The sequence below is a fragment of the Akebia trifoliata genome, chromosome 6, assembly GCF_017979445.1.
Source record: "Akebia trifoliata isolate Shusen 1 chromosome 6, ASM1797944v1, whole genome shotgun sequence".
In the NCBI taxonomy this organism is placed as follows: domain Eukaryota; kingdom Viridiplantae; phylum Streptophyta; class Magnoliopsida; order Ranunculales; family Lardizabalaceae; genus Akebia; species Akebia trifoliata.
The window spans coordinates 10,755,432-10,827,520 of record NC_141380.1 but is presented as its reverse complement, the minus strand read 5'-3'; the positions used below and the strand labels follow the sequence as shown (position 1 = coordinate 10,827,520).

General features: G+C 33.8%; 3 protein-coding genes, 1 long non-coding RNA gene and 1 pseudogene across 6 annotated transcripts; all 5 read right to left on the bottom strand.

Annotated features, from left to right (window-relative positions):
* Positions 1–4,648: 4,648 nt before the first annotated feature.
* On the bottom strand, positions 4,649–7,182 carry LOC147400195 (uncharacterized). Its single transcript, XR_015179533.1, has 2 exons — positions 6,441–7,182; positions 4,649–4,933 (listed from the first exon to the last, which is right to left on the bottom strand). It is a non-coding gene; the product is annotated as an uncharacterized LOC147400195 (long non-coding RNA).
* Positions 7,183–12,808: 5,626 nt separating this feature from the next.
* Positions 12,809–27,898, bottom strand: LOC147400194 (ABC transporter G family member 22-like). Of its 2 annotated transcripts, XM_086445794.1 has the most exons (11): positions 27,779–27,898; positions 26,436–26,775; positions 23,745–23,812; positions 21,477–21,712; positions 20,325–20,480; positions 19,973–20,156; positions 19,307–19,615; positions 18,934–19,221; positions 14,283–14,567; positions 14,058–14,165; positions 12,809–13,413 (listed from the first exon to the last, which is right to left on the bottom strand). In XM_086445794.1, the coding sequence occupies exons 2-11, from the start codon at positions 26,773–26,775 to the stop codon at positions 13,192–13,194; spliced, it is 2,196 nt and encodes a 731-aa protein (XP_086301920.1). In that variant the 5' UTR covers positions 27,779–27,898; the 3' UTR covers positions 12,809–13,191. The 2 variants fall into 2 exon arrangements, with proteins under 2 accessions (XP_086301920.1, XP_086301919.1); XM_086445793.1 differs by lacking the exon at positions 27,779–27,898 and having other exon boundaries at positions 26,436–26,781.
* Positions 27,899–41,823: 13,925 nt separating this feature from the next.
* LOC147400193 (calcium-dependent protein kinase 11-like) lies at positions 41,824–51,083 on the bottom strand. Its single transcript, XM_086445792.1, has 6 exons — positions 50,942–51,083; positions 50,659–50,811; positions 48,989–49,104; positions 47,016–47,183; positions 42,233–42,457; positions 41,824–42,144 (listed from the first exon to the last, which is right to left on the bottom strand). The coding sequence occupies exons 2-6, from the start codon at positions 50,705–50,707 to the stop codon at positions 42,028–42,030; spliced, it is 675 nt and encodes a 224-aa protein (XP_086301918.1). The 5' UTR covers positions 50,708–50,811; positions 50,942–51,083; the 3' UTR covers positions 41,824–42,027.
* LOC147400191 (calcium-dependent protein kinase 20 pseudogene) lies at positions 50,949–55,445 on the bottom strand (annotated as a pseudogene). The gene is made up of 2 exons (XR_015179225.1): positions 53,914–55,445; positions 50,949–51,085 (listed from the first exon to the last, which is right to left on the bottom strand). The product of XR_015179225.1 is annotated as a calcium-dependent protein kinase 20 pseudogene (transcript).
* Positions 51,242–53,254, bottom strand: LOC147400192 (Mitovirus RNA-dependent RNA polymerase). The gene is given in 3 exon segments (XM_086444538.1): positions 51,242–52,872; positions 52,875–53,063; positions 53,186–53,254. Coding segments are annotated over 3 exon segments (702 nt in total). The 3' UTR covers positions 51,242–52,428.
* Positions 55,446–72,089: the final 16,644 nt, after the last annotated feature.

Genomic DNA, 72,089 nt, shown 5'->3' with positions numbered 1-72,089 from the left:
TTGATGCTGAGATTTTTAGAAGAAATAGATATAAAATAAAAGGGCGTCAAACTTTGGAAGAAAATCGAACTTTTCAATGGCAAAATTTATAATTATGAGATATAATAAAACTACATCTTTAAGACAAAACATGATATAACAAATTTTGTATCGAATTATTCAACTTCAATGGCAATAACTTATTATAGTGTTTTTTCATTTTTTTATTTACTACAAACAAATATATAGGAGAACAATTTGGTTTTGATGAAAATAAATAAATTTATTGACTAAAAAATAAAATATAGGAGAACAATGAAAATAAATAAATTTATTGACTAAAAAATATGAGAACAATGAACATATCTCTGATTTACCATTACAAGTTAGAATTTTTTTTTCTTTGGATATGAATCTAATAATTTATTTTGTATTATTCAAGCTTCAAAAATCTTCCAAAATTGTCAATCCCCTATAGAAGAAATCCAAATATGCACTAAAACCTCAAAAAATCTTCAAACCCAAATTACAAATCCAAACTCAACTCTTATTCTAAGATAAAAATTCGAATATGTAAATTACAAATTTAAAATCAAGTCTTTAATGCCATAAAATAAATAAAAAACACATGAAAATACAAAGAAAATCAAAGTAAATATTTAAAAGACAAGCAAAGGAAAGATTTAAAAGCAAATCAAAGCTTTGTTTGTGAAAATTCTCAAATAAAAATCTGAAAATCTATATTTACCTTGAGATTAGGGTTTGAATAAGGATTGAATAGAAACTCACAATGAGATCTATAAAAATCGATGGCTATCCTTCAATCTAAGAAAAAAAGAAGATCGATGGCTTTTGACCTAACAAAGAAGGACATGGTTGAGTTCACTGATTTAACCGAGTGATAGAGAAGAAGAAGGTGAATGAGTAAAAAATTTGATTCCATTAGGGCATATGAGAATATGAGGGATATTCTCATAGAAAAAGTAATAAAGTTCAAGGGTATTTTGGGAAATTGATGCCTATTTTACTGTGAGTTTTTAACTCCCGGCAATATCGTTTTGAAAAATAAGAAAATGAGACTTTTTCACAAAGAGTAGATAGTTGCTTTTGTGCGGAGTAACTCAATGAAGGAGTTGCTGATCCAAACATAACTTTTCAACTTCTAGCTCCCCGAAGGAGCTAGAAGTCGTATTCAAATGCCATCATATTTTTCACCATTAGATCAACAACTCCTTCACTGAGTTATTCCATTGGAAAACTAAGTAGATATATAAGTAACCCTATAGTTACTCATTGAGAAGCATTAGTTAGGATATTGAAATACTTGAAGTACACTCTCGACTATGGATTGCATTATACTAGATATTCAGCTATACTTGAGGGATAGAGTGATGCTAATTGAATATCAGACGCTGAAGAATCAAAATTCACTAGTGGTTATGTATTTATACTTGGTGGTACAGCCATTTCATGGAAATCCTCAAAATAAACATGTATAACATATTTCAAAATGGAATCTGAATTTATTATTTTAGATAAAACAAGTGAAGAATTAGAATAACTTTGTCATTTCTTAGAGAATATTTCATTATGGGAAAAATCTGTGCCTGCAATTTGTGTACATTGTGATAATTAAGCAGCTATTGCCCGGGCATAAAATATTATTTATAATGAGAAGTCACGACATATACATCGTAGACACAATACCGTTAAATAATTGCTCTGAAATGAAGTTATTTATATTGACTTTATCAAATCTAAAGAAAATCTTATGGATTTGTTTACTAAAGGTTTGTCTATAGAGCAGATATATCATATATCGAGGGAAATTGGATTAAAGCTTATATCTATGAGTCACTTCAATAAAAATCCAACCTAGTGATTGGAGGTCCCATGTACTAAATTCAATAAGAAAATTGGTTGTGAGTGACTCAACCGATAACACTTATAAGATTTTTCTTATATCCATTTTTGTGATGTATTTAGTGCTTCCTGCAATGAATGTTTAGGATAAACTAAGTTTTTAATGATGCATATATCTTGTATTTACAAGTGAGGTATAACAGGGTACTCTTAATATGATATTACCTATGTGAGTATAGAACTGGGTCGATTCTATAAGAATTTTAGAAGTCTAGATTCTTTAGAGTACTTATAAATCTGAGATTATTCAGGACCAACATGAATATAACTGTAAGAACTTACTGTAATTGGAAAGGAAATGTGTGAAATCTATTGTTTTGATTTACATGAAAAACTAAATAGTTCAAAACTTATGTTCATTACTTAATTTAGTAAATCCGATAGACTTTCATTAGGAAAAGTTCAAAGTCACAAGCTACTTCTCCTGATGCAATACCTTTTATATTATATTCTCAGTAATTTTTAAAATGGTTTATCGTATTTCTTTTCTAGTTTCAACTTTCTTCATTCAAGTAGGGGATTGTTGAATTAATATGAGATTTATCCTAATATTTAAATGGAAGTAGAAGAAAAGTAAAAGCAAAAGTTAAAGTTAAAGTAAAAAAGTAAAAGTAAAAGTTAAGTACTTCGTTTTTCAAAGTTGTGTAAAATTTTAGTCCCACATCGAAGAAAAATAACTAAAGAGTATAATTATTATATATAACTATTATATAGAAGCTCTCACATAATATAGTAAGTGTGAGAAATATATGGGCCAAGCTTACGAGCATGTGAGGGCCCATGAGTTCTAAAAGGGATTTGGACCCATTGGTCTGAAAAATCTTAGTACGTGTATGTGGATGTGATGCGTGCGTAAGAAGAGGTGCAAATCTTCAGATTTAAATCTCAGGTGGAAGCACATTTTTGCTAAAACTTTATTGGGTCGAGTTGAACTCAATGAGTTACAACTCGTGATTGTTCTAAGTGGCTAGTAGAGTCAACTCATGACTATTCTAAGAGACACAAATGATATCTCAACACTACAAACATGTATGTCTGTTCTAATAATCACAACCCAAACTCTACAAATACATGTCTGTTCAAAAAGTCACAACTTTTTTCAATAGTCTTGGTGAATGTCTAGAGAGACACTTCTAATTCTATAAATTCTCATGTGTACTCTCATTTGAATTCATTTAATTTTTGAGTTATTACTTGCATAGTGTTCTTCTGTTTTCAAGAGATTTTTCTGTATGTCCTTAAGAGTATAATTTACAATACAAGTTCATTTGTACGTGTACACTTGGAGTTCTACCTTGTACATATGTAGAGTGTCGTATCCTGGGAGACAGGTATCTAGAGACTGTTGACACATCACAGGGGCAAAATCTGTCTTAAGGCTATTGTGTCTAATACAAGTCTCGTTCATTTCAACATTAAGATAGTATATTTTATGGTATTTATAATATACTTTGTTACTTTATTTCACATCATTTTTATATTTATTGTTTGTAATCTAACATCACAGGTTTTAACAATCTTAAGATAGATTTATTAATATTTTTGTGTCGATTAGATTTTAAGAAAGAAAATGAATTCTACAATACATACTCCACAAGAGAAGCCTGAGAAGTTTGATGGCACAAACTTTAAAATGTGGCAACAAAAGATGTTGTTTTATTTAACAACATTTGTACGTGTACACTTGGAGTACTACCTTGTATACATGTAGATCATTGTATCCTAGGAGACAAACGTCCAAAGATTGTTGGCACATCACATGGGCGAAATCTGTCTTTAGGCTATTGTGTCCAATATAAACCTTGCTCATTTAAACATTAAGCTAGTACATTTTACAATATTTAAAATATACTTTGTTATTTTGTTTAAGATCATTTTCTGTTTATTGTCTGTAATCTAACATCACAGGTTTTAATAGCCACATCAGTCGTATCGCGTACACAAAACCGTTGCATTCATCATTATTCTTCTTTTTATCCTGTCTTCTTTGATTTTACAAGTGATCTTATTAACCAAATGTGTATGTGTGAGCATTCTCTCAAGTATGCGTGTTTAAGCTAGTTGGGTTACTCTTAAACCACTTGAAGTAAGATTACTTTTGAGTTATGATAATGAAAATTAGCTTGGATGTTGCAAGGGTGCTAGGTAACGTTCCCTCCGTGAGAATCTATGTTAAAATCCCTTTATTACAAAGGAAAAATTACTTAATAAATCTTACCATAAGGGAAACATTTCCAAATGAAACTTGATTTTGAATTTTTTGTGTGTGTGTGTGTGGGGGGGGGGGGGGGGACGTGTTGTATCTTGACAATCAAATTGTTCCAATCAATGAGATAAACATTCTAATTATTGACTCAACAATTTGAATCATGGTTTTAAGACTCATTTTGACGTCTCTACTCATCCATGAAAGATAGTGAGTTGTCTCAGACAAGTTTTTTGATATGTTTGAGTCATCTTGTTCAACAATGAGAAAAATGAACCGTGGTTTTAAATCTCGTTTAATACGTCTAACTTGTTTATCCATCTCGTTGGTGGAAGATATCGAGGCGCATCAAATGAGATTTAAAACCATGATTTGAATTGATGATTCATGTGGCGCCCCGCCGAACACTAACACAAATCCCCATGTCAGATTTCAAGGTACGAGGTGGCACCTCGAAATTTCGGCATGGTCTCCTCTGTTTATGTTAGCATTCCAAGGCGATTCAACCTGCACCTGATAAACGACATACAATCCTGCATATAACAAACAAAATATAATACTAGCGGAAGCCTATATACGTCTAATAATGTCCGATAGATCAGAGTGCGGAAGAAGAAAAATTATATACAGGATTATACAAAATTCCTCACTCTAACAGAATTCCTAACACTCAAGACAAATCCATAAGACTACTTGGAGAAACTGACACTACTAGGGGGTATAGTCCTAGTACTTACCAGGTGACGGACTCTAGTTGTCTATCTGACCAACCAGATGATCCTCATTCGTTTTCTACACTTGTTTCGCCAAGCTTCAGATCTGAAACTAAAAAAAATGGAGAAGGAAAGGGTGAGTAACAATGGTTACCCAGTAAGGAAACAACAATTTCTACCAATAACCTCTCCTAACATGAACGAATAAACATACTGAATAATTTTAAAATAAACAAAGTTTTACAGAAGAAAACTACGATTAACTGGTACATATAGCCAGGGATGAGCAACTAAACATTTTAAAACTCACATTACATCGATCAGCAGTACTCACTATAACATTCTCTTTTTATACAAATCTAACTGATCAAATGGAAACAATAAACATGCATTTCATTTTATATATCAAAATAAGCAACAGATACATAATACACGATGGTGGAGTATTGGAATTAGAGAGTTGGGATTCACGACTGGATCGCTCCCAGTCGGGACATGATGTTACAATTCCTTTCTGGCTTTTAGTTCCTGATTTTGTGGTCGGTCGCTGCCCTTACCACGTTTGGTTGACCATTTATCCGGCTCAGGCTGGCCGTTTGACGTGACCGTAAGCAATGGGTCTCTTTTCGATGTGTCAGAACGTTCGACTACTATAGATTGTTAGTGATCACTGACTAATCATCTTCGTCTATGCCTATCAGGCGTACATGTGATTCCCAAAGATACAAACTATTCGTATACGACCACCTTTACATTACAAGTTCACTGGTAAAGATAGAGAGGAATAAACCCGGATTCCAGTTGTGACTCCACTCTCATACGCGTCCCATACCACGTATGAGTTTGGTGGTCCCTACCGTACATCCCAGGATAGTACACCACTCCGGATGATATGACGCACTATCCCTTCAGGCATTCACAAACTCTTTAACAGCTCACAAAATAGCTACATATGTATATTATTTTTATTTGAAAACAAAAGAGGAATTAACAATACAAGGTTGAGAATGGATATCCAGTTTCCTACCATGCAAGTGTGGCCACCCGGCCTAAAATAAATAACATAACAGAGCGCCTCGCGCTAACAGAAAGTAAATAAACATGCAACCAGTAACATTATCCCTGGATATCCGTTCACCTACCTGCATACAACACAACAATGTAAAATGCAGACATCACCCCTCGGGTGTGACTCTGACATTTTACCGTTTCATACCTTTTTTCCCTTTTTTCGACTTTTACAGTTTTCAATCTCTTCATAAAATATCCATTTTCTGATATTCATCAACTCAATATGAGTTCATTGAATATTAAATCACATTTTTCAACAATAGAATTTATTTCTATCAATAATATTGAAAAAAAATACAAATTTCATATCAAAACGGGGTCCGAGCAGTGCACAAGACCCAATTTATGGTAATAACCCGTTAAAACACCCTACCCACGTATAATTTATTAAAAATACAATTAAACATATCAAACATGCAATTTCTGGCGTGAACTTTTGAAATAACAAAATAATTCTATATTTTAAAAATACATCCAAATTTTTCCAATAAAATCCTAAATGCAATTTTCACAATCTAGATTACTAATAGAAATTGAGAGTTCCTTACAATGTCTAGGCGAAAGGATCAAAGCGTGTGCGCGGAAATCGAGGCGATCGGCACGAAAATCGAGGTGGACCGAACTTCGAAGCGGCTGATTTTTGAAACCGACCCGGTGGTTTCGAAGAGCTCGACGTGCTCGTCTCTTCTCCCTTCTACGGCGAAAGGTGGTTTGACCCCGAAATCGATGAAAACCGAGGTCGAAGTTACGAAAATCTCCGTATAAAAATACGGCTGATTTTTGACTATACGGGGTGAAAAAGATGAGAAAATGGAAGGAACTTGGTTGGGTTATGTAGAGAATGAGGCTGTGGACGTTTCTCTCTTCTGCGTCGGAAAGCGATTTGACCCCGAAACGGACGAAATCCGATGTCAAAGTTTCGAAATTTTCGTATCCAAATACGACTGATTTTTGACGATATCGGATGAAATAGAAAGTGAAACGAAGAAAGGTTGGGTGGGTTTTGTAGAGAACGTAGCTACGGACATTTCTCCCTTCTGCGTCGATCGTCGACGGCGAGCCGTTTGCGAGAGATCTGAAGTGGAAAAATCGAAGAAAAAAAAACAAATTTTCGTTTTATATGTCTCGGCCATATGACGCGTTGGGGAAGATGAGTTATAAAAAAAAATTTAAATTTTTTTTTTTTTATAAAAGTTAGGACGAAATCGGTATTTCGCCTATTGTTTTGATCGACGATAACTTGGTCATTCGGTCTCCAAAACTGACAAACGAATATACTATTTCACCTAATTTTTCGTTCCGGATCTAATGGTATAGTCAATTTCTACAAATTATGTCTCCATCAAAAATTTACATTTTTGGCCTGACGTGACCCCTAAACTTGATGTCGTTTTCATTTTTGGCAATAATTCGACTTCCTGATCTCCAAAAATGACAAATAAATAGTCTATGTTGAATAATTTTTCGTTATGAACCCAATGATATGATCGAATTTTACAAATTATTGCTCTAATAAAAATTTACTGTTTTTACTTGGTCCGACTCGGTAATCGAGGATTTTGCAACTTTTATATTCGGACTCGCATTTGAGCGTGCTTACAGGCTAAACTATGTTTTTCGATCATTTTGAATCTAATGGTGAGGTCAGATTCTATTAAAAATGATCAAAATAAGATCCCACAGTTTTACTCTAAGTCTCACTTTCAAGATTTTCTTAAAATTCCACTATTTATTTTTTCCTCGAGATACGAATTAAAATTTTGGGGTTTTACAATTCATGTTGAAATGTTGAGATCGATGATTGTAACAAGGTTGATCTCGACAATTTGAATGTTGATCAGAATGATCCATGTTCAAACATCGTGATCGTTGGTCTTGATGATTGTAAAAGATAGATCTCGATGAGTGGATGAAAGATTGATCGCAATGATTTGAATTGTAGATCTCGACAATTTGAATTATTGATTTTAGGATTGAAAGGGGTGAGGGGCATTTAAGAAAGAAAAACTATACCGATTGGACTATCAAGTTATCATGTAAAAGTTGGAGGGATTTGAAGTTCAAAAGCGCACTAATTGAAGGCATGAATAATGATCCCACCTCTTCGTCTCATCAAATCAAAAGAAGAACGAAAATGCTCCTTATTTCCCATTTGCCTCCAAAGAATTTTCTCTTTGACTCGCGACTCAGATGGAGGAAAGGAATTTAGGGTTTAGATTTGGTTGGCCCTTCAATCCAAAGAAGGTAATTTCAAAGCAAATTAACAATCAATCGACTTTAATTTGGTGATTTTTCTTTATAATTTTGTCTAAATTTATATCCTGTAATTATTACATTTGTACAGTGGAATTTGCCAATTTTGTTTTATTTTGGTCTTGATTTTGTATCTTAGGTTGGCCAATTAGCCGACTTGAATAAAGTTTTATCAGCTCTGGTTTGTTTCATAATTCAACAAACGTGATGGTAAGCTATGAGGAATCATATAGGCTCCGAAAAATTGATACTAAATAACATTTTTATGCTCAAATTTGTAGAAATTTGATGTTTAGTGAAATAATATAGAATTAAGATGAGATGGTATGAGAAAATATGAGATTTTTGTTTGTATTATTATTATTTTTTTGATTGGTAAATGCAACATTTTGTTTGTATGAGATACTTCTAATCATAGGTCATATCATAAGAAAAAATGGTCGATTTGGAATGATCATACACTCCTAATCGACTATTCGAGGTAGTTGTGCCTCCTTAGCAAAGACTTAATCAATTTTTTATTCGATTCTTGCTTTCAAAATTCTCTTACACCTTTTTTATAGGAAAAGAATGTTGGAAATGTATGGCTTATATTTCTTGTAGCTAAATATAGAAAATCCTTGTGGACAATCCCTTTGTTAAGTAGTGGTTTTGATTTTTGTCTTTTATTTGATTTAGTCCCACATTGAATAAAAGAAAAGTTGGAATGCAACTCCTATTATGTTATTGTTTCTATTAGCCTTGAAGTACATGCGCATGTGGGGCCCAAGAGGGGAACCCAAGGTTTTTAGTGGGATTTGGATCCAACCTCCAAAAACCCTTAGCACATGTGTGTTGGCGGGCTTAGGTCTTAAATTGACTAAATTTTTGTTCAAATTTTATTTGAAAAAAATCCAAACTGATTTTAAATTATTTTTTGTCCGCTATATATCCAACCACTGGAAACCCAATTTATGGGTGTCCTATAGTCCTCTTTGTTCGTGCCTTTATGAATCATTACAATAGAGAGACACGAACAAGGGTTTGGTGACTTTTTGGATAGCCACATTTCCTCTATCTAAATCAATTATTTAACCGGTTTTACTTGCTTTCATACAATAATTTCTCTCGACTCTTCACATATTGACTTTCATTCTGATTTATTACTATATTGCATTGAGAGAGTACATAATTTAGTCAAGTTTGTTGTAATGTTTCAATTGGGTGTCTCCTTGGAATGAGGGTTGTTGTATCCTAGCGAGCAGACACATACAAAACAAGTGGTATCGTTGCAGGAGCTAATTTTACTTTAAGACAATGCATTCGTGCATGCCTCAACCATAATTATAGATAAGTATTTTTATTGCATTCAAATCTGAAATATGAATTTATCTCAATCTTCTTCATTCACTTTTCTTAGAAATCAATACCAAGTTTCCAACAAAAAAAAAAAAAAATCTAACTACCTTCCAGCCATAACTACTTGCCACATTAGGTAACCTACCCAACTTCTCGACATGTAAGTAGAATTACCGTCACGTAAATATAACTACTTGCCCATTAACACAAGCTACCTTACTATTTTGTTATTGGGGTTTGTTAAATGAATCTTGTTATTCCATTCCACTCTGTCCAAAACCAAGTATTTTATTATTGAGAGTAAGTTCATATTTACTTTCACTATCTTCATCCATGTTTTTTGAGGTCTTCCTCTCGCTGTTTTAAGATCTTCAACTTGAATATTTCTTCTAATTGGGTTGTAATTGGCTTTCGTTGAACATGTCCAAACCATCTCAACTGTATTTCTCTTAATTTATCACCAATTGGAGGTATTCCTACAATTAACCTAAATGTATAAATTGATTAAATTCCACCTTCTAATACTTAGTAACTTAACAGATGCCCTCTAATTGGATCACAAAGGTCCATTCTTGTGCTCAATTGAGAAAGAACCACTTGTTATGTTACTCTAATTAAGTTTTAATGTTATAATTGTGTTAATGAATTGTATATTATTTGCACTTATGTGGTTCTTTAATATCTTAACTTCCCTAGAAAAATTTTGGAGGGAAACTTGCAAGTTTATATTCTTATTTGCATTGTATTTTATTATACTGTGTGTTTTATGGGCTTATGTAGTGGGGCTTGGACACCAAGGATGGACTTATTAGGGTATCTAAGTTTTGTTCCAAGAGAAGACTTTGGACCAAACCATGTATGCACAAGTACAATGTGCAATGCCAAGCTAAGTTGGGTGCCATGCTCGTGTGCCCCACCATTGGAGTGCACGACATTAAGAGGGACATAGTTGTGTTATTCTAGTAAATGTGAGCTGCAAATCTTACAACACCAATGGTTTCGGCCATTGACCGGGGTTCAATTCCCACCATCACCGAGTTACTGATCTCATTAAAACATGCTTCCCTGTCAAAAAATAAAAATAAAAATAAAAATCATTCGACCCAGAGGGGTAGTGTGTTTAAAACTTGTTCCAATGTCTACCTTCTCTAAATCACTTAGCTTATTCTTTTACTCTTATTCAATTTGCACGATTGAAATTCAGTTTCATATTTTTATTTTGCATTAAATTTATGAAAATATGATATTCTTAACTAGGGTTGCATAGCTATTTGGGCAATTTATATGTTATTTCAAGTACTAGTTGTTCTGGTTTGATTTTGTTATGTTTTGGAATTCTGATGAGAGACAATCTACTAGTACTAAAACTTATAGCAATAGTTGGATCATTTAGATATACATGTGACTATTTTTAATTTGGTTAATTATTTAATTTTATTGTTATCTGAAAATTCTGGGCTTCGTATTGTGTCTAGTCTTAGAGGGGAGGTGAATAGGATAACTACAATTTCTTTCGATTTATCAAATTTTAATTTAAATTGATTAATTTGATTATATGTTCTAAATCATTCACTTAGCCTCGATTTTGCACTCATGTCTCTAATTTGCATTTAAAGAAAATACACTTAGAATTGAATTGTTCATTTCGTCATGTCATGTAATGACAATTCATATATGATTCACCTATTTGACATTCAAGTGTAAATTTTAGAATCATAAAACATGCACAAGACATAAGACTTATTACAGTTCAACAATGTACCTACATCCATATTCACAGTTAATATCTAGTTTGCAATGCAATTGATGTTCACTTAGAATCTAAATATTCATGGCATGACATACATAACATAGTGTTCATTCATAGCATACATTCATCTAAATGTAAATTAATAAAGGTATTTCCACAAACATGAGACACGTATTTTACAGTGGCTCGGCAATGTGCCTACATCCACTCCCAAGGTCACATTCGCAAGGGTCTTGGTGTTCACTATCAATGAGATTTATGGTTTACCTCGAATTTTTTACACAAAATTTTTATACTTAAGCTAAATTCTAAAACCTTAAGATCGAGATAAACGTATCCTCTCGAAATGTATGAATTTTGCTCATCGAAAATTCACGAACCTCTACTCTTGTTAAGAATCCTCGATTCTAACAAGAGCTTGGTTTTTAAGGGTTAAACTAAGTAACCACTTACATATGTTTTTAAAAATTAAAAACAAAATCAAAGACTCACTCAATACAAGAGATTTGCCAATCAAAATCTTGAGTTTCTCAGGTCTTTGAGCTTCACTCCTTTTTTCAACTTGTGCCATTGTTTCGAGTGATGTATCAATGTGTTCAAGGTGTGAAGAGATGAATGAAGATGAATCAAGGATGCCTCAACCGATCAATCTTCCACTTTGATGCTTGAGGTCTTCATGTCCTTGATTTAAATCATTCTATCTTCACTTTTTACTCCTTGCTCTTTGATTCTACCAATGTGTGTAAGGAAGAGTTTGATGGTAGGAATGTGATCAAATCAAAGGAAGGGCTTACGTTGAATGGCGTTTCAACTAAGGTTTGGGCCTTCCAATGTATAGAAAATGTTCTCTAGATGGGAGAAGGGAGAGCACAAGTTCTCTAGGGATCAAATCTAACCCACAAATGAACTCAAGAATGAGTTTTAAAGGCATGTGAGGGGTTTTTGGAGCCTAACAATCGAAAATATGACCATTTGGCACTTGCTGTCGGCAGCTTCATGAGTTGCACCGATGGCACCGTGAAAATTACCAAAATGCCACTAAGGGGTATTTCAACCATAACTTTCAAACAGTAACTTTGATTGACATATCATTCGAGGATCTAATAAATCTTATTATGTAGAACATCTCCAAATTGCCACCAAAGGGTAGGTCATGACATAAGTGGGTGAAATGATCAAAATACCCTTTTTGTCATTTCGGATCAAAACGAGCTGTCGAGAAGTCCAGTGATGAAACGGTTCAAAGGTGCTGTAAATCTTACCTATTAAAGGTCCCCAAATAATCACCAAGGAAAAAAGATAATCTTACGGTGATCAAATTTCTAATGTCCCATAAATGATCAAATTTAGTTCTCTAAAGATCCGATGAAGGAACGAGTCGAAGAAAGAATTTTCCTAATCAATATGGGTCAACTTATTGATTATCTAAGTGTTGGGAATTTTTTTAGGTGCTCTCTTTACCTTTTAGGTTTTGTACACACATATTGGAGCTTTTTGTTCGAGATACGTGCGGTTGAGCAATTTTACTGGAGTCTTTAATAACAAATCGATCCAACACTTACATTAGTCTCGAGATTGACAAAATATGAAACTAACATTGTCTTGATTATTCATGCATACTACTACAAAACTCTCCAACAAACTTTAGTTTATAAAACCTACAAAAAAAACTTCCATCTCTAAGGATGGGTGAAAGATAATTAAAAGGCATCCTCAAGGATTCCCTAAATGTGGATGTTTCTATACATTAGCTTAGACTAACTTTCACACTTAAGTACTTCTGATTCATAGGATGACTTCATAACATTTTAGAGGTGGAGCACCTGAAAGACATTGATCAGTTCTCTTTACCGGTGGCTACCTTTCATAATTAAGAGATGGTTCCTTGAGCAGAGTAAATGTGGAGAATAAATTTTGTTCATAAGCCGCCATCAATAATTCTCTTTCCCCACATGAGCTTATACTCCTGATTGGAGCTTCATCTGCCGCAAAGAGATGTATGCCAAGAGACGATACCCGAAAACCATGGCAATTAGAGCAGTGACTTCCCTCAAACCATTATCTATTTTCATTTCGTTTATAGCAGGAACGACGTGCTCATATTGAACCTTGAGAAGAAGCCTGTAGGTGTGGTAGTTGAAAGAAAGATAACGTATCCATGATATAAAATCTGGAACTTTCTGCAAAAACACAACCAATGTTGTTAGTCAATCAGTTTTGTCTTGTGATGCACATTGTAGCACTAAAAAATAATAATTTTCAGTGTGAAGTTCTTGGAAGTTGGAACTGATATTTATTAAAGAAAATGTGTTTTTTTTTTTTTTTTTTTCCTTTAACTGTATAAAAGATCTCATATTTTTCAAAGATTGTTTGGTCAATAGTGACAAATTTGGGGTTCGGGAATGATTCAGCACGACAAAGCTTCAGAAAAAGTTGGCAAATGATCGATAAAATCGAGAGAACATCGGATAAAAACAAAAATTAAGTCTAAAAATATATATATTTCATATGTTAAATTCTAAAATAACAGTTAAAAAATAAAAATAATCTGTGAGTTTTTCAAGAAATCATCGATTTAGTAGACAACTACTAAAATCTTTATTTAATCAAGATTTTTTGAAAAATCACAGATTTTTGTCACGACTGAGTTCTGAGATTATGCAGCTACTTCGTCCATCTTATGAATCAATCCGTCGCTCTCTTCACATGGATTAAGAAGTTAGCTGGTATTATAGACATTCCATGAACTTTTCTCAAAGAAATGTTTATAACCATAATTCATCTGAGAAAGGTGTATAGCTCCTAAGTGTACTTGCAAGCATACCTTCACAAAGAACCCTCCAGCGAGCATGAAAGTCATAGCAGTTACTGAAGCCAGAGTCGTGGCCTTTTTTATATCCATCAATGTAGCGCCAATAGCCAGTCCAAGGCCCTGCCAATGCATCTATCTTAGTTACTCATGCTAGGTCATTTAATCTATGACACATGATCTTTGCACCATGGACACTTTTTTTTTTTTTAAGAAGTTAATTGCGTTAAGTTGTTGTACCTGAGCTGCGATAATGCTGAGGAATACGGTAAGCAGTGTTAGGAAAAAAGATTCAGCAGTCAATCTCAAGCCCGTCATGAAGTAGACAACAAGAAGGAATAATATAGGTGGGAAGAGATCAAGTGGTAGGTCGCTCGTGGTTCTTGCAAGGAAATATGCGCTTAACTTATACATGTCAACTGCTCGTTCTTTGTTTAGCATGGCCCTCTCTTGAGGGAATGTGAAGATTGCTGTGAAAACTGGGAAAAAGCCCCAGAAGACAGCAATGAAGAACAGAAGCCCTGCCTACAATGCAAAGTGATTAGATAATTAGACAAGAACTGTCTCTAAATTCAATGCAAACTGAAGATTTACATGCTTCAGTCTATAATTTTCATTTGGTGCTTATCTAAATGTATGGTTGCTAGAATAGGGACATGTTTGCGGGAAATAAAGCGAGAAATGAACACATGAATGACCCCTAAAATTATGTTTAATGCAGGGAACTGATTTGAAAAGTAGGTGAAACATGTAGGATATGGTATGTAGTGTTATGGATTGAGTAATTTTTTGAATGGGCACATGCATTTACATGTCACACCTTGTGTGAGTTTGGAATTTATTAAAAGAGAAATAGACACTCAAAAATAATAAAAAATAAGTATAAAGTATATCATAGGTATGTTTTTGTAATGTTTCCCATTAGTTTTCTCAAATGTTTCCTACACATTTCTCACCATATCCCAGATTCAAAAAACATTGTTGCCTCATTTTCCAAGAAATGTCTATCCTCTTGGGAAACAGATTGCGTACGTATGCCCCATTTCAACTATTCTTATTCTCACACATGAGCTGAAATGAGTAAAGACCATTTTTCCAGCATTATGGTAGGATGTTTTCGGAGATGTTTATTTTTGTCGGGGGAGATGTTTACTTGTTTGAGTCCTTAATTATCTAAGACATTGTGTATTGGTAAAGCATTGAATTTTGATTTTGGTATCAATCTCAGACTGCTTAGAAATAGGAATATTTATAAGTGTGAAAATTTAATACATTTATTATGGAAATATTGTTGAAATGAGGGAAATTATCAGGAAACAGTCATTGAAATTGTAGGAAATGATAAAGTAAACAGTAAAACTCAATTCCAAGTAATTGAAATGCAACAAACAACCACATGGAGTATGAAAATGAATATTAAAAATGTTCTGCCACACGTTGGCCCAAGTATTATAAATCCCGATAATGACAATTATATTCTACATGGAAATAAGAATAACTATACACCTTAATATGTAAAGTGCCTTGCTTAAATGAACAAACTATTACATACTATTCACACATTGTATATTTTTATTTTCTAAATATGTGCGAATAATTTTCTAATATATTCAACTAGTTAGAACATGGACAATTATATGTGTATGCTAACTTTCTTAGAATACATTAAAATAAGAGGATATAGATACATACATAGCTTTAATTCATTATTTCTACTAATAGACGGATATTATGTGTAATTTTTGTGATTATTGAATATTATTGTTGTGTGATTAACAAGTCATTTCTAAAGGCAATTTATAATTATTGTTGTTTTTATAAATTTATCAATATTTTTTTATAATAGGTTTTTCAAAAAAGGAATATTTCCACCAAACAATACACCAAAACAAAAAAAAAAATTGTTTGTTAAATTGTATAGTGAGTCTTGTGGAAATAGAAATATTTTGGTATATTTCAAGGAAATATGTCAACATATCTCGAACTCAAACTCGAAGTTGGATTCCTCTGACGTCAAGGCTGAGTCTCTAGTATAATTTTGGCTCGAGCTAATGTGAGACAAATGCCGAATCATGTTTGAGTTAGGCTAAGTCAAGCCATAACACCTGAAATGGGATGCGTTATAAGTGAGTTAGCTCTGAGTTGGTTAGTGTCAAGGCCAAGTTAGACTGAATCCTTGTCCATTGTTTATACCTTTCACTGGATGATGCCTTTACCATGGATTCACCTTTCTTGTCTCAATTGCAAGATTCCTCTTTAGCAAAAATATGCTGAAGGAGTTGATCAAGTAGTAAGCCCTCTTTCCAGTGCATGAGCTTGTTCTTGGAGTCCTTGTATTACTATGACAGCTTGGAACATGGAAGATCACATCAATGGTCATATTAGCTCTGCAAAAGTTTGTAGCTCTTGAACTTGATGTCATCACCCATCTTGTTAGCGAAATAGATAGTCTTGATTGTTTCTGTTTAGTTCACGAGCTGTCTTAGGAAACTGGTCATATCTTGGTCTTCTTAGGAAACTAGTACATAAAGCATCAAACAACAAGCTGAACATGTGATGGCACATACAATCATCTTCCTTCCATTTTTGTTGATGGCACATGTACTTAAAAACTTGGAATTGCAAGGAAATTCATTATCGATACATTGTACACCTTACACTGCTTCAAGAAGAATTCTCTGTTGTATTGCCAATGGTAGAAATCCTTTCCATCAAAACGGGGTGGATTAGTTGGAATGACTCCAATTGGGGTATGTTAGCCATTTTTCCGTAAGACATTCAATCTGTTGGTAAATTAATTTTGGGGAAAAAACCTTTTGCACTTATCTAAAATGGCTAAATTGACATTTGACTAATGAAGTGAACAACTTTGAGGCGTATTACACGCTTTTTGAAGATAGTCAAAGCCCCCCCTCCCCCCCTCCACAACGCACACACGCACACAAAAGACTGATGAGTACAACACTCCTATCTTCAGGATTGAACTAAGCTTTGACTTGTTCTAGGCTTTAGGATCTGACTTCAATTTTCTCAGTTGTAATGTTAGTGATAAATTTGGCAAATTTCTCTTCCAACTCTTTATAAAAGTTTGGTTGGTAGAGACAACCAATGTTCCAACATCCCAAGGTCCAATCACTAGGTTCCTTGTTCACCAAGTACCCCAATTCCTGTGAGACACCGTAGTTTGTAAGAGATTACTTTTAAAAATTTAAACATTTACCAAGTACCCCATTTGTTTGTTTTAAAAGCAGAGCAATTTGAAAATTTTGCTAATAAAACTCAAAAACATTGAATATAGGGGAATCTAATCCCCAAAATGGTTGGGTTTTTAACTCCTATTGATCTCAATACATTAATATATCAATTTATTTTATTTAAGTTCATTCTGAATACTTTAAAGTTAGAATACAACAACAAAATATTCCAAATCCAAGTACCTCATCCAATAATGTAGGGATCAATTGCAGCACTTTGAGACTAACTCAAGGTTGATTTTATTGTCAATCAGGAGGGTTGACCTAGTAGCCGTATTCACAAGCTTTATGGTGTAGCGACTAGCAAGAAGTGTGTATAAGAACACTCAAATATAGCAGGGTGTTTTGGAGACTTTTTCTTCTTTAGTTTGTTCGCTATATCTAATTGTCAATCTTTGGAGATGCTATCTTACTCTATCACACTTCTACAAGAACTTGTATTCTCCTTATAGATGAGGGTTTTTATTCTCAACATTGGCGATAATCCAATATTTCCCTATTTATCTTTTTCATCTCTTTTTTTCTTCATTGATTTCTACTTTCCTCTTCTACTTTCTTTTCTTTGTCGAAAATACACGACCATCGATCTTACTTTCCTGCTTCAGATGCAGTTTCTTGTCCTCCTTGTTCTATCCTAGTGCAATTTTTATCTATTTATTTAAATTTCTAGGTGCCCATTTGCATATTAACACACCATGGTGTCACAATGTGAAAAAAGCCCATATTCGATGACCCGAGATCATCAAATTTTATAAAATTTGACAGACCAAGGCATTGAATTTTTCATCATGGAATTTGTTTTTTCGACAGGCCGAAACCGTCAAATTGGAGGATGAGAAATTAGACGGCTCTAACTCGTCAAATCGAGGAACATCAAAAATTTCAATGGAGCTAGGCCGTCGAAATTCGGCTCTAAATTTGTGGGCCTTAACCCATCAAATTTTCCTATCGAATTTTCCAATTTTCATGTAGTGTGTCTTCAGTGCATTGCAATTTTGCTCATGAAATATGAGCATTTTTTTTCTTACTCGTGTTTTATTCTCCTTGTTTTTTTCCATCCATTTGGCGTAAAATCTTTAGAGAGTTTAAGAGGGCTTTCTATGGGGACTTTTTAAGTAGATGGGAAGCTCTCTATATTGAGTGAGGTGGTGGTGTTTGTCCCTTCCTTTCTGGTTGAGGTGGGTCTACTTGTTTTTATCTTCCTTCTATCTAATAAATTCAGTTATGAATACAAAATATATAGTATTGGCTTTCTAACATTAGATATAACTATTGGATAGAATTAAATTTAACAAGATTCATGTTTTCTTCCCCAAATAGTTGGGATAAGGTACTACTAGTGATGATGATGGCGATCCTAATGTGTATCAGTATAACAAATAATATTATTAAGCTTTCTTGTAAAATATGAAAAAGTGACATGTGCAAGTTATGCAGAAACTACATATCTAAAACTCAAATTAACAAATAGAAATACAACCAAAATGGTAGTGTTCAGGGCAGATTTTGTTGTAGCTGTGCTTATAGTGGATGGGTAGGAAGACTTTAAAGTAAGCACATGAACTTAAAGTGAATTCAGCACAATGAGTAGTACAAGTGGTTGGTCTACTCAATTTAACAAGGCAAAGTGTACATACCTGGTCCTGAAGGCCTTTAGGAGTAGTACCATCTGAGCGCCACCATAGCAAGCCCAACATAATTGCAGTGGCGAGAACTTGAGTGATTCTCAACCAACTTAAGTAATCATGCTTTCTTTCTTTGAGGCCTCGCCAAAATAGGATGGAAAATTGTTGGCACCAGCTTGCCCCCCATTCTCTCTTTGGAGAAGACACCTTCGACTTTAAGTCTTCATCAATAGGGATTGGTGCCATAAGTTTTTTCTTCTCTGTCTCTGCAACTCGTGTCTCATAGGCCTCCACTAGATACTGTTTTCATGAAACATTGAAAAATATATTTTATTTCTTGGAATGATCATGTGTTCTGGTAATTAAAAAACAACCAAACCTTTACCTCATGCACAACTATTGGAGATGGCTTTCCATTTCTTGTTTCGGTTTCCAAGTTCCCCATCTGTACTTTGTCTTCTAATTCCGATGGTACAGAAACATCATTTATGTTTCCATTTGCGAGGTCTAGCAAGAATTCTGCCGGGTTCATGGCAATAAGAGGAGAGCATCCAATGGATGAGAAATAAACCATTGCTTCAGATGCTTTTCCAAAGTACAACAAACTCCCTTTCCCCAGAAGGATCAACTTGTCAAACTTATGAAAAAGTCTGCTTGATGGCTGATGGATCGTAGTTATCACTGTTTTTCCCTCCTGTCATTAGATCAAAACTGATGTCGTAACAAGTTTTCAAGCTCAACATAAACTTTCTCTGTTTAACTAAATTCTTAAAAGTTTCTTATTGTCTCGGAATGTCTAGGCCAAGACTGGAACGAAACATTGTTCCCAGCCAAGGTTTACAAATCGAATTCGATGTGGACTTAGGTCCACTTGATGTGATAGATGCAGGGCTCAATCTAGTTTTCGAATTCGGAAAGATTATGATTTATGTTCCAATTACTCTGATAATCTCCTGAGTTATCCCCTCAACTTGATTTGTATGTTGGTTGAGATGAGTTGGATCTGCATCTTTTTTTAAAACCAGTAATCTGAAATTTTAATTTTACGTACCTCAGCTATATCATGTAGCATTTGAACTGTCCTTAGGGCTGTTGTGGAATCCAAGCCAGAGGTTGGTTCATCGAGGAACAGGAGAGAAGGGTTGATTATAATCTCATTGCCAATACAAACTCTCTTCCTCTCGCCACCCGAAACTCCCCGTACAAAGGAGCCTCCAATCATAGTGTCTTGACACCTACACACCGTGATATCTCCCCAAGTTAGCTTTCGAGAATTCAGAACTATTACCATGGTTTTTTCTCTTAATCCTCAATTAAGTTCAAATCATCTCAATTTTACAAAAGTACCACATAAGTTGTACTTAGTTTACATTATTAAGAGGAAAAAAGAGTATTAGTATTACCTCTCTAATCCAAGCTCACAGATTACGTCCAATGCTCGTTCTTCCTTCTGTTGTTTTGTCAATGTCTTCGGCAGTCGCAGTAGTGCTGCATATGTTAACGTTTCTCTCACTGTAAGGTGAGGAAATAGAACGTCGTCTTGAGTCACGAATCCTATCCTGCCATGTGTTTCATGTTACATTTTTATGTTGTTTTTTGTTTCTTTTGTTTTTTGTTTTTTTTTTTTTTTTTTTTGATAGATACATTTTTATGCTCTTTCCAGCTTAATTTTCACCTTTGCATCATGATTTGATCTAATCATCACCTCAGGGAAACCCCTTAAAATGAACTTCAGAACCCATCATTCCAAAGAAGATGCACAATGAACATGTTTTTGGGTCAATTTTCTGTCAAAGAAAAGCATGTCTTTTAGAAGGTACAGTTACTGCTTGAGGTCCTTCTAAATTATTACAATAACCAAACATCAAATGGTAAGGTTTATGAGTCTCTTGATACCATCTGGTTCAAAAACACAACCTTCACCTACCATTTTTTAATGTGATGAAACTTTGTAATCATGTTTTATGAGTTTTAGACTTCTGTTATTATTACTACACTTGCTTACTATACCATTATTTTATTTTTTTTTGTGCTTCAATGCCTTTATTATTTTGCTTATTTTCTTCAAGTTTAACCTATATTAATGGATGACAATGTCAATGATATTGAAAAATATTTGTCAGATAGATAACCAAAAATTCCTTAAAAAAATATTTGTATGATAGATAACCAAATAATACTTAAAATTTTCCAAATTAGAATATATATGTTTGATTTAGTTTTTTTAAGAAAAAAAGGAACATGAAACAGAAAATACTATGCTTTTGACTATTATTATTATTATATATGCTTTTGAGATAGTGTACAAAGATCTATCTAATTGAAACAACTAAGTGGTTTAGTCATTCTTATGTTTTCATTTCAGGTTATTTTAGTTGTTTTGGGGTACAATTTCACAATTGTAAACTAATTTCAAGTAAATAAAACGAATTTGCCACTTTACCTGTTCTTGTAAAAAAAATTATTTACAAAAATGGGTTACAATACCCATCTTTAAAATTTTTATATTCGTTTCTTATAAACTCATAATGTGTGTTGTTGATATAATATTTTACCTGCGTTTTAAGGACTTGGAGTAAGGCTTGTCATTGAAAGTGATGGAACCACCAGGTGGAGATTCATTTAACCTCCCACCAAGAAGATTGAGGAGTGTCGTCTTTCCGCTGCCCGAAGGACCCATCAAAGCTAAAACTTCTCCTGGACTGGCTGAACCGGTAATACCATTTAAGATCTCCTTCTCCATAGTGGTCCTTACTCCTTTGATAACTACCTTGTACTTTACATCATTGAACTGCAAAAGAAACACCACTTCAGGTATATATATTTCTATCCATGATCCTAATCTTTTATGCTTGTAAATGATATTAAGTTGATCATGAATTCTTCTAAAAAAGAAATTAACTAAATGTCTGTATGATTGCTAGGAGAAATTATTTCTTGGAAAAAGGAATTCTGTGAAAAAATTATTTCTACAGTTTGAGTGCACTAAGGAAAATGCCAAAAAGAGAGTTGGTTTTTATTGTGGGGGTTAATATTGAAAGCAGTGTAATTGGACTTAGGAAAATTATTTTCATGCAGAGTCATACATCTTTGAAAATCATCTTTCCAAAGTCATTTTACCACTTATTTTCCATGCACACTCATAGAAACCCTTGGGATTTGTATGATTGTGAGTTTTTGCTCAAAAATAATTTTTTCTATGAATGATTTTATGAACTTGAGGAGAAATTTTTTTTCCAAGGGAGTGAGAAAACATTTTGTATGGGAAAACACTTTTGGGAGGGAAAATACACAATCATACACCTTTTGTTTTGTTTTGTTTATTTTTTTTTTTTTTGATGACGAGGTGTTTGGACCCGTAGGCCCGACTAGTAGAGGTAAGACAACTGGCCTCTTAGAGCACCATATCTCACCCAAATCCCCTCAAGTACATGTAATACCTCTGCAAACCACACATACTAGGTAAGTCGGGATAAATTCGTTTGAATTGCAAACAAAGGTGCTTGAACTCAAGACCTCTCACTTTCTGGAGGGAGACCTTGCCACTACTCCCTGAAAATTATGTTTCCTAAAGAAATCATTTTCCCATTCCCTAACCATGCGCAATCATATAGAACCTTAGGATAAGTATCTTTGCATGGTTGTAAGTTTCTGCACAAAAATAATTTTCCATAAAATAATGATTTTTTTTGCTTCTTGATGGGAAAATATTCTCCAATCTTGTCTTCCAAACTAATGACTAACTCTCTTTTTTTATATATATCAATGTCACATTTTCTAAGGAAGTTCATTTTCTCAAGAAATTAATGTTATGGTAAATTCACCAATTATGTCATTTGGTTTTAGAGTTTGACTCGGGCAGAGTACAGACAATACTTATGATTTGTTTGCTAGGAAAATCAATTTCCTTGAAAACAGAAATTGTGTGTATTTGTTTTGACATTTTTATGAGTAAGTGAATTTTCATTCAAAATTAATTTTCCTGTGATCATGGGTGAATATTGTCTCATACCTTTTACAGAAAATAAATTTTCCAAGAAATTCAAGTAAATTTGATTGAGAATTTAGGGAATAAATTATTCTTGTGTGAGAATCACTAGCCATAGAGGATAATGATCAGATTTGACTTTGACTCTCATTGACTAATAATTTAGGGGTGTCAATGGGTCGGTTCTGGGTGGTTCCACAGAACCGGAGCCTCGATATTCAATTCCAGGTACGAGATCCTTGGAACTAGAACTGACCTTGCAAATACCCGATACCCATTAAGATTGATATTTTATTTTTCGAATGAGAAAATAAAATATAAGTATCCAATAAAATAAATAATTATTTATATGTGTAATAATTTAACTTGTAATTCCTCAAATGAAAATTAAGATTAACAATGTATGGCAAATCAAATTTTTGAGAATAAAATCATTAAAAATTAGGGTATGAATCATTCATTTGTTGTTGAAATTGTATAATATATGAAAAATAAATGGACATTCACGTAAAGAAACAAGTGAAAATTAAATAAGTCAAAATTCTCTTTATATTTTAAATTTTGCTCAAATAGTTTTACTTCAAAATTTCTCTTTATTAGTATTTATTTAATTAAACTGCTAGTTTTGTTATAAATTTACTAATCGGGTACCCGAATGATACCCAATTCTTATCGGGTACATAAAGACTGGCCCAAAACCGACTAATCGGTTTTGGGTACATCGGCCTTAATTAATTAATATAAGTAGGGGAGATCGGTTTTGGGTACATCGGCCTTAATTAATTAATATAAGTAGGGGAGAGGGAAAGATATCCTGCATCACTAGTAACATTACCTTGAGATAAATCGGCAAGGTTGGCTCTGAATGAATCTTCTTGCGTACACCAGCTTCAAGATCCTCAGCTGCAATTAGAAACACAGAGATAATTATATCATTTGATATGAGGGTATGTTTTTTCCTGGGAAAATCAAAGTTGTTGAAAACTCAATCTCTCTGCATTTCTTTCTCCGTTTATTGAGAAAATTGATTTTCTTGCAATGTTCAGAAAATCATTTTCTTTCCTCTTTGGAAAAATGATTTTCCTATCTAGAAAATTTGGAATCAACTCACTTGGTTTGGATCTTCTAATGGAAATCAAACATAGGCAATTGATTTTCTTTGCCATCTAAAATTTTCCTATTAAGTGGTTTGGCCTTCTGATAGTTAAATACCATCTTCCTGATGCCTGGAGTGACAAATCAAAAGGAGTTCACACCTACTGGAAGAGGGGGTCCAAGTGAGCTAAAATAATTAATGAAAGACATTGAAAATGACTGATTTTGGCTGATTTTAGGAAAGTCAAATCAAGGACTTTTCCAGCTAAAGGTGGAACATAGGGGTAGTTTGGTCATTTTATATTAGGAGGTATGTATGAGCTCAATTTGAAAACATAGGTATCTCATATGCAAAATGCTGAAATGAAAAAAGTATTTACTACGATTCTCACCAATCTGTCGTGGGATGTACAAATAATCATATAAGTATTTTCTCGTGATACGAGCAAAAATCATTTACGGTTATATATACATATCCACGTCAGAATTGTGAGAATCACAATAAATCGTGTGTCACCCCAACACGAATATGTTTAAATTATGAGTCGTGCTGGGGTGACATAGGATTTACTGTGATTCTCATAATTCTGACATGGACAAGCATATATAATCATAAATGATATTTACTCGTATCACGAGGAAACACATCTATGATTATGTGCACATCCCATTTCAAACTTGTGAGAATCACAGTAAATACTTTTTGTCATTTCAGCATTTTTCTTAAATTATTTCAACATCATTAAATTTGTTAAATTAAAAAATAGACTGTTATTTAGAAAAACAAATGGTAAATAAATGATATTTATATCTTAAAAAACATTATTATAATGACCGTTATTTATAGATTATAGTTGTTCGCTCTCACTTACTTTTCAGTGTTAGATCACCCATGACCATGAATCACATCTAATCTGAAATCCTAACCGTTGAAATCAAAGAGTCAAAATCAAGCGGCAAATGGACGTCCAAGATTCTTCACTTGGTCCAGATTTTTGATTTTTGACCAAGACGTATCATAATGTTATCCCAAACATTATGATTGAAAACATGTACACCGACAAATGATACCAAATTTCCTCTTTTTATTCAATCATTTTTTACCAAATTGTCATGATCACTCACCTCCAATGGCCTATATTCGTCCCTCTCAATACAGATGATTGCGATATATTATTGTCCTCTTCAAAGCTCTATTATCTTTCTTTTAATGTTTCTTAGAAGTTAGTTATGCGTTTTTTTGTTCTAATGAAGCGGGATATCCGGAGACCACTCAACTAGTCTTCAGGGGGCACGTGTAGTCCCATCCTCCACACACCTCTAAGGGAGGATTCGAACTCAAGACCTTTGCTTCCTGAGATCTGGTCTTGGTCATCTCATTAATTTCTAAGGTTTAATTGTAAATAATGCTAAAGTGACCTCAAGATTGTGCCTCATATCATACTTTCCTGACATGGAAGTGTGTAGAAACTATAGATGTGGAAAGTGCGATATAAGGTACATCATTTCCCTTTTTAACATAGTCGAACATGTATCTCTAGGTTGACAAAATAAATGCCCACGTCTTTTAATAGTGTTAGGTATGCCAATTGGGGCAGCTAAAAGTCTGTCCAAAGACTGGGGGTTAAGACCTTGATTTTGACCCTACGAAGGTAGGGTTGGGTTAAAAAAAATGTAATCCATTAAATCCAAGTCAAACTAGGGTCTAACCATACTTGCTGGTTTATTTTACGGGTCGTGTTAGGGTGACATAAAGGGAGACATAGGGGTGACACAATGACATGGTGGCGCACACATAATCGTAGATGTTTTTTTGAGAGATATGAGTAAAAAGCATATACGATTATATGTGTGTCACTACATCATTTGTGTCACCCCTGTGTTTCCCACATATATATATATATATATATATTTGATATAATTTATAAATATAGAATTAGATGACTTACATAATAAATAAACAAAAAATAAAAGATTAAAATTGAAAAAAAAAATTTATTTCATCTCTAAACATTTTCTCAACTAGGATGAAGATTGAACCCCTATTTTGTTAAAAAGGTAATATTAAATGAATCCAAATGATTTAAAAATAAATAAAAATGCATGAATTTAAATTGTTTATAAAACTTAAAAATCGACACTTATACAAAATCGATTAGGACTGGATTTGGACTTGATCGAATTAGAACCCCTAGAGGTGTATAATTTAGGCCCGCCCATTTTAGGGTTAGGTTAACCAAGCCTGGCCCAAATCCACCCATCGATAGCCATAGATTAAATGTTAATTGAATATTCCAAATGTGAAGGTTAATTATACTATCAAACCTCGGGATGCACGAAATCAAGTCTTGAACTTATTAGATCGAAAAACAAATAATAATTATAATTATAATTAAATATTAAAAAAAAGAAAAAGTGGAAATTGTCTTACGAATATCATCATCACTGAATCCTCGTAGATCGGCGATGTCTTCAGGAGGTACGGTAAAGCCAGTGAAATTAAAAGAGAAGCCCAAGCTGGCGCTGGAGGCTCTGCTCAAAGCAGCGCCGCTACTCACCTCGTCCATATCCAGCTTCAGCTGCGCACTTCTCGACTTCCTTATGTGTGTCTTACGCCCAGGTGAAGCCATTCGCTTGCCGACACTCGACTTCCTGGATAGGCTCGCTCCACCATCGGCTTCAGTTAAAATTCCTCGGCTCGGCGATTTTCTTACTATGGTATCCAACTGCTCCGATTTTGTCCTCGCTAGTCCAGTCGATGTCGTTTCCATCTTCATCGAATTAATACATAAAAATAAAATAAAAAATTTGATAACTCCAGGATTTTTTTGATATATTTTAAAAACAGAACCACAGATTCGGTACAATTAGTTGAGTTAATTTACATTTATTTAAAAGGAAAAATAAGTATATTTCTTTCTTGAAGCTATCTTAATTTCTTTAAAAAAAAAAAAAAAAAAAACCCAACGATTCGGTAGTCGAACCGATTTTATTACAAAATCTAGTTGGATGTGGTGGGAGCACTGTTTTACTATGGTTTATAAAACATTGATTGCAATGCAATTATTGTTTATTTTGAAAATAATTTAAAAATTGGAGTTTTGTTCAAAATATTTGAATTACTTTTTCCAATAAACATTGGTTATATTTTCTACGTGTCTCTAATTTCGTTTTCTAGAAAATTTAATTTGTGCAGTTAAAAATTTTAAGTTTGAGATTTTCTACACAAAAATATTCTTTTAAACTAAGGTATTCGTGCCAACTCATGAAAACCTTATCAACTTGAAACACATTTACAAAAAGAAAATTATAAATTAAAACAATAAAATTGTTTCATTGCAAATTTAAAATGGGTAGAAAAATAATTTGTTTAGAAGATATGAATTTTAGGTGTATGATTGCCCATTTTTCATAAAATGTATTTTCCATCCAAAGCAATTTCCATCTTGGGCATTAAAATGCATTCCCATCTTTCTCCAGAAAAATGTTTTTCCAACTCCAAATGTAATTGTCTCGTGCATTTCAAGGTGCAATCAAAGAAAGTAATTCATTTCTTATTGAAATTTATTTTTCTATGACTATTTTTCCAAGAAATTTATTTATTTTCCTTAAAATTTCTTCATGCAGTAAGTAATATACACTAATAGCTAAATGCAATGAAACTCAAATATAATTTCTCAGATGGAATTCAAATATCATATTTTATATGAATTTTATACATATAAAGAGATCACCTATATCTGTTTATTGAGAGAGAGAGAGAGAGAGTAATACCTTGTGTTTGTGAGAGAAAAAAAGAGAAGCAAAGTATAACAGGAGAGTTGGAGTTCGTAGGCGTGTGACATCCTCCGGAAAGTGTGGCGTCTGCTGTTATAAAGACCAGTAAGATAGGAGAAGAGCAGTTGAAATGACGAAAGTACCCTTACTTTTTCGACATAAATAACAAAATTGGCATTATAGCTTATTAAATGGATAATAACTGGTGAAAGCAAAGGACAGGATAGCTACCGTACACGTGTACAATATAATTTTCCGTAATCCTGAGCCATACGGTCCACGTGTACCACAACTCAAAGGTTGCACTTCTTGGGGCGGCCCTACCCAACTCAGTGTTCGATCTTATCAGTGGGTCTATGTGTACCATCGTCAGCATCAACTATGTCTTGTTCTTATTATTTGTGACTGGCAGCCAACATTAAGGTCATCATTGAACCGGTTCGGGTCAGATTTGGATTAGTCCTAATCCAATTCTAAATAGTGTGTATGCTCGTATGGTAGACCAGTCCTAAACTTACTTAGTATGTATGATTTGTCAAGTATTACATATATCTTGCAAGACGTCATCAAGTCGATCGAGGTATAACTAGCGTGTGGAAGCTAAGGGCAACGAACCTATTGACCACTACTGCATGATACGTTCATGGGAGGGACAGTCGATTTTTTGGTGAGAAATTTCAATGATATATGGTACCCTAAAAGATCAGTTGTCCCGCCCTAGTAGTCGAGACTTCAGATCATAACACCACTATCAACAAAAATATATATATATATATATAGTATAATTCAGTCAAGATAATATCAATCAACTTTCTCTTGTGTATTCTATTTGAGTTATTCTTTTATATATATATATATAGATATAGATATATAATAAATCAATTTGTATAATTTTGTGTTTCGTAATCTTTCAATTGATCCATCTCAACATCCTTATCTCTATTACATTCAATCTATTAACATAATGCTTCAACAACCTGTTAAAATGATTTAATTTCTAATCTCATGTACCATGTATTTACTTATATATAATCGTTGTTAGCTCTCAAATACCTAATTTCCACTCTTGAATAGTAATTTAATTTAATATTTTTGTGATTGGATATAAAGAATAAAGATTACTAATCATTGATGAAGCTGATTTCAATGAGTAGGCCTACTAAGAAATGTGCCATATATGTTGGACCCCAAAAATGAGAGAAAGCTCTTCCAAGAAGAAGAAAAGCTAATAATTACATTAAAGTATATCACTCTTTCCCACTGGTGGTGGGCCCACAAGTTTAGTAGGATGACAATTATACATCAAGTGGTGGGACCTTAGCGTGCCAGGCGACTATTAGCTTGTATGCCTCTCTTATATAATTAAAATGTATCTTTAATTTTCTTTTTTTATTCATAAAAAATTATAAAAATGAAAAGGGTATTTTGGTAACTTCATTATTGTATTTTGAGTGGCTGAGGACTACAGAACAATTAACGATGTCTCGTGCTTGAGTCCAGCATAGTAGCAAACAAAGTTTATTTGTCCTAGTGTCGTGTCCATGTTTCATTGGACGGATGGACCTTGGGCTCCTTGCAAGCTAAGGCATCACTTATAAGGACAAAAAGGCCCAAAAAGGACTATTTTGTAGTTTTTACAAAGTTCCAAGCTAACAAGAAATCGTTGACACGTGTTCATTATTCAACTGTTTAGCATTAAAGTCTATTTGATACGGGTATTAGGTTAATAAAAATTCGATACCGATATTTACAATATGACACATGACGCATTCTACCCTTTTGTTAACGATACATATTTTCTCAGAATACATCCGATTGACATGTCATGCAAATAACATTAGCAAAGAGAAAGAGTTTCTCTCATGCTCATTAAAAAAGAGAATTTTTTTTAATCTAATCACCTTGTGATATTAAAAACATGATTCATTGAAATAGGGTTGTAGAAAAAAAAATTATATGAATTTAAAAAAATATATAATTTTCATCGTTGAATTTTATTTTTAAATTTCAATGATCGATATCATTCATTTTTTTAACATTTGATCAAGTTCGATTTATTTTTTAATATGATTATTTTCATAAAATTTAGAAGGTTACGTTATTGATTTATCTTGAATAAAATAATTTGCATAATCTTGTACATGTGACGAGAGCTGATTGCACGTGCCCTAAAGATTATTTGGATGTTTTAACAAGTCTGATACCTCAGTTCCCAATAAAAACTCTTGGATTAGGTTAGATTGGGTCAAATATAAATTTAGACATTTAGTGAGTACAAAATAATTTGATTATGATCCTAATTAATAAGATTTGAATCACATCCATATCCACATGATTGGGTATTAAAAAAAATTCAAATATAAATATAAATATATTTAGATCTCATTTGGATTTGATTGTTAGTGAATGAAAAATTTGTAACTGTTGACTTGAGCGGTTTGTACACTCAACTTGAAATAATACCAATCTGTCGGTGTCAAAATTTTGATACAGATATGTGCATCTTTATCCAACAACATGGTCTCAACTCAATTTAAATATGATGACAATAATATCCTTAGTGTTGTGACAACATTATGAAATTTAGAAAAGGGCATTTTGGTCAATTCGTGAATAAAGGAATTAAATGTAGTAGGGAAGCGTCAAGGTCAATCCAACGGCCAGGAAAGAAGAACCACTCTTATAAAATGGGCGGTGCCACCCACTTTAGGGAAAGTCCACGTGACAAGGACGATACTATTCTCGACACTCCCTCTGAGGTATTGTACAACTACTGCCACGTGGTTGGTCCCAAGAAGCTCTACATAGCCCAGGATTAACTACTTATCGTTATACGACAAGTGGGTCACATAATTTGTTCCAGCTTCCTAATGCTTTCCACGTGGCTTGTATAGATCACGTATCCGATATTAGCAGCTTTTGTCACTATCTCGCGATATATATATATATCATTAAGGGAGTGTAGATCTCCATAACTGCCTGTCTGGAATCTCTGGATCTTTCAGGAAGGTATCATGAGCCCCACATAGGATTGGACTAAAAATTCTTATATCTATTAAATTCGGGTAAAAGAGGATTTAATGATCCCCCATTTAATGTTTTATATGAATACTATAGTTGGTCCGTCTTTAGAGTTAAAAAGGAATAGAGAAAATAAATAAATAAAATTAGAGAAATATTATTAAAAAAATTTTAAAATTAAAAGAAGAAAAATAATAAAATTGGAGAGGTACAATTAAGAAGGATGTTGTTAATGTGTGCCCTATGGGCACATGTTTTTATTGTAATAAATACACATTGAGAATAAGCATTTGGGGGGTATTTTGATAAAAAAAAATAATTTTTAAGAGTATTTTCATTACAAATTTTAATTTCCTAAGTGTATTTACTACACTTAAACATGTGCCATTAGGGCACATATTAACAAAAATCTATTAAGAAATTGGGAGAAAAGAAAAGACAATAAAATGAGTTAAAGGTGTAAAAAAGGAAAGATAGTAAAGCTTGAGGAGTATTATTTAAAAAAATAAGGATAAAAGAGGAAAGATAGTACAATTAGAGGGAGATTATTGAAAGGGGAGGAGAGGAAAGAAAAAAGTAAAAGAGAATGAAAAGAAATGCAATAAAATGAGTAAGGTGGATCCACTATAGCTAGAGTGGAACATTTATCCCCACACAACCTATAGCATAGTGGGGTTTACACTTGTCTTTTATTATATAAATGTCTTAGGGATATGTGCTATGTATCCTCAAAGTATGTGTTTTATTCTGATCATTGGATTTTGTATGTTAGTTGTTGAGATTACATGTTTTAGGTTGCATCGATGAAAGGATCACCACTGCAAGGGCCTCCTCAAATACTCCTTGTGGATACCACTTTGTCCCCTCCTAAGATGGCAACATGTGATCTAGGGATTGTTAGAAGTCATATGAGCCTAGCCCTAGCATGTGCCAAAAAAGGAAAGTAAAGTGAACGACCTTGACACAAATCATCATTTAAGGAGACTAGTCTCAACTAACCAAGGATCAAGGGAACATAGCTTGGTCTAACTCTCGAATCGAGAACAATCGAGTATACTTGAATTTGGCTTTGTGAAAAGAAAATCACGCAACAAAATTAGGGAAAAGATGAAGTACAAAAGAAAAAAAAAAACATGCGTCTAAGTTTCATCCCCAACTTAGGCTAAGATTGAAACCTAGGAAATCTCATTTGCCCAAAATGGAAATGTGTCAAATTAGGGAAGCGTTGCAAGTCAAGTTCACTAGTGAATGCCAAATCGACTTAAAACGCGAAGCTCGAACATTTCTTTACCACTTGTCAAGAGGGAACAATTGAATTTTTCAAATATGTTTGAAAGATTCAAACGTTTTGACAAGACCTGGTGAGCTCGGGCATCATTCCAACTCAATTTGACAAGACACAACATAGTAAGACAAAACATTGAAGACGATCTGAGCTCTTCTTTGACAAATCTCATCCCTCCTTATTTATCAAAGGGATTGAGAAATGACATTCTCTAGTAAAACCACCTCCTAAACAAGATATCTCAACAACCCTACATTAAATAGCTTGAGACCCTCACTAATCAAACTTAACATGATATTAATGAGGTGTGAGCAAAATCCTCAAGGGAAAAGTCAACAATCCCTATCAGAAACCAACTCATAGCTTACTTGGACCTATATTGTGGTGACACTTGTCCCTGAAAATACTACTATAAAAATCCTTCTCAAAGATTAAGAACATGACCAAAATTCTCATTTTCCCTAAAATCCCTTTACAACTACACTTCTTTTTCTTAATTTCTCTTTCTATGACTAATTTGATTGTCGAATTATCGCTTCCTTTTTATCTTATTCTCCCTTTCAACTAGTAATATAGCATTGTTGACGTTGTATGAAGAGATAAGTATTGATTGAAGACTATTTAAACTGCATGATAGAGCCTAAGATCATCCCAATAACTTCATCCGAGATCTTGAGGAGTCGAAACCCAAAAACAACTTCTACACTCCTCTTACTTATTTTTTGGGAGGAAAAGACAAACAACAAAATCAAATAAAATTCATTTTCAAGCAACCAATTATATCTTGGGGTCTAGGAAAAGTCCATATGGTTACAACATATTTTAATGTGACTTACCAATTTAGGGGTGTCTATGACTTGTGCCTAAGTTTAACCAAGGCCACAATAAGTCCCAAGTCTAATCGGATTTCTAAATCTTAATCCTAGCCCAATCCCGCTAAATGGCTGGGTTGAGCTGAGCCAAATAGAAAATACCTATGTCCAAGCTTGACTCGCAATTAATCAGGCCTTTTATTTTTGTTAGGTGAACTCATATTGCCACACACAATCTTGATCGTGTATATGTGAGATCCAACGGTTGGGATAAAAAATGTATCTTGAGAATCTATTACGGATCTTTAAAATAAATCTCAACCATTGGATCTCACACATACACGATCAAAATTGTGTGTGAACATACGTGTTCACTCTTCATGAGTCTATATATTTTGGCCCTTATATAAAATTACAATATAAAGATGAGATCTTGAGTTCAAATCCTCTCTTAGGATTATTCTTAGGGCTTTATTCCAAAACTTACTTGGTGCATGTAGGGGAGGGGAATTCACGTGCTCTAAGGATTAGTCGGATGCTCTTAAATACCCTGATATCTCAATTCCATAAAATAAAATAAAAAAATTATAAAATAAGTTAACAAATTGGTTCGATGGTTTAAAGGACCTTGTTCTAAAGGTCAATCCTAGTTCTCTGATAACTAAATCGGCTTAATACTATTATCCAAATTCGATCCATGACCGACCAGGCCGACCTCAAACTTGGGCCATTGATCAACCCTACTTGCCATCACCATCTAAGAGAGCAATTAAGAATAAAAAAGGTGTTGAAGAACCTCATCCATCCACCAAGGAAAAGTGTTTGTTTTGTGGTTACTTTGAAAATGAGGTACACATAACAATGGATAGGGAAAGGGCACACAGCAAGGTCTTGTTGTAGGGTCTCTTTCCTTTGGTTTTTTCTCTAAAGGAGATGGAAATTGAATGAGTGTGACAAAAGCTGTGCAAAAATACAAAGTAAGTAGGGTAGTTGTACTGAAAAGATGGTTGTTAGGTTAAGTGTCATGTGCTTTGGCCAAGCACAAATGTACAATAAAAAGTAAAGGCAGTATATGGTACCTCAATTAAACTGGAAAAGATTATGATATAGATGTCTTTATCATATCTATCCAAATTTTGATAAAGAGACGGTTGAAATACGTTTCCAGGTCTTTTTCTGGTGACGCATGTAAAAATAACATGATATTGGGATTTTATTGTCATAAGTCGTCTACGTTAAATCGACCCAATGTTTCCAAATAACTAAATTTGATCTTTTATGTAGTGGTAAGCCACTTGGAAAAGAATCCATTGAATGAATGACAAATTTTTAACAAGGAGATGTTCCATCATCATTATTATTATATATAATTATTGTTATTAGAAGGCGGCGTGTGCAAATACACATGTATTAGAAGGATTTATTTATAATTTAAATAGTAATTAGTAATTTTAAAAATTAACCAATATGATTTTAAGAATGTGAGATTGTAATTTTCTTAATTTTTTTTTTATATACCAATTTGACCTTGGTTATATTAGATTTAAATGTCAAAGTAAGGGTATTTATGGTCACATTTAAATTTTAGTGTTGAAGCATTTCTACTCTACTTTCTCTCATTTATAAGAGTCGTGATAATATGACTCGCCAAGTGGCATACTCAATTGACTCTCTGACGTGACAAGTTCGAGAATCGTAGATTTGTACGTCTCAGGATACATGATTGCACTTTCCCATAAAAAGTGTATCCTGACACTTCCAGATCTACGATTCCTAAACTTGTCCATGTTAAGGAGTCCATTGAGTATGCCACTTAGCAAGTGATATTATTAAGACTCCATTTATAATAGTAAATATTATTATTATTATTATTATTAATAAGGGTCTGGATGGGTGGACAGTGTTAAAACATGCAACATTTTTTACACCACAACAATGTTGTCCATTTTATATGATCCAATGACACCTGATGTTGTAAAAAAGTTCAAAAAATGGATATCATCCGACCGGTGTTTTTCAAAAAGTTGTCCCCTCCTATCTTGACTCACATATAATTAAGATCCATAGTTTCCAACTAGTAAACCATGAAACCAAACGATTGGGATAAGTGTGGATATCAACATCATGAACACTGGATGCCAATTTGGATTAGTGGATGTTAATAAAAGAGGTGACCATAGTAGCTCATCAAAAGTCTAAATCAAGTAGTAATATACTTATCTAGACTCGTAGGTTTATATGGTTGGCATAGATGCAAAAACTTGCACTACCTCGATATTCTCACTAGATGAATAGTTTCGTCTTCATGTATTTTTAGGTGTGCTTACAACACCACCTCTCCAACGTTCAAATCAGAACCTTAATACAAAGAATAGTGCAGAGTTTTAATGGAGAAAATTACATACCTTTTATTGCCTTGTATACTCGTATTTATAGAGGCTTCCTCCCTAATTTTCATTTTTTCTGTCCCTTCAGGGACTTCCTTTAATTCTAGCGATTATATTTAAATTCCTAATTTTCAGGGATTCGATGTTTTCGAACTTTTTTCCTAGACCCTCAGAATCTCGGTTGAAGATGCCAACCAACCTTCCTTCTTCCGATCTCCTTTGCTAAGTCAGATATTCGACATAATCATCTCGTAATTACCACGTGTCATTTTTCGAAAAATGTCCTCCACAATTGATGAGGTGAAGTGTCTGGAATATCTCCTATATCAGGCTCAACCATTCCATTGGTTGATCATAATAAGTTTGACGTCCCACTGATGACATTATACCAATGATGCAACACCATACAATTGGTAAAACTCGTATCAAAATGTCATGGCATTGCATTGAAAGTGACCATGCATTAGGAGTAATCGTATATTATCGCCACCCACTTGGCTAGCTTAGTTGAATGCCCAATACTACAATGTCTCAAAGGTCAAGTACGTTATCATCACTTACCTGTTGAATATTTATTAATGTATACTTCAGGTTAAGAGTTCCTTGTTGGAATAATCTCGTGACCTTCAAACCTAATCCTTTTTTTTAGACCTTATATTATCATGAATAACCTTGTTAGTAGGCCGATGTAGGAATAACATATGTTGGATGGGCGTGTTGCAATAATGGTGAAGTGTTTGGATGCCAAATGGCTTGGATGCAATACATGATAATAAAGTTTGTGAAGGATGCTAATGATTAGTATCCTCCACAATTTTGAAACTTTTTTTTCTTTTAAATGTCTTTGAATGCATTTATTATATTATCTTTTAGAGAAAGAATATTATGATCATTGCAATAAATACTTGTATTAAATATTATTGAGATTTTAATATGTACAAAAATGACATTGTATAAAAACTAAAATACCCTTACTTACTAAGGTGGTGTTTGTTACCGCTTCAAAACGCGGATTCTACTGCGTTTGCGGTGTGAATCTGCGTTTGGGGTGTGAATTATCGTTTGTTAAAAAAAATTGCGTTAAGAATTTGCGTTTTTAAACGCAGATTTGTAAAGCGGATAAAAGACGCTTTTTTATATTGCGTTTGCGGGAGAATCCAAAGACCGAAAAATGGTTCTAATGAAATGACGGGATTGCCCCCGATATAAGTTTCATCTCTTCTTCACTTCTTCTCTTCTTTATCGACTGAGCCACATACAGCAGCTCTTCTTTCTCGACTGAACCTCACACATCACGTTCGCACAGCTCTCTCTCTCTATCTCTTCGTGACAGCACACAGCTGTTCTTGTTGATATAACGAAGAAGAAGAAGCTGCTTCAATGGCTTCTACACTCTTCTGTGTTTGCTTCTCTAAGCCTCGCTACGTTTCTTCAGAAACCATAAAAAACGAAGTAAGATTCAAAGACAAATCCTAACTTTTTGTTTGTTTTGTTGTTGTTAGCTTTATAGCTATTGTTTCATCTCTGCAAATGTTCCTTCTTTGTGATGAGTTTTATTTCTTACAGAAATAAAAATAATAATAATAAATAAATAAAATTGAACCTAAGATCGAAGTAAGAGATAGAGGGAAAGATTGTAAGATACACGAATCCTCGTTCGCCTCTTATATAACATTCGATTGATGCCCTTTTTGTGATTCCTCTTGGTCATTTTTGTTCCTTTAATCTCAACTAAATTTACTATTTAAAAAAAAATGTTCAGCTACTAATGGTTACTGAACTTTGGTCACCTGAATCCAAGCTTTCTCAAAAAAAAAAAAAAAAAACTGATTTAAGAGCTTGTTTTGGTTACTGCCTTTGAATGAAAGGGTTTTCTAAAATATCTTTCTTTTGTCTCAAGAATGATACAAACAGTCCCCTTACTGTTATAATCTAATTAGGGGTTGAGGAGGTTGTTTCTAGTCGATTTTGAGAATTTTTGCAAACATTTGATAGATTCTATTTTATTTATAAAAAAATTACATTTCTAATGGTAAACCTTGTCATGCTTGATATGTTACACTTTCAATTTCATGTTTCTTGAACACCCCAGTTTATTTATTTATTTATTATTATTATTAATAAATAAAATTTTATTGAAGCAAAGAAGAGAACTAAGAGGCAGTCTTCTTGACTGACCAAACAAACAGGGCAAAACAATAGAAAATCAACAAAGTGAAGATCCCAGCTTGTTAAGTTGGTAAAGGTCTTGGGTGTTGATACCACGAATCTAGTTTCAAAATCGATCTTCGCTCACTAACCAACTGTCTTCTTTTTCTTCTAGTTCTTTCCCTCCATTGCCTTCTAGTTCTTGCACTCCAAAGAGTAGAAGAAGAATTTTCTTCCCCCTATTTAGGTTGGATTTTTGTTGTTCGCTCGGGAAAAAAAAATGTGAAAAATAATTTTCTTCCCACTGTTTAGGTGTTGATTTTTTATTCTTTATGTTCAATGATTGTTTTATATTTTAAATAGTGGGAGATAATGGATGATTATTGAAAAAGACCTTAAATACAATGCACTCTTGCTTGGTACACTACAAATGATTTGCATTGAAATTTTTTTGCAATGCAAATGGTTTGCTATGAATGATTTACTATTGCTTGGTAACCATTGGGAAATCTCTTGTGAATCTTTTTTTTGTGATGGGTTGATCTTTATAATACAAAAATTCATTGTTATTTTACAAATGATTTATGGTACTTTTTGTACCGCATGATTTTTGTTGAAATTTGTTAAGAATTTAGGTGATCCATACAATTTTTTTTTTGCAATGCAAATCATTTTTAAATTGTGTAACCAAGCACCAGTAAAATTGATTTCAGAAAATCATTTGCATTTGCAAGTGATTTGCAGTGTACCAAGTGCAAAATGGAAATGGGTTGGGGTTATGAACTTATAATATGATCGAGTCAATTCCATGATTATAAGTTCATTTCATACCAAACTAGAACGGAATAGGGTTATGTACATTTCATTCCAGACAATTCCATTTTTAGCTTATTGGATTGTTTATTATGCAGGTATTTTGTTTTAATTAGGAAAATTTTATATGTCCATTTTTAAGAGGAGATGCTGCCGAAATTTCTATAGAATTATAAATTTTTTATAATTTTTTAAAGAATTATAAACTTTTTTAAATTAAAATAATTTCTTTTATAAATTTTTAATATAAAATTATTATATTTATATATATTTAGTGTAATTATATATTTATAAGGGTATTCTGGTAATTTTTTATGCATTTTGAGTGTTCTATCAACCTTAAGGGTATTCTGGTCATTTTACCCTAAACAACAGATTTTAGAAGCTGTATCAAACAATAATTACCAGATTCTGGTCAACAGCACAGCACTTTTACAAAGCTGTAACAAACAAGCTTTTCAGTATTTCAGCTTCTGACAGCAGATTCTGACAGCAGATTCTGACAGCAGAAGCTGACAGCAGATTCAGGCAGCTGAATCAAACGGGGCCTAAAAGACAATCTAATAAATATAATTTTAAGACATTTTTGAAAAAACAAACAAAATTATAGATAATACTATAATACCAATACATAATCAAGAACCCTAAGGAGATGGCTCAATGACAATTTCTAATCTAATAAATAGTGAGAGACCGTAGGTTGTGAGTTCAATATCCAGTATGAGTAGTATTTCCTCAAGGTCATCTGGTGCATCCTCACGTATTCGGTGCGTGTGATGTGCAAGCATTGCATGTGCCCAATGGAGGAACCCATATGCTTTGGCTTTAGCCTTGACTATTTTGATCCCCTAGTGGGTGAAGGTCGATTTTGAACCGAGTTCGAGTACTAACACTCACAAAATCTAATTTAACCAAACTTAGCAAGCTAGCTGGCACCTTTTAGCATTTTGATATATCAAAGTCAAAATTTTGATAAAAACATCTTCATTATGGTCTAACTCCCATTAAATACCTTCTTTTATTATTATACTTTAATCCCTTATAATTTGACATAATTTTTTATTGACTCCATAATGTTTAAACAATTGCACTTACCTCCCTTATAGTTATCTAACGGATTCACTTACCCCCTTTCCGTTTACATGATACCATCCAAACAATTTAAAAACGTTTTTTTTTTTTTTTTTTTTTTTTTAATAAACAAAAATATCGATATGAAAAATTAGGTTTACCGGTGAATGATTAGACTTGACATTTTTATAATTTTAAAATGTAATTTTTTTCTATAAAATGTAAAATGAAAGTGTAAAATAGTAAAATAATCTGAACTTTAGCAAGGTGTGTGAAAGGCGAGGTAAATGCAATTATCAAAATGTTAAGGTCAACATGCAATTATGCCAAACAACAGAGAGTCAAAGTGTAATTTATCCTATTATAATGACAATATATGAGCAAGGAGGTCACTGATTGGCACTTTTTAGACTCACAAAATCTAATTTAACCAACTTGCTTTACTGGCACCTTTTAGCATTTTGATATATCTTTATCAAAATTTTGATAAAAACATCTTTATTGTAGTCCAATTAAATACTTTCTTCAATTATTTTTGAGAAATAGAGAGAAAAATTTATCATTTTAATAATAATTTATTTTCATTCTCTCACTTTTTGTCCAAATCTCTTAGAATTGGGGAAGGATAAAATTGAGCATTTTTTGCTATTACTGTCTCTCCATTGGCCTTCTCTTATTGCCCGACTTAACTCTCCAAACAAATAAAAATAGAGGGAAAAGTTATCTTCTCTTCTCTCAATTTAAATGGAGAAAGGAATTTTCTCTCTACCCTGTTTGGATATATATGAGAGAAAAATATCATATTAATTATAATTTATTCTTATTCTTACACTTTCACTCCAAATCTCTTTGATTTGGAGATAATAGAATTAATCATTTTTCTCTCTTACTTTCTCTTCATTTATCTCCATTAACCTTCTCTTTTCTCCCCCACTTAAACTTCCCAAAAAAAAAAAAAAAAAAAAAAAAAAAAAAGAGAGAAAAATGATTCTTTTCTCCTTTCCATTTCTCTGAATCCAACGGAGTGTAAAAGAGTAGATTGCAACCCTAAAAAGAATACCGATTTTGGTAAAAATAAATACAACACCGAAACAGGTACATGACCATTTTGATAACTACTACAAAAATAGGGTTGGACAAGTAATTTCGGCAAAATACATTACCATTTTAGTACTTCTCCATTTTCTAATCTAAAATTTGATGTATACCAGGATCTGATCCCAGGTACATCAGCACACAGATCAGATCCAACCAAATATTGACACGTGTAGTGACAAATCCTTCTTCACCCAAACCTTTCACTTTCAATAACCTAAAGCCCGAAGATTGAAAAGATTAGTATGCGCCTACACAAGTCAATATCATGAATTAAAAATTAATTTCAAACGTTTCTAAGGGTTTTTTATTATTATTATTATTTAAATAAATGAGTTTTATTATAGTCAAAACTATCAACCAAAATGTCCCAAGTCAGATTATTAAATGTTCTCCTGACTAAGATCACCAAATAGTTATATTGAAGAACATGTAGTTTGAAATCCTATCCTAAGGACATTTAAGAAATAGAACTAAGATCGAATATATAATGTAATTTTAGATTATTAAATGTTCTCCTGACTAAGATCACCAAATAGTTATATTGAAGAACATGTAGTTTGAAATCCTAAGGACATTTAAGAAAATAGAACTAAGATCGAATATATAATGTAATTTTAAATCGAGGAAAGACATTACCATAAAACCAAAGCGAACGGTTGGACTTGAGATTCACTTTTGGAATACCATGTGACAAACACATACCAATCAAACTAAAATGAAAATTTTATATAATGATAGAAAGATCAACTATGCTTTATAGAGTTGTTGAATGTTGGACACTAAAGAAGTATCATGTTAATGAATCCAATGTAGAAGAAATGAGGATGCAGAGATGTATGAGTAGAAAGACCAGAAAAGATAAGAATGGAAATGAACGCATTTGGGAAAAATGTAGGAATAGCTCCAATAGATGATAAATTAGCAGAGTCAGCAAAGATGATTAAAAAGAAATATTGAAGCTGAAGGTCCTAAAAGAGAGGAAGACCCAAAAGAATTGAGGATAGATACAGTGAAAGCATATAAGAACGCACTCTCAATAGCTGAAGACTTGACTCAGGAAAACCCCAAATCTATGGGATAAGGCTTTGTTACGGTTGTATCGGGTCACCCGATTGGTGACCTGAAATCAATACGTATGATAGAATCCATTTCAGGACACTAATATCCCCAAAGTGTTAACCCGTGACTGAGTATTCTCTGCAGTTCATTATTGTTAACGAATCGAACAGAGACATTGAGGTTGTTGTCTGTTGCATATTATAACAAAGCATTCCTATGTTCCAAGTTTAATATTATTTTTTTGGTAAGTAAAAACTGATTCAAGAATTCATGGCTAAAAATAACAAAACGAGGTTGAGGTCGAAGTTGAAACAGTACAGAAATAGAGTAGTTTGCAATGTTAAGAAAGGTGAAAAATGCAAATCTATTGAGACTTCAATCCCATTGAAAAAGCTGACGGTAGATACAACATACAAACACTAAAATTGACTAGATGCTCTTTTGGAGGACTATCTGATCTAATACAACTAGCATGGAATTCCAACTTTCTTAAATTAATATTAATAGAAGACAAAACAAAAATAGTTAGAAATTACATATCACAATGAGGTATCAACCAAGCTTTAAGGCCTCCTTTGACCCAATGCCGATGTTAGCTTGCAGACCATGCTTGCCAAAACCTCCATCTTGCATCATGCTCACAAACTCACTGTAATCTATGCGCCCATCCTGAAAATGTAATAACCCAAAATGAACAAAAAAAAATGTGATCTGGAGAAAACAGATCTGAGGCATATTTGTGAAAAATCCCACTTACATTGTCCTGATCCACTTCTCCAATCATTTCTTCCAGACGAATGTCTTCTACACCAAACTCTTTGCATGCCTGTTGAAGCTCATCTTGGGTGATGTACCCACTACCATCTTTGTCAAAGTATGAAAAAGCTGCATACAAATGATCCTCCCTCTCGATTTTGTTTAGATGGAGAGTCGCAGCTAAGAACTCGCCATAGTCTATGGTACCATTGTTGTCAATATCAGCCTGAGATTTTCAGACAAATCGAAGGATTAACAGGAATGCCAAATCAGTATTTTTGTTAATTCATATGCATGTTATTGTAATAGTAATACTAAAAGTATTTATGTAATTTGAATAATTTTTTTTTATGATGGGTATTTTTATAGTTCCAATATGTAGGTTACTACACCTTTTTCTAAGGATATTTTTGTAAATTCATGTGTTAATGTAGCAAGTATTGAGGGTATATTTGTAAGTTGAATAACCTTTGATGAGGTTGAATTAAATTAAAATTGTTCCCATGTTTTATTTTAAAAAGAAAGCACAATGAAAATTATTATTGCAAATATCATCCAACCACAAAAAAAAATTCGCAAGAGATTTCCCAATGGTTACCAAGCAATGGTAAATCTTTCATTGCAAACCACTTGCATTACATTTGCAAATGCAAATGATTTGTAGTGTCAAAGCATGGCCTTAGTTCCTACTCTGCCAATGAGGACCATTTCTCTCATGCCCCCATTGAAGTCACTTCGAATGGCACAACCATAAAGGTAAGCTGCATTGAGTAGCTCATGAATAGTCTAATGAGAACAGTACTGTGAATCCTATTTTCTGCAACAAAAAAAAGAAGAAGGGTTTTAATCCCTAGTTATGTTACAAGTGAAACCCTAGATATGTATCTAGGGCCTTGTTGGTGGTTGTGGTGTTTAGATCATTTTTTGGCCATTTTTGGGGGTTTTTGCTTTTCTCAAAAATCTCAGCCTAGGTTTGTAATCTATCATCGCTGCCCTTCTCATAGCTGTTTTCTACACCTATTGTTACTACTTTGATGGTGTTTTTGCTCTCCGACTTTTAGCAAAGATGCTGTTTTTTTTTTTCTCTATTGGGTTTCTGCATATCTTTTGTGGATTATTAGTGCTGGTTGTTCTTGATTGTTAGGTAGTTTCTTGACTTGCCTTCTAGTACGCATCGATGACTGCTCCCATAGATGCTCAGGTTCCATGGGTTGTAATCGTGGTGGTCATAGTGGTGGTGGTGGCTCTAGCCGTAGTACTAATAGCTCCAATTGGAAATGCAACTATTGTGGAAAGACTGGGCATATAGATGATTACTGTTGGGACAAATGGGGATGTCTTGATTATGCTCACCAAGCATCTGTTGATATGTCTTCAACCTTTGTTCCTCAGCTATCTACTTCCAAGACCATGATTACCAATTCTGCGTCTCAAGACAACATTAATGCTCAGCTCAGTCAGATCATCTAGAAGTTGTCAGGTCAACTCTCTCCATTTGCTGCCATCGTAACCATGGCTAATACAGGTAAATCTGTTTGTATAGCTGCTCAATCCCCTTCATCTTGGGTTATTGATTCTAAAGCTAGTAGTCACATGTCTGGTATCTCCTCAATTTTATTTTTTTTTTCTAATTTTCGTTCCTCTAAATCTCATATTGTTAAGCTGATAGTTCTTCTCGACTAGTACTTGGAACTATAATCTTCATCTCACCAATTCTATGATACTAACTTCTAGCTTATTTGTTCCTGAATTTCCATTTAATCTTCTTTCTGTGAGCAAGTTAACAAAATCATTGCACTGTTCTGTAACTTTTTCTCCTACCTCGTGTTCTTCAGGACCTTAGTACGAAGAAGGTGATTGTTTCAAGGCATAAGCAAAATGAGTTGCATTTCTAGACCATGATGAGCCAATTCCTATTTTGAATGTTGTAGTCTCTCCTCTACGGTGGCATTATCACTTGGGTCACTCATCATTGCAGAAGTTGTGTAAGTTGTTCCCACCGTAGTAGTTTGCCCCCTAGTTTAGAAAGTCGTCAGTTGAATCTTTTAGATGTAGCCATTCAGACATTTGGGGATCCTGTAAGGATAAAGAATACTTATGGTTTTTCTTATTTTGTTAATTCTACTGACAATTATTCTCAAATGACGCTATTTTTAATAAAGGGTTGTTCTGGACTACCAAAAATCTTTTTAACATTTTATTATGAAATAGAAATATTTGTTCAATTTGAATGTGTTAAAATTTTTCGTTCTAACAATGACCTTGACTATACCTAAAACTGTATGTCTGATTTCTGCAAAGACCATGATATTATCTATTAGACTACTTGCCCACACATTCCCAATAGAATGGTATTCTTCAATGTAAGCTTTGTCATCTTTTGGATGTCACTCGCATCTTTTTGTTTAACATGAACATTCCCAACCTTCATTGGCCAGATGCAATTCTTACTGCTTGTTACCTTATTAATAGGGTTTCAATACTTGTTTTGGGTAGTCAGACTCCTTTTTCCTTGTTATATCCTAATGCCAAGTCCTACCCTGTTGTTCCGCGTGCTTTTGGGTGTGTTCCCTTCATCCATATTCTTAGGATTGGTATTGATAAGTTGTCACCTCATGCTGTTAAGTGTCTTCTTAGCTTACTCTAGAATTCAATAGGGCTATTGTTATTATGATCTTGTAAGATGTTTGTATTATACTAATGTTGATGTTACTTTTTTGAGTCCACTCCCTTCTTTTCTACTTCGGGTCGCCATTTTGATTATGATCTCGTCTCTTTTTGTCAGGTGGAGTTAGTTTTGCCTACAGTTGCAAGTTTATCAATGCTGTCAGCATTGCCTAGTTGTATCACATGGTCCAACCGCAGCCACACATTCACCTGATTCTCCTGAGGACCTTCCTGCACCATCACTTGACTCTTTAGAGGACCTTCCTCCTCTTCCCCCAACTCCCTCATCCTCTACGCTACCATTGCATTGCAGAAAGGTATTCGTTCTTGCACAAAGCATCCTATACCAAATTTTGTGTCTTTCCATTGCTTTTCATCTACTTTTTGTTCCTTTGCATTTTCGTTGTCCATTATTTCTGTCCCTAGTACTTATCACCAGACTCTGACTTCTTCTGAATGGAAATTGTTATGGATGATGAGATGCATGCACTTCATCAGAATCAGACTTGAGAACTCACTCATCTTCCTTCCGAAAAAATCACAATTAGTTGTCATTGGGTGTGCAAAGTGAAGTATCAACCGGATGAATCTATTGATTCGACTTAAGACTCGATTGGTGGTTAAAAGGTACACTCAAACTTATGGTGTGGATTATTGTGAGACTTTTTCACCTGTTGCTCGAATCAACTCCGTTAGAATTCTTTTGTCTGGCATTGTAAGTTCTAATTGGCCACTATACTGATTAGACATCAAAAATGCATTTCTTTATGGCGATTTATAGGAGTAAGTGTATAAGGATTAGCCCCCAAGTTATGTTGTTGAAGAGAAAGAACATATGGTGTGTAAGTTGAAGAAAGCCCTGTATGGGCTGAAACAGTCTCTACGGCTCCTAGAAAGGGTCTATTATACCGTCTTTCCTTGACTATTTTTGGATACTTCGATGCTAACCGGACCGGGAACCGTTCTGATTGCCGGTCTACCTTTGGTTATTGTACATTTGTCAGTGGAAATCTTGTTACTTGTCGTAGTAAGAAGCAAAACGTGGTGGTCCGCTCTAGTGCTGAAGCTGAGTATCGTGAAATGGCTCACACTGCTTCTAAGTTGTTGTTGGTTCATTCCCTTCTTCGCAACATGGGTGTTGATGCTCCATTACCTATGCAGATGTATTGTGACAACCAGACGACCATCTTTATCACTAGCAACCCAATATTTCATGAGCGCACAAAGCTTATCGAAGTTGATTGTCACTTTGTTCGGGATTTATTCTTGCATAAACAGATTGTCACACCCTGTGTGAAGTCTAGTTAGAGTTATTTTTTTTCCTTGGGTGAGCCCATGTCTTCACTTAAGTGTAAGTGGACTCTAGATGATTTTATTATAAATAGAGAAGAGGAGGGACAGAACTAATTCAAGTTTGATCCTTTCTCTCCTAGTTTCTCCTCTCCTTCTCTTGGGGATGGTCTTTAACAAAAATAAAGAAAGTAGTCAAGTAGAGTTGAAATAAGATAACCTTGAAACTAATTACCAGGTTAGTTAGAGACTAATTTCATTTTAACTTTCCCACAAGAACATTGAAGTAACATGTAGCACAAATTGGACCAGATGGAAGGGACTAACTGTATTTTGGGACCTTGGGGGGGGTGGTGATTGAATTTTAACACAATAGGTAAGTAGAGTTTTATGGTTATAGATCATTCAGACCATCTTCTGGGGGAAGCAATGGTTACCTAAATTAGTCATTAAATTCATATAAGTTCTACTTTTCAATCCCCTGTTTCCCTAATCTTCCTTGCTCTTGTTGCTGTTGATACTGATTTTGCTGTTGTTGTCATTGTTTCATAGCTAAGTGAAACTTCAATGAGTTCTGATAAATTAATGATCAATCTATAAATAAATAATAAATATTGAAAAAAAAATAAAAAATTAACAACCATGTCTAGAAGAAATCAACCTAAAAAAGATGTATGATACTGCCATGGCTTTCCACTTATAGCTAACGAGTGCTTTGATAAACAAAAATCTTCCAACACAAGATTTTATATTTCAGAAGATAATCAAGTACATGGACATACATGTCAAATAAAGCACTCAGAAGTGAACTTTAAACTGAAACTTACAGCTTTCATTAATGCACTGATTTCAGATTCGTTGAGATTAGCACCTACTCCTTCCAAACCAGTCTTGAGTTCTTCATAAGTAATTTGTCCACTGTTGTCTGCGTCTATCATCTTGAACATTTCTTTCAGACCAGCAATTTCCTTTTCAGATAAGCTTTCAGCAATGACCTATTTATCAAGAAAAACAAAACTTCACAGTTATTAGGTCCTGAATTTTTGTGCAGTGTAGAACAAATCCAACCAGGTGCCATGTTTTTAACTCAAATCAGAGTCATGAAAAAAATTTCAGTGATTGTTCAATGCATTATCATCTACAATTGATTAAGGGGAGTCCTCTGCCGAAACGGTGGGGAACAGTTGAGTCATGCCATGCTATATCTCTTGTCCAGTAGACCAGTACCCATTCTGAGTGGAGATTCGGTCTTAAGGGAAAGAATGATACTAAAATTGTGTTCTCAACTAGCTATTTTTTAAACGCAAAGGAACTCGGTACAAGAAGGTGATCATATGAGTGGGACTTAAATGGGGGAAATCAGGGAGGGAATGTTTATATTAATGATGAAGCTGCATTTGATGTAGTTGATAACTACAACTTAGAGCAATGGTTGAGTACTCAAATGTTATCATTTGTTTCCTAGATCAAAGATGTGGGTTAACTTTGAATTAGGAAGTTGGATTACGGAATTGTGGATTTTGAAGTATGGGTTATGAAAAATGAGAATATATGAATGTGTTAAAGTTCTCTTTTTATTATTTCTATGACTGTGGGCCCACTGCTTATGTTATGGGTAGGTGGTCCCACACCATTTTAAAATAAATAACATTGAGAGGAGGGGAGGAGGGGCCGAACCATTCATGTTCGACTTTCTCTCTCCCCTTCTCTCCTCTTTCATTCTCTTATTCTTCTCCCTTCTTTCCATCCTATTTCTCTTGATTATTTAAGTTCTCTGATTTAACTGGATGTAATGAACATTTAACTTATTTTTTATGGTTTGGATGTGGAATTTCAAGTTTTATTTTTCTTGGTTTTGTAGATTTTCTTTTTATAAAAAATTGCATAATTGCGAGGTTTACAACATATGGCTTGAGGCTCATACATCCTGCTTTAAAACATTGAAGGAACTCACTTAATGCATTCACATTAGCATATAGCTGAGACAGGAAGATATTCATAGGGGTTCCCTAGGAAATATGTACTGATCCTTAAGCCATATGTTGGATGCTCCTTTGCCTCAAAGGTCATTTGAAGCTTGAAACATCCTCAAAATATTGGTTACAAGTTACAACAGGTTCAAATCTCAATGCACGGTTTGAGCTATCTGACAAAGACAATTAATGTTTTGAAAATGATCAAGCAGGACAAGCAAATCAAGCATGCATCCATGAGGAACTAAGTAACAACTGACTACTGTTTTGAAAATCATTCAGTACATTTTGTATATTTTCGCATACAAAACGATTTTTACTAGCTATGGGAAAATATATTTTTAATGTGCTTCTATTTTATACTAGAAAAATATTTAATAACAATAATATATTTGAACACACATGTTACCATAATAATAGCTATGCTTCCAGCTGGATGGAAACTTCAATAAGCAGAGCATACTTTCAGCTTTCAGACAAGAACACTTCATTTGTTGAAAATCACCAAGTAGGAGTGTAGGACAGGCATATCAAATGAACTTCCATGAGGAACCAACTAAGAACTCAACTATTGTTTTGAAGATCTTTCAGTTTGTTTTGTAAATTTTCATATAGAAAAAGAACAGATCTTTCTACCTACGTTCAATAAGATAATGTGAATGTATTTCTATTTTATGCTTGAAATATTTAATAACAAAAACATTCCCAGATGCATGTGAACATAACAGTAGCTTTGCTTCCCTAGTATGTAAGTATAACCCGGACTTCAGTAAGCCAGAGCAAAGCCTTTCAAAATTTCTCATGTTACCATGTTTCACAGTACTTACTCTGATGGCTAGTTTCTTGAGCTTGTTCATGGCAGAGAATTGCTTCAAACGAGTTAGAACTGCTGAATCAAGAGGCTTATCAGGAGCTACACCGTCAACCTGAACCCAAGGGTGGCCTGCCAGAAAGCATAACAATTAGTTAATATAATAGAAATATCCCCAGATTTGTGGACAATTACTCATGGACCATCCATTTTCAAGAACAATACAATATCAGAGTTGTTCAACACTTCAAATGACCTATTTACCCTGTATTTATCAAAGAGAACCAAAGGTTCCCCTAGTTCTCCAGTGGAAAATGGAAATGCAAGTCTACTAAATGGTTAACAAAGTGGTAGTGCTGCTGATCTGAATTGTATTTTTGTTTAAAACTTCAAATCATCTCAACCAGGAGCAGTCAAGGATTCAATAATATTATCCAGGTAAATCTATTATCTGCCCCATTCATTGTTATCAAATAGCATATGCGGCCGCATAGCATTCCATTTTTTTTTTTTTTTTGTGCTTTTCGAACAAAAAAAAAAACAGTGAAAATTGAGAAATCTGCAATTATTACAATAATTTTAGAAAAAAGTTAATCTTATTATTTTCAATCACATTATAATTTAGTATATTTGAAGGTTTAACAAGTTCATAAGAATGCATAAACTCTAAAAAATTGAAAAAAAAGAAGGATATCTTGCTTCTGGAATGCAAAAATATTTTAATCTTGTTTCTTAAGCTTGATGTAGATAATTTAAGGAATAGATGTACGAATACAATTAGATTGTAAAAAAGAAATAAATTAGAACTTAGAAAGGAGCTAACAGGAGAGTAAATGAAGATAAAAATAGGTCAGAGTGTTGTATGAATGGGGAGATGATAATAGGGTACGTATTTTATTTATATATATAGATGAAGTTGGGTTCAAGGGGGCTTGAACCTAGGATGTGGGAACAACACTCCACACGTTTTACAACTTAGCAAAGTTGGCACTTCAATAATGGGGTATTTCTAAAAAAGTAAACGTAAAGAAAAAAAATCAAGTGTTTGCCCAAAAGGTCAAAATTTTGACCATTTGGCAAATATGCGATCGCATATTGCCGTATGTGATGGCATATGCAGTCGCATTTGAAAACAATGCTCCCATTAGCACATGTATAAAGTGCATAGCTATACACAAGGAACAAATGTAGTGCATGAAATTCGAAGGCCCGTTATTTAATAAGTCCCATACAGCTACCTTGTATGTGAAAAGTTGATCCAACAGATGATAATTCAACCTCATATTACTTACGAATATTAGAAAATTTATGGTGAACTGCCAAAAAAGGTTCACTGATTGGATTAATAAGATCACCTAAGGGGACTGACTTTCTTGTCTCCAAGGTGAGGCCCATAGTATGATCATTAATAACAGAATTTATTATAACATATACTTGATATAAAAGTATATGAAAGAATGCTAGATGTCATTATGTTTCTTCTTTTTATATGGAAAGGAAGCTAGTAGAGAGTACAGACCGTCTCTTATGTACCATTCCTAATAGAAATTTGATTGTCAACCATACAAGGTGTTTTTTAAAAGTCGATATGCTTAGTGTTTTGATTCACTTTTTTATAAATTAAACTTCTTGCTGAATGATTAAATCTCTGAACATAAAATCATATTATAGGATAAGTACACTTACAGAGAACTTCATGGGCTGTCAGTCGCTTTTTGGGGTCTCTTACAAGCATTCTCCTCACCAAATCTTTTGCACTGTCAGAGATGCTAGGCCATGGATCCAATATAAAGTCAAGTTCACCTTTTAAAACCTGTTCAAATATACCCTGCTCGGATTCTGGACATAGGGAAAATATATCAAGGCAATTAGATGTGGTTTCCACAAAATTAGTGGAAATCTTACAAATGAATGTACAAATAAAAAAGATGAAAAGAATCAGAAGAGCAGTGAATCATGAAATTCTCACCATCCCAAAATGGAGGGACCCCACTTAGTAAAATGTATATAATTACCCCGGCACTCTAAACATCACATTCAGGACCATAATGCTTACGCAACACTTCCGGTGCAACATAATAAGGACTTCCCACCACATCAGTGAATGTTTCTCCTGAAAATAAAAAGTGTTATTACCTTCTGATCAGATGTGAAGTGATTCAAATCTGCAGCATTAAAATGCGACAAAATTTAATATAATAATAATGGCAACTAAAAGGCAGGGACAACAAAAAGAGAGACGAAAGGGGGGGGGGTTGTTCTTTGCACTCACCCAAGAGAATTTAGAATTGCAAAAAAAAATGATCACGCCTTTCTACTACAAGACGATCAAATGTGGCTGTCGATAATAAATTTCAACAATTCTACCTCGAGATTCGTGAAATAAGATCGCAAATGATTTTATTGATATTAATGAAAATGCAAGTACAAATCTCAGTGTTTTACTCTAATTAACAGTTAAGTACAAAAATAAAGATGATGTATGTAGCTTTCTTATCTCTAGGCTTCAGGCTTTATCGGCTGAGAAAGTTGCTTGGACAGTGGCTTAGTTAGTGCTTGAGAAGATTTTCTTGGCTTCAGGAGAAAGGCTTGATGTTTGATCTTCTTTTTAATTGGAGTCCGTATCTTTGAAGAACTTTGCTTTGTCTCTGGAGGAGGACTTGAGAGTTTCTTTTTTTTTAGACGAAGAGTTTCTATTTTTTAAGAGAAAGTGATTCAGATCCCCTCTCAATGAGAGATGTTTTGGTATTTATAGACTTAGGGTAGAATGGTATTTCCAAATATGTTCCCTTATCTAACCGGATTTTACATAACCGGTTTAAATGGTATTTGGTTATTGATCCGACCCATTTTAATGGACTTTGAATTTAACTGTGGGCTAACCTCTTTGCTGGGTGTATAGGTCCAATACTTAATGCAAATCACTTGAATTTCTTGGATCATGAGCTTTATCTGTGAAAACTCAAAACCCTGGCTTGTAGGAAGCATGTTCTCAGCTAATGGACTCAATTTGGATGTGAGAGCCATTTATAATTTTAGGGACTTCATTTTTATTTATAAAATTTGTATAGGCCTCAAAATTTTGGTGCCTACAGTGGCTATCGGCACTCTTCGCCTCTACTGACATCTCCTCTCATGTTAGTCTCTTTTAGATCCTCACACCATTCCAAGAACTCCTCGTACCCCTTAATGGACGTTAGTTCCTCAGGGAAAAGATGGAATTCCTTAGGTTTCATTTCTTTTCTTAAATAGGCTATAAGAAATCCCTTTAAATATGGAGAGGGGACAATCCTTCCTAATCAAAATTCAAATGGTAGGCTTGATACTTTCTTGGGTTTATCATATATCGCTCGAAACTGTGATATACAGACAGAGGTTTTCTTATGAGTACAAATAGAATGATAACCAAAACAACTTATGCAAAGCAAGGTCGAGAACCACTTAACACAGTACCGATCATTTTTTTAGATCACACCGTATGGATTGGTATACAATATCAATGTCTTGATAGAGATTGGACGTATGTCCTTTTTTCCCACATTTAACTCGAAAGCGCTTGACAAACTCAAATGAGGCATTGGTGGATATCAGCGATTTTTGTCACAAAATATTTACCTTAAGTTCACTGAGCTTACTCTCATACAGTTCAGCTACTTTTTGATTCCCCATAACCACATCATCTCCCATAACAGCATATTTAGTGAGTTTTTCACCAGGATACATCAATTCTGCACAATACTACACCAACATGTGATGTGATATAGCGAAAAGGGACCATGAGAATCACAGGAGAAGAGGTGGTTGCCCTGAGACAAAATAGACTGGTCCTGTGCATCAGCCCTTTATCAAGACATCAAACACATTGGATCCTAAACATGTATTATCAACAGATGAAGCGCCTAAGAAGGCCCGAACCAACACGGTATTATACAAAATAAGAAGTACAAAGGCCACCTATTGATGGCTGACTTCAAATCAAAACTACAGCAGGTTGAAATCCCAACCAATGCATATTGAGGTGCAGTTTGGTCGAAAGTACCATCGGTGGGCAGTGACCTTAATGGGGACGTAAGGCATTGATGAAATGGGTACTTTGATCAACATAGTGCCCATGGAAAATATCATCCTCTTTCCTCCCCCTAATGACATACCTAGTTTACCACAAGTGAATGGAAGATTTGCTTGGTGAGGATTAGGTAAATAGGGTCTCTACCCCGAAGGACCTCCTAGCCTTCTTGAAGAAACCGGAGTCTGCAGGCCCACTCCTCTGTTCTATTCTCATGGGCGAGCTGGTCTATAGGGAAGTAGTTTCTACGTGTAAGGTGTGGCAAGCTTACTCGAACGGGCAAGCTCACTGGTGGCACCCGTTCGAGGGAGCACTCCTATAGTTGCTGCACTAACGTACTCTAATGGGAGCCCTCTCTCCCTATCTTAAGAACTCTCTCATCTATATTTTAAAAGGGCTCGGGCTTAATGTTGACTAAGAGAGTTTTGTGGTGACAAAATATTTCCACTCATAGGATTTACCAACTAAGCAAGCTGGCAACTTCAACTGGTTATTATTTTTGGGCGTTCATTGTTATGAAAAGTGTGTTCATGTCAAAGAAAGATTTCGACATAGTTTCAACGAATTAGATAAATTCCGTGATAAAAAACAGTCAATCATAACAAAGCTACGCACTATAAAAACGACAAAGAAAATAATATCAGATGATCAGAAGCACCAAACAAATAAAGAATTTTCAAAAAATATAATAAACATAAAACAGCTATGTTGTTATTCACAGAAGCTTTCATCTTGCAATTGTCTTGAGTACATTCAACCATGCTTCAAGGATGACTTAGTTCTATGAAGTTATCCCAAATTTGATTTTTTAAGCTTAATGGAAACAAGAGTAGCAAAAAAAACAAAAACAAATGGAAACCTTTTCAGAAGTATACCTGGCTTAAAAAATACTGACAGCCCAAAGTCAATTGTTTTGAGAGGTGACTCCTCTTCTTGATTAACAAAAAGAAAATTCTCGGGCTTAAGGTCTCAATGCATAACACCTAAAGAATGTCAAGCTTCCACTACACCAACTATAATCCTTGCAAGCTTAGCCGCCTTCCTTTCCGAATAATGCCCTCTTTGAATAATCCTATCAAACAGCTCTCCACCCGCGCACAATTCCATAACAACATGTACTGCAATGACATCCTCGTAAGCACCCGTGATCGATATGACATTGGGGTGACCTGCCAAGTGATGCATTATCTGAATTTCCCTCCTCACGTCCTCTACGTTCTCTTCCGTTGTTAATTTCCTCTTTGCAATCGACTTACAAGCAAATTCTTTCCCTGTTGCTTTCTCCAAACAATAAAATGTCGTTCCGAATTGCCCTTGTCCGAGCTTCCGGCCCAAACTATATATTTCCTTTAGATTCCCAGTGGTCCTTTGTAAAACAGAATCCTTTTTAAGTCCTGCACTCAGTGCTCTCTTGAAATGATGAGGCTTCTTAGCTTTAATTTCCTCCTCTTTTGAATCTGGTTTAACAGGTATTGTAGATTCTACCATTTTAGGTCCCTCACCGCTGATCTTAACCGGCTCTGGGGGCGTACTTTGTACAGGTAAAGGAGCTCCGGATGCTTTAGGGGACGTGGTAGGGGCACCTGCATTGCTGCTTTCAGCTTGACCATTAGGGGGGAGCAAATCCTCGGGTCCCCGAGACCGCCACACTGCGGCCGAAACAGATTGTAGGAATCCATTTTTCCCCAAATTTGGTCCCACAAATGTGTTCCCCATCAAATATCTATCTTAAATCCTTCTGAGACCTTTTTCTTGATTTTCAACATCGAAATGCAGCGATAATTATCACATTACATGAATGATCAAGAAATTCCAATTCTCTCAGATCAGAAAAGTTTAAAATCACCAAATTTAATGCAATGTAGTAGGTGGTTGCAAGCCCCAACCTTAGCTATAAGAAAGTTCTGACCTTCTAGAATAAACTGCAATCAATCTTGTTTTATATTAAAACGTAAATGTAAAAAATAAAATAAAAAATCCTCATAAATAATATATTTTCAGGGAGATCTTCAAGGAGAAAGGCAAAATTTTCAAATTGAATGAAGCAATGGCAATAATTTTTTTTTTTTTTTAAGTTATAAATTTGACACAGAATGATCAAATCCCTAGTGAAAATTAATCAAAATTAAACTTTAAAACATAGATCTCTAAAAAAATCAGATCAAAACCTGCTCTCCTAATTGAAGAAAAAAAAAATCCAATATTTCAAAAACGAATCTGCTTCGAATTCTTTGATTCGAACACCTACAAGGTGGAATTTCGATTATTCAATAATTAAATAAATAAAAATGGGAAATAAGAAAAAATAAAAAATGGGAAATTCGAATAAAAAATTGAAAAAACAGACAGACAGAGAAGATCGCCCCACGTTTAACAGGTGCGCAGTGTAGAGAGAGAGAGGAGGAGAAGCTTTCCCTTTCCGCTAGTTTTTTAATTAGTTTTTTTAAGAAAGATTTAGATTTTAGACGAACCCTTCACATTTGATGAGTATTTGAGATACCCTTATGTTTTCAAATTGATGACATACACCCCTTGACCTTGGACTACATAGAAAGACTAAAACATTGACTTAAATGCCCTCAACTTCATTTTTCTCTAAAAAATTAATCATCGTCAAGCTCTTGACTCTCCAAAAATAAATTGATTTGGACATATTCAACTTTGTCTTCAACCCATCAACTTCAATGTAGTATAATGTAGTATTTGATCTCTTTTATAAAAATTCATAGTTTTTATACCAAAAAATAGGATTGTAAATGGGTGGGTTCGGGCCAGGCTTGGTCTTAAAATGACAGGTTTAACTAGACCATCCCTATACCCTTATGGAACATAAGTTGGTTAAGTTGGAATGGGGTCAGACCATATTTGAGCTAAATAAAATAGCAACCCTCTTTACTTTATACTCCCATTTTTTTTACTAGTAAATCGGGGTTTGCTTGTACTCCCATTTCTTTCTTGAAAATTACAAACGTTCCATCAATTACTTTTGACATAATCGCGTAAACTATATCCTCCACATTGTTTTTGGGTCTATAAGGAAGAAGCATCCTACTCATCAAATTGGAGATGGAACCATCAATGTTTTAGTTTTTAAAATTTTTGAAACCTCAAGGCTATAAAATATTTGAACTTGTAGTAGGACATCTACATGTTAAAGACCACACTAGCCTTGTTACATTCAAAACAATGAAATTCAAGGGCCAAAACCCATAAAACAAGATCTATACCGATCAGTTTGGTACCGGATCAATACCACTCCAATACCAATCCGAATTTTTTTAATCATGTCTCCGGTCCGTTTCATGAATTTGTGAATCGAATCAGATCCGTTTCATTTTATACCACTCCAATACATGATCACCACGTACAAGCAACTGATGAAAGCAAATAAGAATATGAAGGCACAACAAGTTGTCATGTATCTCTAGAGTTTCCATGTAAAGGATATAGTATATAAAGGCACAAGAATACGAAGTGTTTATGTTATACTTACATAAGTTTCCATGCATCTTTGGAGCCTACAAATCAATCCAATACACAAATAAATTTAAGTACCCCTTAGTACCCACAATAAAGCAATATAAAGACACAAAAAGTTGCTACTAAATCTAACCTCCAATTAGGAAGACATAACAGTATAAAAGAAAATGTTCAAACAATAAAACAATAAATTTTCAAATGAAAAGGCACAAGTTGCCACTAGTTCCAAATTCCAAGAACTTGTATCATTAATCTGCAAATGAAAAAGTATAACAACTTGCATCAATTTTAAGTTTCAATCCAAAAAATAAAACAAAAAGCTAGATCCAACTTCTAAGTTACTGTGTTGGCAATTGTTCCAAAAAAAGAACTAGGTAAGGTCTTGCTCCAAATTCGATGTTGCTTTTGTCTGCAAAAGAACCGAGGGTTTATGGTTAAATGGAGACCAAAAACTTGAAGGGCCAATTTAAACAAATACAATAATGGATAAACTGCAACAATTATATTCACAACTGGTCATCTTTTAGTATATTTATTATATTTTCACAAAAAAAAAAAAAAACAAGAGTCAATAAAAATTTATTTTTTGAACTCAACCATATTCAAAACTCATTTCTCGCGATTCCACCACCATAGTATCATCATGATCATATCACCGTTCCCTAAATCATCAATGGACACTTTAACCATAGAACATGATGTAAAAGATGACAAGATAAAAATAAACATGATATAACTTATGATTAACAATATCAATAACCGATAATAACATAAAAACATATCTAATAATATTGTTTGGCATATGAAGCAATCAATCTTGTGTACATATGAGGGTTTGAAGAGTTTCTAGAACCATTGAAACACGATAGTCATTTAGGACTCGACTACTAGTACTAAATGTTGATTCTGAACCAACAGAACATACTAGAATTGCAATAATATCTCATGCCATGCTTGACAATGTAGGATGTTGTACAGTATTCACCTTCCACCAATCTAGTATATTAGAGTCATTAAGCGGGAATATTGGCTCCTCCAAGTAATGATCCAGTTTTTACTTACTTGTCAAATTACCGAGTCTTTCACGTTGATACCAACTTGCAAACCTCTTGGCTGTGTAGACACCCCATTTTTGCACTCGCCTGATTAATCAACTCGTCAACCCGATCGCAACGATTTCCAATGATGGCTGTTTATTCCAATGCTTTATTTTGTTACTAGATATGTTTCAGAAATCCGGATGAGGTATCTCGAACTGACAAAACCTTAGAAACCACGCTACGCTAGGAAAATACGACCCTAGAAACATAGAAATCATCATCTTACAGACCAAAAAGAAGTTTCATGATAAAAATCACTAAAAATGACCAAATTACCAAAATACCCCTAACATCAAAATAACCTTAGAGCCTACGTTACGATTAGGAAAACTCATTCAAACACATAAAATAACAAATTGAAATCAAATAAATCATTTCGTCAATTTTCACAGAATTTGACAAAATTACGAAAATGCCCCTCATAAAGTTCACGACCATTTCATAAAAAAAATTCATAAATGATAAAAACCAACATTCCAATTGAATTCCTTATGAAAAACTGATTCCAAAACATCCTGGAACATTGAAAATGACTTAAAATGTAAAAAATCCTCTCCGAGGGCAAAACGGTAATTTTACAATTTTAATAATTAAAATTTTCAAAATTAATAAATAAACCATTAAATAATGTAAAGTGAAACATTAATAAAATTAATTTAAAATTTTGAATCAAAAAATCGATCAATCAGGCTTTTAGGCAAAATTGTTGATAGTTACCAGGATATTTATTCAAGGACCCCTCTATCTGGAGGCCCAAAAAATGAAAAATATAATAAAATGGGGTTCTCCAAAAATTAAAGTCAATCAAGTAAGACTAAAGTTAATCTTAAAGTCAATCAAATAAGGCTAAAGTCAAGATATTAAAAACCAACCAAGAAAGACTAAAGTCAAAGTATTAAAGTCAATCTCATAAGATTAAAGTCAAAACCCTAAATCAAAACCCTAATCTAAACTAATCAAGTCAATCTCATAAGACTAAAGTCAAAATCCTAAATCAAAATCCTAATCTAAACTAATCAAGTCAATCCCCTAATCTAAACTAATCAAGTCAATCTCATAAGACTAAAGTCAAAATCCTAATCTAAACTAATCAAGTCAATCTCATAAGACTAAAGTCAAAATCCTAAATTAAAACCCTAAAGACTAAATCAATCTCATAAGACCAAAGTCAAAACCCTAATTAAAACCCTAAAAGAAACCCTAATCATACCCTAATTCTTCTATAAAAAACTTTATAAATATGAGCCTCCACACCCTATTTTCGTATCAAAGAAAAAATCCTAGAAAAAGTAAGTCAAGAAGCCTCCACAACCTTCCCAAAATCTTAATTTTGAAGCCCCGACTCCTTACCTAACACCCATGCTTCAATTTTAGCTTGAAAAATACCTAGAAGCCTTTAAAAAACACTCAAAAATCCATAACAAATTCGAAGAATCTAGATCCAAGAAAGAGATACTTTGCCTCAAAGATCAAAAATTAGATCTGGAGACAAAACGAAACAAGGAGTACGGTACAAGGAGCAATTTCATCAAATCTGAGGGAATAAAATCTTTGCGTATCGAAGGTAAAATTTCTATTATTTTTTTATCTAGGTTTTGTCATTAGCAATGTAGTCTTATTTGGGAGAAGTAGAGACCGGCATTGGCGGGATGGGGTTGGTGCCTAACACCTTCCAACCCCGTAATGTGATCCCCAGATTCAGTTTTTCTGTAATAGATTGGTTTTTATCCGTTTAGAGTCAGTATTCGGTTCTTAGACCGTAATAACTAGGTGGCGACTCCCAAACCTCAAGGGTCAAAAGCGGATCCGCGCACCTCGCGGATCGAGGGCGCTTTCAGGTTGTATTTGGATTTTGACTTATAAAATCACATAATGATAATTTTCTACTACTACTATCCACATTAAAAGTTAAAGGTTGGGTATAACTCAAAAGCATTGTTGAGGATGAATCATAGTAATTGTAGAGATCAATCAATGCATTACGAACTCTCGTGGTGTGCGCATCTACCCCACTATCATTCAACTCACCATAGTAGTATTATACAAACTTCATCTTGAACTCGGGATTAAGAATCACAATCACTGCCAAAATCAAGCTACAAATGCTCCAACATATTTTGAACTACTTCACTATTCGTTCTGTCATTATCTTAACATAGGCATTATCATTGTGGGGCTACTCCGACAAGTGAAAATGAATATCACACACCCCAACAAAGTAAATATTGTTAGCAGTTGGATACTTGGTACGTACTTGAGTGTTGTAAGCATTACAAATTATGAAAATAAAATACATAATAATTAGAACTATACTTGATACCTGAGCGTTGGAAGTATTATGTCAAATTACATTAATAATTATATAAAAAATATTTAAAAGAATAAAAAATCTAAATACCTGAAATAATATTTGTAGAATCATAAAGGACTTTCAAACAATTACAGATCACTCTTGCCAATTCCCACTCCTTGGTCGAGGGATTCACATTAAAATCACCTTCCCTTTGTTCTAACATCATGATACCTTCTTGTTACTCCATTGCGGTGTCAATCATACGAAATGCAGAGTTCCATCTCATTGGTATATCAACACATATTTTTCTCATTGTTACAATTTTAACTTGATTTACTGTGACTTTCCATTTCAATTTTCTTTGGGCTGTCAACTCAACATACTTGCAACTTTCTTAAATCTTGATCAAGGTATTTCTCATTACTAATAAGCCATCTTTGACAATAAGGTTGAGGATATGTGTCATACAAAGCACATGGAAGAACTCCCCGCCTAAGATCAATGACCTATCCAGATCAAGAATCGCCTTCAAATTTGCTATCACTATGGGAAAATACCCAAATATAGACGGCCTAGAACCGTTGAATTATGGATCAATTCGACAGTTTCAACTATCGAATTGGACCATTGAATTGGGGCTTGTCGAAAACATATTCGGCGGCTGAAAACCATAGAATTTTATAAAAATTCGACGATTTTAAGCTGTCGAATCTGTGATATAAAGATCTATTCGACAGCCATAGGCCATTGAATAACGTATTTTTGACAGTTATAGGCTGTCGAATTTTAAATTTTTACCATGCCCATCGGCAAATTAAGGTCGTCGAATTAGTTTAAACACCAATTAGATTGAACTCTTTTTTTCATTCCCAAATACTTTTGTCTTCAACAAATACCTGCAAAAAAAAATTACACATTCATATTCATATCCCATCCACATAGACATTCACATCCCATCCCATCCCATCTCATCCCATCCACTCTCATCCCCATCCATTCACATCCCATCCCAGCCCATCTACTCTCATCCCCATGCATTCACATCCCATCCACACCGATTTGTATTCAATTCATAGTATAAATGAATAATAAGATTTTTAAAAAAAATTACTTATATAAGTCACATGTTGAAAGAATTCTTGAGATCATGTTCACATACATCAATGTAATGAAATCTGAAAAAAAAATCCCACTTTCAATATTCCATTTCTCAGAAGATTGTGAGGTGCATACGGCATTAGCACCCGCTACATGGGTAGATAGCTCTGCAACACTTTGCAATATCTCCAAAACACGAGAAGATGGGCAGTTTCACAGACCGAGTAGATGGGCGGCTTCACAGAACGATGCAACTGACAAGTCCTTGGGGAGCACATACCAAATCTTTTAATCTCTCTTGTTGCATCAGCTCCCTAACAGGTCGATAAGCTGCTGTTGTGCACAAGTTCTGTTCTCAACAGTTATTGCTCAAAATTAGTTACAGTGGATTAAACATCAAGTCATGAATGAAATTATGGACCAAACACATTTTTATTTATTTAAAGATTCTTCAAGGAACATGTCAACAATACAAACTTTGAAATCGCTTCCACTGTATCTTTCTGTCATGGTTGCAAGCTCCTTAAAGTCTAGTCCATCTTCAACCTTCTCTCTTGCAAGAAGAGTTTTCAAAATTGATTCCCTGTTCTCTGTGGATGGTAGACCTACCATAATTCTGTTCACCACATGTTAAACATTAGGATTGGCAAACATAAAGTTGTGGTAATTGTTATTACACGTAAGTTATTGGGATCCTCGAATAAAAAAACATACCTGCATTCAAATCGTCGAATAATCGCTTTGTCAAGGTCAAAAGGCCTGTTTGGTTGCTTAAAAAGAGATGAATGGAGTGAAGGTGTACTTTCTAGCCTTCTCGATGCCTCGATGATGTGGTTTCTGTTATCCTGAAATTGGATCATTTTCATGTCTTCTTTCAGTTGGGATTTCCAGCTGACAAGGTGTTTCACATCTTCTAGTGGCCTGATCTCAATGTTGTAAGGGAATAGATGGGTGAGTCTCTCATCCACTTCACTGCGGTCGTTATCTGGATCCAACATCCACGAATCGAGTATAAGCACTGATCCCGGTAGTTTCTTCAACATTTTCTGGAATAAGTTATATATTCTTTGTGATCGAAAGAGAAGTTTCTCCACATCCCTGAGGTAGAGGACAATGGGACTGGTTTTCGATACTGAAACTAGAACCTGTATTATGGTGAAAGTCAACATTGAATTGCACCTATCAATACCCCTATATGAAAAATTCCAGGAAGCTAAATTGATGGGTTTTTAAGCATTAAATCTAGTAAAGGTATGTTCAAAGTAAACCTTTTAAGAATATCAAAGGGAAGTTAATATTAAGCAAGTTGCAACTTAGTCCAAAACAAAACTACCTTGTAAAGTGATTATACAAGAAGTTTTTCGTCAAAAGACTAGCTACTTGTGCGCTTAAAAGGAGCTGTAAAAAATCCACAACCATGAGATGCAATTAGAGCAAGAACTTTGTTTAGTAAGAGTTGCTCATGTATAACTCATATACAATCCATTTAGAAGTTATTCACTGAAAAAATAATGATGTTCAAATGGGTAACACCAAAAAGAGTTTATCTTCTAGTTCCAGAATGGAATTAGAAACTTTAAGGGAATATTACCAACAGTTTTGGGCTTGGACAAAGTTATTAGCAAAACATTAAGAAGAACTAAATGTTACTGATCTTGAATATCAATGTAAGGGCCAAAAGGTGATGCATGACAGAGGTGCAGCATGGTTTCTTCTTATATTCCCTCCCTGAGTTATAAACCTCTAATATAAAAAAAACCAATTTGATAGAACCCAAAAGATTTCTGTCTCACTGTTAGAAGATATTTTCAGTTATCTTTTTTCAAAAACAGGTATTTCAATATATTCATGTACAAAGAATTTGAACAGAGTTATTAATCAGAAATAGAGATATCAACAAATATTCAACCATAGTAGGCCATTCTTATGGATAATAAAACTGTAGTTATCCGACAGTCTTCGTGGAAGAAAAAAAAAAGCTCTGGGAATTACATGGATTAGAAGTGCATTGAGAAGCAAGGCTACTGATATTAGCTATAGAGGAGGCATTTCTACGAAGCTTTGGAGGAATACTACCACTTTCCAGTACCCTGAAAACATATAGAAATTAGATGTGATGAGGCAAGTAGCCTAAACCTTTCTCCCTTCATCAATCAGTAACCTCCCTCTGGCGGGGTATACCTTGATCAAATATCCACTCCACTGCTTTGCCTCTGCAATGTGCCTGCAGAAGAACTCTTAACTTAGGTCTAAAAAAATGGAGTAGGAAGGCAGGGGGTCACTATGAAAAAATGAATCACAATAATGGGAGAAGAACTACCAATACAAAAACATTACTGAAGCAAGGTAAGTTTCCATCAAAACTTTCAAGTTGGAATAAAAAGGTATGATTCCTGCATTGTACCAACTATGTTGTTTAAACAATTTAATACTATAAAAACGCATTTTTTACCTTTTTTTTTTATTTCTGATTAATATGCATTGTTTAAACTTTAAACATTAGACTTGAATGGAGGAACAGAACTTGTTAACTTCCTTCTCAGTTCCAAAGTTGAAGAGAGTAAATTGGGATGGCAGAATAAGGAAGCTCACAATGGCAATCCCAGCTGTCATCAAGATTGTCAAGATGAGAAGTTGAATAGTGCGGCGCAAGATGATTCAGCATAAGACCCAAATAGGTCTGAACCCATCCCAACAATGTCCCCCACATTATCTGCAATAACCTGAAATATAATATAAAAAGCAAAAAACATTACTATTATACATTACTCTTAGTAGTTCCCAAAATTTGCAAAATATGTAACTATCTTCCAAATCTTTTGTACATGCATCATCTAAAATATGCATCCCTTGAAAAAATCCAGGACTATCAAGATTGTAATTCAGTTTGAACTTAGAAAAATCTAAAACAGAATTGAGATTTATGGAAATTACCTCATGCCTATCAAAATACACGACAGTGGCTCCTAGGCCATCTAATTACCTCACCACGAAGAATATCAAGTAAAGTCCCTTGGGGTCTAGCTCTATCCATTAGCTCAGTCGAAGAATCGATGATCTCATCGATACAAATTGAATAATACTCCATATTTGGCTTCTCAAGATCTACTAGTACTCCTTTGATGTAGACTACATTCCTTCTAAAGTTCATCAATAAGCATACCTTACCATTATTCAATGATGGTAATGGTTCTGATACTGGTTCTTTACCTCCTCGCCTATTAGGAATTGTGGAATCTGATGTCGCCTATTAGAATTAAATAAAGAATCTCTAAAACTAAAATGAAGAATCACTAAAACTAAAATGTTTTTACATCCTACCTGTGTAGAAGGACCTCCAATTTCAAATGTAGATGATTTTTTCTTCTTGTGTTTGTTCTTCTTCTTCTTTTTCTTCTTCTTATCTTTCATTAGTGCATGAACTAATTGAGTTAAGTTAACCATGTCTCTTTCAAATTTATCCATATAATTCCAACTTTGAGTTGTATAACGTAATGAAGTCTTTGAAACTCCGCTTCCCATACCTCTTACTCTGACTTTTCCATTTTTCCCAAACACCTATGCATAACTATTGTTAATATAATGTATGAAAATAAAATATCAAAATTAAATAATATAAGTTATACATACAATGAAAATATGATCATGGTCAATATCTTTATGGGTAAAGCTAGGATCTTCTTTAATAAGATTGTTTAATTGACTCTACAAAATAATGAAGACATTAAGATGATAAATAATTTTTTCAAAAATAAAAATAAAAAATTTGACCAAAAAAATGACATCATTTACGAGTGATTTGGCCAACTCAAGAGTGAGAACACTACCATCACTTCTCGTATGACTATCGATGAAAAACTCTATTTTTGTGGGCTGCCGACCATCCATCTTATATTTTTTCTATTTAGATAAAAAATTTACCACATCAAAAATGCATACAATCTTAAAAGCAATACAAATTAATGAACATTTGAAACATAGTATGTAAATTAATAATTAGATTAATACTTACCATTTCTTCTACCTTTTTTACTATACCCTTTCTATCGGTTGTGTGTGGAGTTTTATTTTACTTACGAAGCCTTTTCATTTTATCACATTTTTCTTGGTCAGCCGATGTTGATTTTAAATCAACAAACTTCTCCCAATCATCCTGTTTGATCCATCTACTTTTGGGCTTATTCAATTTTCGCTCTGCATCAGTATTACCAACTCTGCAATATTATTTTCCCAATCGATATTTCCAATCTCTCCATGTATGACCAGCTTTCTGTAGGCAGAACTTCTTGTAGTCCTCAGAAATGTCGTAACGGGACTGTCAAAATATGAATAAATAAATCAATTATAATATAATGAAAATATTCATCATTATTATAACTAATCAATAGAATATTTAAACTACCTAAAGAAGACGTCAAATGAGTTCAAACAACTCCGTCGGTACCTTCATCCAAGAATAATAGAAAGGTGGCACGTGCATCATCGCATAACGACCTATATTGATCGATAAACTGTCGAATTATCCCCAATGCATTGTCCCATAACATTGAATTCTACATGAAGGCGTAAATCAAATGATGAATGTGGATCCGATGTCGACGAATTCTGATGACTATTTCGTGTAGCAATCGAGGGTGTCGAGCTATTAGAATCCGATCTCGACGAACTATTAGAATTCTCCATCGATGAGCTATCAGAATCTTCTATTAACATCATAAGGCCTGTATGGAAGAACATTAAAAAAATAGTATAAATATTTGAAAGCAATAAATTAAACAGTGAATTAAATAATAACTAAAACATAAATATTACACAATATCAACAATGAATTTGTATTTGAAAGTAATAAAAATAGATCATTACTATTATAACATACTATTTTTCATAAATATATACATAACGTACCAATATAGTTAGTTTTCATCATCATTTTCAATGATATCTTCTTTAAGAATAAATGATAAAGCATCCACGTTACTTGCCGCAAATGCTAAAGGATCCTCAAAAATATCTACATCTTTATTCAATATCTTTGGAGCTTCTAAAACCACATGCCAAGCTTCCATAGGCCGACTTTGATCATTATAATAAAAAACTTGAGTTGCTTGTAAGACAAGAATAAATGGTTCATCGTCCACTTTTGTATTTCTCATCAATTTCTCTAAGTTAACATATCGTAAATTTGTGTCTCAATCAACCTATACCATTTGAATATTTTATGCGCACCCAATCACAATAAAATACTGTCTCTTTGAAATCTAGGTAGTCCAACTCAAGTATTTTCTTTACAATATCATAATAGGTAACTTCTTCATCTACATAATTCGTATATTTAGCATTTGCCCAAAAATTAGTTACAGCTTTCATTGACACCCCAGAGTTTTATGTTGATAAATTCATTTCATATTCCGTTGTATAAAAAATATACCCATTTACTGCATATGCGTTATATGAAATTGCATAAGCATTTGGACCAGTAACAAGCCTTTTTGTGATTGAGGGGCTAAAATCGTTATGTAGTTGTTCTCTAACCCAATGAACGTATGGCATTTCCTTATTTGCTTGCGAACTGGTCTTTCGACTATTAGCCCTTGACGCAAGACTTTGAAGGTATTCATTATATTTCCTATAGAAGATAATATGAATTAATGAGGTTTAAATTTATATGATATAAAAATAAATTTGAGTTGTTACATACTTTTCCCACTGAGAATTCTCAGCAGATTGATTAAATACCCATTTGCGAACTTGCTCGTACTTCACATTGTTCAGAACATAGCGTTTCCCATTCTTATCAATAGGTTTGTAGGTTCACAGTCATCATTTATAATCATATGTTGCCCCCTTTGATGATTTCCTATCCTACGTAAATCATTGGGCATGTAATGCATAGCATACATCATTACTTTTTCCATGAGATAACATTTTGTGATAGAACCTTCTAGGAATGTTTGGTTCACCACGTATCGTTTATATTTCTTCATCATCCTAATAATATTTTACAAATTAGACAACGATAAGACAAATAAAAATATTTATTGCTTATTGATCACTACATACCGTTCAAAAGGATATATCCATCGATATCTAAATGGTCCGCACATAAGCGCTTCCTCCACCAAGTGCACAAGGAGATGTATCATAGAAATAAAAAAAGAAGGTGAAAAATATTTTTCGAATACACACTGTTTCTATAATACGTCCTTTAAAACTTTGTAACTCCATACGATTGATTTTTTTCGAGCATAAGATATTGAAAAATATCGAGAGTTGTCGCATAGCGGCACGTAACGGCATTTGATTATTCATCTTGAACACATGCATTAGTAACATCGGTAATAAATATTGCATAAGTATGTGATAATCATGTGATTTCAAAATTTTCAATTGAAGTTCTTGTAAACTCACATTTTATTTCCAATTTGAACTGTATCCGACAGGAACGTTCAAATCCCACAAGATTTTACAAATTAATTCTTTTTTCTCATTAGACAATTTGTCAAGAGCTTTTGGTAAAATCTCATTGTCATTAATGTTCATCGGCTACAAATTCTTTTTTATCTTCATTTATTTCAAGTCTAATCGAGCTTTATAGCAATCATTGGTCTTATCCTTCGTTTTCATAATTGTTGCGAAGAGATTTTTAGTCACATTTTTCTTAATGTGCATCATATCAAGATTGTGACGAAGTGGTAAATCCTTCCAATAAGGCAAGTTAAAGAATATTGATCTCTTCAACCATGGAGTCTCATCATTAATAGATTTTTTCTTTTTCTTACCTAGTAATTTTTCAAACTCTGTATGAATTGTTTCCAACTTGGCTAATAGATCAACTCCGCTCAAACGATGATTCTACTTCTCTTTTTCTTCATACCCATTAAATTGAGATTTTTGACTTCTAAAAGGATGGTTGAGATTAGTTAAAAATTTTTTGTGCCCCATATAAGTAAATTTTCCACCATGTTTTAACCATATTGAATCTGTTCCTTCATTACAAACAAGACATGCAAATTTTCCCGCTGTTTTACAATCCGATAAATGACCGTACGTTGGAAAATCATGTATAACCTATAATAAAATTGCTCTCATTGTAAACATATGTTTAGTGCTAGCATCATATATTTCAATTCCTGTAGACCACAACTCATTTAGCTCTGCAATCAGTGGCTGCAAGTACACGTCAATGTCATGTCCTGGACCATTTCTCTCAAGAATCAAAAGTGTCAACATCGTAAACTCCTTCCGCATGCATAAAGATGGTGGCAGATTATATGGAACAACCATAACAGGCTAACAACTGTATGAGTTATTTTTCATCTCAAATAGATTAAATCCATCTATTGCAAGTCCCAACTGAATATTACGTGGTTCAACAGCAAAATCTCCCCATTTATTATCCACTCCTCTCCAACAAGATGAATCCACTAGATGACACATACTCTTTTCGTTGTTGACCTCCTTTAGAATGTTATTTCATCTTCTCTGCAATCCATGACACACTATACATTCGTTTTAACCTTTGCGTTAGTGGGAAATACCTCAATATTTTCACCGATAAATTTTTTTTCCTCAACTTCTTTTCATTAATCGGTTTCCATCTACTCTTACCACATTTTGGACAACAATCTCTACATTTATTCTCTCTCCAATACAATATACAATCATTAGGACATGCATGAATAATCTCGCATTTCATCCGTAAAGTCTTGATCATTTTTTTTACAAAATAGGTACTCTCTGGTAAAGAGTTATCATGTGGTAATATCTTTTTAACCATTTGCGACAATTCATTAAAAATATTTTGAGACCATTGATGTCTAGTTTTCATACTCAACAACTCAACTATAACTGACAATTTTGTATCCTCTTTACGACATGAATGATATAAGGGTTGCATTGCTTCTTCTATCATTTGGTGATATTGAATATTATCTGTTGAATCATCATGAATTTGGTCATCGTTTCTATCAGAACACTCGTCCATACAAGTAACTTCATCTTCTTCGTTGGAAAAACGTCCAAGTTCATCATTCAACATGTCTGTCATTCTTGGGATCATATCTCCATCACACTGACGAACAAACGTACTAACCCCGACTGTTACATGATCTTCGTCCCTCCAATGTTCTCCATGAAATATCCATCTCATGTAAGAAGTATCTACACCATCACAAATTAAGTGTTCTGCGATTATTTTTATATCTTTCCTCACCGATAAAGTATTACGACATTTGACACAAGGAAAAAAATAATGATCATCATAACCGAAATTATGTTTATTCATTTTCAAGTATTCAATAGATGACACTACACCATCAATGTATTTCGTTGATAACCTAGGTTTCCACATGCACTCTTTGCTTGGAATTTCGAGCCTTCCATCAAACATACAACTAACAAGTAAGAGGAAAAAACAAAGGATAGATTCACAAAATAAGCTGAAAATAAGAAAGATTGGACCTTAAGTGATGAAGATATATGCTAATACTTACTAAATTGTGTATGCACGCATGCACATGATTTAATAGGGATCACAATGTGGACTAAAACTATCCCATGTAGACAACACATGGTAAATTTACCTATACAAATCCATCATATATATGGTTTAAAAGGGACCACAAGGTAGACCAAAACCATTATTTATAGACCAAGTATATGTTGAAATCATACAAAAAATAAGACACGTGGAAGTTGACAGAGAATATAGTGCAACATGTCCACAAATAATTGCACTATCTACCCCTGATATCGTTGTACCATGATAAGTTTATAGATGATTTTTGTATATTTAATTACATGGTAACGTTTGTGAAAAGTTGAAGGAAAGGAAGTTCTATCACTTATTTCTTCTAATACTTCGATAATCTGATGTGCATAACCTAAGTCCAATTGAGATTGAAATTCTGCATCCCTAAGGTATGAATTAAATGATTTCAAAAACTTCATCTAAGGTATGAATTAAAGAATCAGTCAAGATATCTGGTAGTGCAATGGTGATTACTCTTATAAAGACTACCACTAAAAGTAGAGATATTCTATCCAAATAAATATCTTGGTAGGTAATAATAATTGACTCTTGAGATGGTGCAGTTTCGGAAAAGAGTTGGATGAGATGAGTTGGCTCAGAATCTCTTTTGCATGTCTTCTCCCATATTTCTAGTTCTTTAACAGAGTTTGTACATTTCCATCTATTTTATCATCTTTTTATAAAGAAATGGTCAGATTGACTTATTAAGATAATATTAATATTAATAAATAAATAAAATGGAATATGAAGACAATGTTTGGTTTTAAATTATGTCAAGGTGAGATGAAAATCACTAATGTCTAAGTTTGATGTTAGTGCTTCTCATCAGAACAGAACACCTATAAAAGCTTGTTTAATTGTATAAGACTAAATATTTTTGGCAAATCAGTTGGTGGCATATATCAGGTTTAAGCACTTTTAATTTCTCTAAATCAAAAGCAAGGGCGACCCCACATTCATTTACACTTTGGGGAGATAAAGCTCATGATAGCTATGATGAAAAACGGTTAGTGGTTGAATAGATCCATCTTACATGTTATTGCCCCCAATAATAATCATTAAAGTGAAGATTTAGAAGGTAGTGATGCACCATCATTGTGTCGGTTAAAATATCACTTCCAAAAAGAGAATTTAGTGATTTTCAGCAGGCATGAGGGCATCTTGAATATAAAACTTAATATTTCAGTAAGATACATCAATATGCAATAAATTAACTTACTGTTAACATAACTGATGTCATATTTTACATTACACCACAGAATAAGTGCATATTTTCTAAGTCTAATATGCTTGGAAAGTTGAGTGAAAATATAGCTGTACGTGTTATTCTAATCTCCAATTTTTCCAATTCAATCATGATGATTTCAGTTTTTAATAAAAATAACTAAAACCCAAAAACCAATATAAATAAATGGAAGCAAAATCAAACTTATAATGAGTTGAGATAGCAAGTAATAGTATATATCTAAATGGCTAAATCAGATCATATATCAACACTACAAACCCAACATTGGAAAATTCAAATTTCAGCTTTCACTTTCATTGTAACTAGTAGAAAGTTCTTTAGAGTTTCATTGTAAAACATGTCTCAGACCTGAAGTTACAGTTCAATCAAAATGCAGCTATGTCAATCTAATTTTGAATATTGCCTATTTAATCATGATTCCACTTTTTACTAGAAATAAGTAAAACCCAGGTCAATCAAAGCCTATATAGAGATGAGATAAATACCGAAGTCAGACCATATATCAAGTGTTCCAATTCAGAGTTTGGTCAAGTATTCCAATTTATACATTTGAATATATGTAACTATACTCAATCTCCAAGTAACCAAATGCACCCGAATCTTGATAAAAAAAATATGCAAATTACTAAATGCCTTAGAATGATGGATTATATTGCTGACATGATGTTGAATGTATGTATGAGTCAAACTCAGTCAACATTATAGGTGAGCTAAATGCCTAATCTGATGGAAATTGGTAAGTTAGAAGCTGTACCAGAGAAAAAAAAAACGTGATAGATTACAATAAAGTATACCATAACTTAAATGTTTGTCAAGTAATTTAGACTAACCGCTGAAAAGACTAACTAATTAACGTCACAAGTGGACTCCCTTGAAAAAGTTTACCAATATATTTTAAAGTATAAACTGATTCCTCTTGTTCCTTGCAAATTAAATGATATATCATAATGGTAAATACAGACTTATTTTGGGATAAATAAAGTACACAAAGAAAGTACACAAATCTCAAAGAGCGAAATCCCAAAAAAACCTCTACATGAGTAAATGTTGTGTGGAATTTGTTGAGAAAAACATTATTCAACTAATCTCACTTAACACTTATAGCTCGTAAATGTAAGAAAATTACCATGTTTCTATTCAACAAAGTAGACAATAAAAAGTGGTGAACTCGACATTATAACGTGAATAGGATTTTTCGTCTTTTCACTCACGACCCAATAGTGTTCTACCCATTTTTTGAAAAACCAACAGAGTTGACAGAGAGCTCCAAAAATAGACCTTTAACGAACTAAACTCAAATCAAA

Bases quoted from the DNA above. Each gene is read 5' to 3' on its own strand.
- LOC147400194 (XM_086445793.1), bottom strand. From the start codon at position 26,781: ATGAAGATGGAAACGACATCGACTGGACTAGCGAGGACAAAATCGGAG. The intron at 19,222-19,306 runs GTAAAGGTTTGG...TCATGAAAACAG, and splicing joins CTCCAATAGTTGTGCATGAG to TATCTAGTGGAGGCCTATGA. The intron at 14,166-14,282 runs GTACAACAACTT...ATGCATTGGCAG, and splicing joins TCAGCATTATCGCAGCTCAG to GGCCTTGGACTGGCTATTGG.
- LOC147400193 (XM_086445792.1), bottom strand. From the start codon at position 50,707: ATGCTTGTAAGAGACCCCAAAAAGCGACTGACAGCCCATGAAGTTCTC. The intron at 42,458-47,015 runs GTAAGTTTCAGT...TGAAAATCTCAG, and splicing joins TCAGTGCATTAATGAAAGCT to GCTGATATTGACAACAATGG. The intron at 42,145-42,232 runs GTAAGTGGGATT...TTACATTTTCAG, and splicing joins GAGAAGTGGATCAGGACAAT to GATGGGCGCATAGATTACAG.